Consider the following 71460-nt stretch of genomic DNA (forward strand, 5'->3'; position numbering starts at 1 on the left):
AGATTGAGATAAAACATACATGTCAGAACTGCCTTAAGGCTGAGCAACCCAGAGTGTGCTATTTGGGTTGTGTGATTGGAGAGAGAAGAAATTAGAACATAAGAACATAAGAACAGCCCCACTGGATCAGGCCATAGGCCCATCTAGTCCAGCTTCCTGTATCTCACAGCGGCCCACCAAATGCCCCAATTTAGCAAATCAATATAGAAACTAATTGACAAAGGTAATAGAATTAACTCTATGACCTTTGTAACTAAAATCAAATGTTCATAATGTTCCTATTTGCATCTTGAAACAGATTCTGGGGCTGCGACCAAGGCCCCCTTAGAAGAGATTCTGGGCAGGGCACGAGTCTATTCGCCCCTGGTCCAGAAACAGCAGCCCTACCGTGACAGTGAACAATGGATAGATAACAGCCCAGTCATACCCAGTAAGGTGTGAACTCAGTAAGTAGTGAACAAAGTGCAACTATCTCAGACAAGACCAGACGAGAACAGTTTGCATCACCTGGCATAATAACACGTTGTGTCACCTCCTCCGGTACCAAACCATACTGAATAAATCACAATATCGTGCACGTAACTTAAATACAGTGGCATCGCTAAGGTGGTGTAGCCCTTTAATTTATTTATTAACTTTAATATATAACAGTACAGGTCGCCCAGCAAATCACTAACCAACAAAAAAATTAGCGGCCAACTTGATGACACTCACGGAATCAAATAGGAGTTTTAGTATTAGTTCTGATACATGGAAATGAGAGCGGACTCATTCCGACACCTCAGTGGTTCCCTGCTGTGACATAATAACACCTCATTGGCTCTCAGAACAATCAGTCTCATTGATCAGTTCTGAGTCATGGAAAACCACTTTTTGTTACATAAGACAGTTGTGTTTTCTTTTTCTAGTTAATTGGCCAAAAAGTTTGATAGAATACAGATAATTCAACACAGTCTGTTTCATTACATTCTGTATGAAATTACCATTCCAATTATATATAACATGATGGTATTATTCATAAATACAAAAGGCTACCAAAATTTGGGCCACTAGTAGAGTCACCCACTACGGTCCGCACCCACCCTAGTGACCCCACTGGATGAGACACTCCTTCAGGAAGCACCCCCAGTCTCTGCTCAGCCCAATTCTGATAGTGTCAGTTTGGGGTATGAATTCTAACTCAGCAGCTTCACACTGTGAAAGCAAGAGCATTTGTGACCTGCCCAAACTTGAGGCCAGGTGAAGTAGCCGCTTGGAGCAGCAGGTTTCAGGAAACAACAGGGGTGTCCACTGGGTCAGCTCTCCTTCAGCCTGTTGGTCTGCCAAGGTCCACTCACTGGCTCTCCTGGCCAGGCAACTACAAGAGCCAGCAAGGTTGTGACTCTAGAACTAGCAAGGTTCACAGACTGAGAGCTGGGATCCAGACAAGAGCTGGACTATGTTGTGATCTGTGCCCCAAGCTCTAAGTCCAACCCTGAGTGCGGGGATAGTTGGGGCAGAAGAACTTGGTCCTAGCCTTGTCCCAGGCCTCCATCCCAACTTGTAGTCTGACCTGAGCCCACCAGCCTGCAGACCTCTGAGCCAGAGAAACAGGAGCCTGAAATTCCACAATGAGAGAACCTAAGACCAGCACACCAAGATCCAGGGGACCAGTCTTGCCCAAAGCTTCAGGCTCCTGTGAGCCTGCACCTTGGCCTGGACAACAGAAGGAGTCTAATGAAATGGAGGAGGACTGCGTGACTCTGGCCAGGGGGCTGCCCATTGAGATCTCTCTGCTCAAGGAAGAAAGGCAGAGTTTGAGTGGGTAGCCTGGCCTGCTGGGAAGTACTGAAGACCTCATTCCACCCCCTTCACTTTGGAGCTTTCATGTGCTCTGCAGTCATGCCGAAATCTGCTAGAATACCAGTGAGGGACAGATGAAGCGATGGAGCCTGGCCAAGACCTCTGCTGGGCTACCTTGGGAGGAGAAGGAGGGTGTCTGGTTGGGATGTGCTTGAAGCCCAGGGAGAGAGGGTGGGGGTCCAGTCACTTTGTGCAGTGAGCACAGGGGGTTGACGAGGCCGGCCGGGCCAGGGATTAGGTCAGGCCTTAAAACTAACAGTTAAACCAATGGCTCATCACAGCTGAGTTCTGAAATCCTGACGCTGCCAAACCGCAAGCCCAAGCCAGTGACAAAAACCCTGCAAGCAAATCTTCTTCCCAAGTCAGCCAAGTACAGTTTTTGGTGAGGTGTCTCAGGGTTGCCAGCCTCTTACCAGGCGATGCATCTTGCTAACTGGCAAATACTTGCAGGCACCTCAAAGTCATCTGTTGCTGCCAGCCACCCGCTTTCCACTTGCAGTGATAAGCTCTCGCTTCAGTCCATAATCAGCATTTGCGTTTCTCTGAACTGCCTAATCTTTGCCTCCTTCATGCAAGTGATGCTTATGAAGAGGGAGCACACAGGGCAGATCAGCTGAGACCTTCCTACAGACACAGGGCTGGCTGAACCCTTTCAGAAACAAGCCAGGGATTGCCTCACAGTCAGTAAAAACTGCTAGTGCCAGGAGGCACTCCTGCTGTGCCTGCAAAATGCACATGCAGAAACATGCAGGTGGAATAAGGGCAATTATTTTTACATTTGACTTCTTTTTCTTACTTTCACTTTTGCACTGTATGTTGAGATATGTTGGTTGGGTCACAGGTTTCTTACATATAAAAGAAAATTGTGAAGCAACCAACATCTTGACCTCAATGGCAGGGTCTTCAGGCCCCACTTCTTTAAGCAATGAGAAGTTCCAGGAGCTGCAGCACAGCCCAAGTTCTGGCTTCTTATGGAGGAGAGATCACTGGAGATTTGGAGCATCTCTGTCACATTTGCTTTGTGTACATATGTACAGGTTTGAGCATTTGGATGGAGCAGTGATGTAGCTAGAGGGGGTGCAAAGCACTCAAGTTTTGCAGGGAGCCTCCCAGCAAGCAGCCCCTCCCCCTCCCCTGCAGTGCCATTATGTCAGAATGCCAGATGCAAGGGAAGGCACCAGAATGAGGTCTCTTGTTATCAGGTGTGCTCCCTGGGGCATTTGGTGGGCCGCTGTGAGATACAGGAAGCTGGACTAGATGGGCCTATGGCCTGGTCCAGTGGAGCTGTTCTTATGTTCTTATTCCAGGCACACACCTCTGTTTTGCTCCCACCACCCAGAATGGCTCTGAAAGGGAGGAGGAGGAGGGGTTGCTTGCACTCTGCGGGGAGGCTCCCTGCAAAACTTAGTACATTGCACCCCCTCTAGCTACGCCACTGGGATGGAGTTAGGTCACTTGCTCCTGCACACCACATCAACTACATCAAAGTGTGTCTTTGTTTTACTGAATGTGCTTTTTCAGACACGCATTAGCATGCATGCATATGGAGGAGATCTGTTTTGTATGCTGGGATCCTGTGCAGTGGCCAATGGCACAGCTCCATGGTTAGAGAGGGAAGGAAGAGGGAGGCAAGGGTGAAGGTGCAGCAAACAAATGTTCCTTGTGGGGATAATTTTACAAATGCAGAGAAGGGAAACCAAAATAAAGGCACGAAGCCTCTTGTCAGTTTGGCTGCACACAGGACAAGGACAGATGGAGAGGAGTTTGTGGGTCAACAGAGAGGCTGCACCAAGGACCAAGAAGACCAGGCCACTTCTGTGGCCTTGTAGGAGTTGCAAGGTTAAAATGCCAACACCAAGTTCAGGAGCCAGGTATAAAATGGTGAAGGGGCTTTGATGGGAGCGCAGGGGAGCTGCAGCCATCGCTGACTCCAGAAGGAGAGCCAGAGGGCCAGAGCTGCTTTCCCAGAGAAGGTGAGTGCATTGCAAGGCGGCCTAAAAAAGGGCTGTCTAGCCTGTGCTGGCAGAACAGCTGTAGGTTGTGCTGACGGAAGGAAGATTGGAAGGGAGCAGAGTGCTGGCCTTCCTCCGGTGGAGTGGAATCCTCAAGGCTTGCTGTGGCTGAAGTCTCTTGCCGCAGTCCCGTCTCAGAGTCATGGCACTGGCCTGAGTCGTGCTCGCCTAGCAGGCACCCAGCAACAGGCACACCTCTGTATAACCTTGTCATGCATCTTGCACTCAGATAGGGCAGATGGTTGGCCAAGAGCCTGCAGCTGCCAGCTCCTTCTCTGAGCTTCTGTTCCAGTTTCTCCCAGGGTGTGGCTTACTCTGCCCTTTCCAGAATCTGCCTTTCTTTCCCTCCCAGCCCAGTTCTGTCTAAACAGCCCTGCTGGTGGAAGGATCCAGAGGAAGTGCCCTGCACGGCATTGTCCTTCTCCTTGACATTGCCAGTAAATGGAACTAGACTGCCAGTGCAGTTGCTGACAGCCACACACGCAGGCAAGGCCACCGTCTACCAGTGTCAGAGGAGCATTAGTGCTGGTGTCTGCATGAATGGTGTCCCTGGAAATGGAACTGGAAGCCTCACCCTGGTTTCATGGCAGTGTGCAACAAGCAAGCACTATTTGTTTGTTTTGCAGCACAGAAGCTGCGGACCCAAGATGGCATCAGTAGGCGTTCCGGATTGTGCTGCCCATGACTAGGGTAACTCACTGAGTTTCCCTCCCTGGTTACAGCATAGTTCCATAGTGTCAATGCCCCCCCCCATAGTAACACACGTCTGTGGCCACCAGATCCCAGTGCAGGTACAGGATTCCACTTTAACCCAAGCACGGATCCTACCATTGCGTGACTTTTATCAAGAGGCCAAAGATCTGGGCTCTCAGGTGCAACTTGCTGCTTAGAATGTGGCTGGATGTTTGGCATTTGGTTTGCTGAAGGCAAAGCAATCGACATCTCCCTGTGGGATGGCTGTGCCTTACCCAGTGCATCTCCCTATATGCTGTTGGGGAAGCTGCTGCTTGCATTCTGTGGACAGCCCCTCCCCTTCTCTCTGTTGTCACACATCTCTTGACTCCAGCTGTCCCTAGCCAATATTTTCACTTTATTTGTTACTCCCTTCCCCCAACAAGTTCATAGTAAAGTACAGCACACAGATTTCCTCCCTTCCCCAAATTCAAAGCACGGAAGTAGGTTAGGACCAGTCAGAGCAACAGGCTCAAGGTCACTCAATCAGTGGCATAGCTAGAGGGAGTGCAAAACACACAAGTTCTGCAGGGAGTTTTGCAAGTGGCCCCTCCCCTTTGGGTGTAAGCCTGGTTCCAAAGCAAAGGGGGAGGGCTGCTTGCACACCAAACTCCCTGCAAAACTTAGTGCTTTGCACCCCCTCTAGCTGCACCACTGCACACACTGAGATCATGGCCAAGCAGCGATTTGAAGCCAAAGGCTCTCTAAGCCCAGCATTCACTCAGGCTCAGACCAGTCCTTAATCTTGCTTTGTTATGCTTGATGCCTGGGGATGCACAATTAAAATCTGCTTCATGCCTCCCAAAACTGAACAGTAATTACAAGAGTCAATTCAAGGGTTTGGAGTTGAATCACAGTGTCAGTGTTTGTGAGCTCAAAGCCCTAGTTAACAACGAGGTGGAAACAGAAGGGAGTGATGTGAATGGGAAGGGTAGGTTTATGTGGCAGGTGTATCAGTTTGTGTATATGGGATATATCCTGGTATATGGCAGGCCCTTCTTAATGCATGTAATGTCTTGTCTACTCTCATTTACTGCTTTGATTATGAAAGGATTATTTATTGCACCATGTTTATGCCTAACTTCCTGTTACTTAAAAGCCTAGCTGAGTATTTCAGGGTTGCCCAAACAAATTGATGAAGATGGTGAATTATTTCGACCATGCCATTTGTGTCCTTTGATGCTGTCGAATAAGAATAAGGGAGGTCCCTGACCCAGTTGGCACACTATCAAAGACTGAGGCAAGGGAAACTGTGGTGGGAGGGTTAGGGCTGAAACGCACCCCTTCCCACATTTTAGTCACCTCATTTGCAGATGATAAAAATGGGAGACATTTCAGCACTTTGGGGTTTGGGGTCAAGCATGGGACCAACACTAGCAGCTCTTCCCCTGACAGTTGCCTGAGTAGTAGATGCCACCCCCCCATACCCTTTCTGAGCTACACTGCATCCTTGGGCTGGTTGGCATGATACATCTGAGCCAGCCCTGACCATACAGGCTTAAGGGCATGAAGGGTCCTGCTCCCCTCCATGTGCCATTCCAATCTTCATAATTGGGGGAGGGGTCATTCACAACTTGTTGGCATCCTTCAGTCTCGGAAGACTATGGTATCGCACTCTGAATAGTGTTCTGGAACAGAGTGTCCTCTCCAGTGCGCGAAGCCTGGGAAAAGAAGGTATGGAGGATAGGCTGTTACCCATGCAGCAAATCCCCTCTCTCCACATCGCTAAAATGGTCCAATGGAAAGGCAGAAGCCAATACGGTTGGTTCCAGCGGCGTCGCAGGAGTTGCCAGAACGTGACTGTGTTCAGCCATGAACTGCCTCAGGGACTCCGGCTCCGGATTTTGCCTCGAGGTTGACTCCTGAAGCCTTTTCCATAACTGGATGTAGCCGCAAGGCAGCGGAGGTTTGGGATCAGAGTTTTCCTTCTCTCAGATGAGCTGCCTTCCAAGTCCCATCTACCCGGTGGCTGTTCAGTCGCCTCTTACAACAAGTACAGCCAAACTGAGGGCCTATTCTTATCCCCAGCCCTCAGGGGAAGGTCATTCACACATGATTTAAATACTGCTTAAAAGTATTCAAGCCTTTCTCCAACAGGTTTTCAATGTTTTTCTTCTCAAGGTGTACAGACTCTATGGTCTTCTCTGTGGTCTTTACCTCTTGCGATGTCCCTTCTGGCTTCCAGAAGACTCTTCCTGGATCTGCAGCTCTGTTTTTAGGACAACTGTCTGTAGTAATGAATTGTCTGCTGGCAGAGGAAGAGGAACAGACAATTCAGCACTACAGACAGTTGTCCTAGATACAGAGCTGCAGAACCTGGAAGAGTTCAGTGCTTTGCTCCAAATTCCCGTGGCTCACCTGCGGGACCATTTGTGGCACACCAATGTGCTGCAGCACACCAGATGAAAATTGCTGCTTTAACCACTTGCTCACGTGTAACTGGCAAGCTTGATTTTATATCTGGGTAGGTGGCTTTCACAAGGCAGGCATCCTGTTTCAAAAACATTTCTTAGCAACATGGGCAATGGCAAAAGTTAGGATGAATTCCCCATCCCCTCATGCACACGCTTATGGGATAAGGAATGTGCACAGGAAGGGGCAGCAGGGCATCCATGTTCACATCCTTAAATATGTGTAGGGCAGGATGCATCCCCCGATACAACTCATTACATAGCTCTGTTCCAAGGGATGTTCTGGGGGAAAATGGTGGCTGCCACCTGGAGTCTGCCCAAACAGGCAATGGTAAGAGAAGCCATAAGAGAAGCCAAGGGGGCTGGCTTTAGTTCACCTCTTGCCTCCAACCTCCTCCTAATATCAAGCTGAAAATCTTTTCAGGTCAGGCATTTTGACTCAAGTCTAGTCTACTCTCAGTGTGGTTGAGATAAAGCTCCACCTGTATTATCAGATGAGATGACAATCACAAAGGTTCAACCTGTTGCTGTAATACTGGGGTTACTTTTGGTCAAGTGAGTTTGAAATCCAACCTGTTGCTGTAATACTGGGGTTACTTTTGGTCAAGCGAGTTTGAGGCAGAAGCAGGCAGAGGATCCAGCCACTTGCTCAGTGGTGGGGACTGTGGCATACTTGCAAACCAGAACTCTGACACACACACCCCACTGGCACTTCTGTTTCTTCTGCAGAGCTGCGCCTGACTTGCGGGTTGACTTGCTTTTCGAAAAGACTCAGGCTCAAGTCAAAATGACTCTAAAAAAACCACTCCTGCTTATGACCGAACATCAATGGTACTTTATTTATGGCCATGGGGTGGAAAGACAGAGCAGTTTCTTCTGAAAAGCTTTAACTGAGTTTAAAACGTATTTGCACAGAAACAGAGCCATCTTTAAGCAAACCGATCCCCATGTGTTCTGCTCTTCACAGGGGGCTCCTACTGGTTCCCCATCCAGGCTGCTCAGGCCTACGTCTCCCTGGCTTCAACACTGGGCCTCACCAGGGCTCCCTGTGAGCAAAGGGCTCCACCAATGAACAAAGCGTGGAGAGACTCCTATGAGGATGAATCTATTTCGAAACAGGTTGGTCAATCCATCTTCCTCTGGAGTTGGGAATGACGGGAGGTTAGAAAGAACAGACTGTTTTCTTAGTGCCTGATGTTTTTCTGTACGACATGAATGGCTTGGAGTTAGATCATTTTTCAAAACGGTACAACATTTTAAAGCCATTTTTCTGAAATGCGCCACTGCGCACATTTTGGTGGATTACGTGAACAAGATGTGGCTTCCCTGTCACTTGGGTCCACACCCCCAGTGTGGTCTTGTATTGCTTGTTGTTTGCTTGGAGCCCAGGAAGGAGCAGGGTGGGGTGTGTGACACAACACCCATTCTCACAGCTTCAACATTCCTAAAAACAGAGGTTGGTTCTTTGGCATGTTCAGCCTGGCATCACGAACACTGCCGCAGCATCTGTAATTAGTGATCATGTCCAGCCAATAACTAATTACAGGTGCTATAACTAGAATGCATTTGAGGGCAGCTTTCCAATCTTACTTGTGCAATCTAGGCATTTAAAAAGTGCCCTCAGGAAGAGCTTCCTAGCAAGAAGAGCTCTTAGGAAATGCTAGGCTTCCCTGGGAAACAAATCCTTTTAATAAGTATTGCCACACAATGACAACACTGAAATCATACCGTAGAACAGGGGTCTCCAAACCCTGGCCCGGGGACCAGATGCGGCCCACGGCCAGCGTCTTGTCCCCTAAAAACCTCTGGCCCACTTGGCCGAACATGATTGGAGCTGTGCCCTGGTAGCATCTGGAGGATGTTCTAAGGGCCAGAGAGGTTGAACAAATGAGTCCATTCATTCATTTATTCACTCATCCAAGTCCCATCCCTAATTTATTTATATAAATTTTATATTTAAATTTTTTTCCCGGCCCTCTGCACCGCGCCAGATATTTGATGCAGCCCTCTGGCCAAAAATTTGGAGACCCCTGCCGTAGAACAAAAGAAAATTTACCTTGTGACATTACAATTTGCCCAAACAAAATATGTGTGGATCAGTGCTTTTAAAAAAAAAAAAAAAGGTGCGGGAACTCACAACATGTTAATCTTTTATTTATTTATTTATTTATTTATCTTTAAACCATTTTTTATTGGAGAAATAAAATATTTTTATGTGCTTCCCCCCTAAAGATGAACTTACTTCTGAGCAGACATGCATAGGATTGGGCTGTCAATCTCCACATCTCTTTCCCCCTAGCTACTTTTTCTACACATGGGGAAAAATACTGTACAGGTGCACGTATAGCGTGTAGTATGTAGTGTGGCACTACTTCGAGGAGAGGAAGCAGTGAATGGATTCCGAAAAATGGCTTACATGAGTTCCATGTAGTAAAATTAAGCAACTGTGGGAGTAAGAACAAAAAAGGAATTCTTACACGAGAGGGGTCCTTAGGTGCACATAGAAACAGCTACATTTGCAAACAAGTGATTAAATATGGTTTAATTCAGGTATCAGAATACTCTGTGTCTTTGGGAAGGCACTTGGCATTCAATTGTATGTTTTCTGCTGCCTTGAGCATCTGCTGTGCATTGCTGGAGAGGAGCTGCAAATGCTGGCTGGCGGAGGGCATGCTTTTGGGGGAAGGATGAGGAGGATCTCTGGCAAGGCAGGACAGCATGTTGTACACACGTAGAATCCCTTTTTCACCTGCCCTTAGCATGTGAAAACGGGTGCAGATATATATCTCTGCCAGGATTAAGAGCCCAATCCTAGGTATGTCTACTCTGAAGTAAGTCTCGTTCTTGTCAATGGAGCTTACTACTAGGAAAGTGCCTAGGATTGCAGCCTAAGAGCCCAATCCTATGCATGTCTACTCAGAAGTCCACTTTAGTGAATGGGGCTTACTGTGGATAGGATGGCAGCCTCAGGGTACAATCCTGTGCCTGTCTACTCAGAAGTCAGTCCCATCAGAGTCAATGGGGCTTCCTCCCAGGAAAGTGTGGAGAGGACTGCAGCCTCAGAGTCAAAGCCTATGGCTGTCTCCTCAGAAGTCAGTCCCAGTAGAGGCAGTGGAGCTTCCTCCCAGGAAAGTGTGGAGAGGACTGCAGCCTCAGAGCCCTTCCTCTGCCTGTCTACTCAGGCTGCAAGGCTATGACACTTTCCTGGGAGTAAGTCCCATTGAACACAATGGAACTTACTTCTGAGTAGACATGCATAGGCTTGGGCTCTCAGGCTGCAAGGCTATGCACGCTTTCCCAGGAACAAGCCCCATTGAGCACAATGAGACTTACTTCTGCGTAGACATGCCTAGGCTCGTGCTGCAGATTGGCACGGGGCTGCACCAGCCAGCTTCCTTCCCCTCCTCCTCCACCAAGCCAGTACCTGGGCGTTCCGTGGGTGCCACAGCCCGTCTCCCTGGCTGGCTGGCTGTCCGTCCTCCTCGGTGTCGGTGCGTGTCCCCCACGCCCTCCACCGGCTTGGAAGCTGCGCTGGGAAGCAGAGCGCGGGGGGAGGGGAGGCGGGCTGGGCTCAGGCGAGAGCTTGGAGATGGGGAGGAGGGGGTCGTTGTGTGGTCAGGCAGGGGCCAGGCGCCCGCCCACCCTGCACCCCCCAGCACCCACCCAGCAAATGCCTCTGTTTTGCTCCCCCCCTCCTGGAATGCCTCCGAAGGGGAGGGGCCCCTGCAAAAAGGTGCCGGAACTCTGTCCCCCCGCGTTCCATTAGAAAAAAAGCCCTGGTGTGGATAGAAATTGTATCCTGAGTGTTTCTGTATCACCCGTGTCTGACGATTGGTGATGCAAACCTCCCTGCTCCTCCTACCCACATGACCTGCAGTGGCTTTGGTCTTTTGCTTACTCAAGAGTTGTATGCTTGTGCAATTCATGTTTGAAGAAGGGGCCGCTTGCACACTATGGTGAGGCCCCCTTTCCAAACTTAGTGCTTTGCACCCCTCCAGCTATGCCACACATTGAATGTTTTCTTTTATAACCCCTTCCAAAAAGCCCAGGACTGCTGACTTACGGTTCCCAAGCAAACACTTATCCAAGCCAGACCTGCTTTGCTTTAGCTACATCTTGTTCCTGCCCAGTTAGGGTACAAAATGAAATCATCTGCCATTTGAGGGCAACTGTCCCCAGAACTTGGGATGGGACTGGAAGGCCTCTATCAGAAGTGGAAGCCTTTATAGGAGAAGGAACGGGGGCAGCAGCCAGACTGCAAAGCCTCCACTGCCAGCACCTCCTCCTCCAGGAGAACCCAGAAGTGATGTCTAAACAGCCCTGCAGAGAGGCCCGGACTACAAGCTCCAAAGAACCCGAAGGACCGGGGCCTAAGCAGCTCCGACGGCGACGACACCAGTCAGCCTAGACGGAAGGGGTCATGAAGTAACGATCCCCCGTGAATGTAAAGAGATTGACCCAAATAAACCGTCTATGTAAAGCTGCCATACCTGCTTCCTGCTTGTTTGTTCACCGCCGACCACCACGCCTGGACCGGGTAAGCCCCTCGCGCTCAGAATCGACCCCAGGGCAGGGGCCTCCTCCCGCCATGGACATTACAGGGCCTGACCCCACTGTGGTCCTGATCAGAACTCCCTCCCCAACCCCTTGCAGTTGCTGTTCCCCAGGAAGGAGCTCTGTAACGGGGGCTTCTTTCCAGGGCTTCCTCCGGGCTGGGTGAAAATGGCATATATGGTCCGCCTGCCTATGCCGTCCCAGTTCTTTGCTGCATTGCCCATGACTCTGAACAGGCCCCGGCACTAAGCGAAGGAAGCACCTTTGTTCAAGGGAGAAATTCTGCTTTGTGGCCACAATCCTTTTGTTCCTCACCCAGGATGAGGCATCCACCTGGCCAGCCATTAGCATTGCCCACACTTGCCACACTGCAGCACTCATTACTCCTCAGAGTCTCATTTTCACTCCAGTCAGAAAGAGAATCTCAGGGCCAGCCTGTGCTGTACCTTGGCAAGGATACGGGGTTTGTTTGTTTTTAGATTTTTTAATTATGTAAATTGCTGTTAATTGTTTTTAATGTTGTATTTTTTTAAATGACATAAGCTGCCTTGTATGCCCGTTGGGCAAAAAGGCGGGGTACAAATTAATAAAATAATAAAAATAAAATAATATCTTCTGCTTTCTGTGCTGTGAACAGGTTTAACCAGGAGGCCTTGGCCCCCTCCCAGCATAGATCTTGAAGGCCCTGGCATTTGAATCTTCATGTACCCAGTGCACTTGGTGTCCTCTGTGTGCTACACCCCCACCTTGCCTCCTTCACTGAATGAATGCCCACTTGGCCTGAAATTCAGGCACCCCTTTGGATCTTTTCTTGGCTTGGTTGCCCAGTCTCTTGATTCCAGAGCCTTGAGTTCTCCAGCCCTTCACCTGAGAGCCCCAGCCCGGTGATTGGAACCTATGCTGCAGGTTTCCTCTGTTCCCCCTCTTATCTCATCAAAACTCCTTCCCCCATTCTATCCACCTTTCCCTAAAACTCATGGGCTGTGCCAACATTCATCATCCACTCATTCTGTTTTTGAACAAGGCTGGAGTGGAAATCCTGTGATCCTCCTCTAGGCTCCCTTAGGTTCAGTCTCCTTGGTTGGTCCAGCAAGGACTCTTTATTCTGGATTCAGGACTTAGGGCTGAAATATCCTTCAGCCTAGTACTTTTAGCCACTCACCATTCAGGGGCTTGTAGTACCAGTCAAGAAGATGGGAAAGTCTGAAGGAAACTCCCCTTCCCACAATTCAGACATAGCATCTCTAGCTCTAGGGAGCCAACTCTGCTCCCTTCCTTCTGCTCCCTTCTTTGAAGGCTTTGCAGTCCACTTCTTCCTCCCTTCACCCCACAACTCTCCTGTACCACTGTGCCTCTGTTGAGACTTAAGTGGGAGAAATCAATTAGGCAATGCAAGGCTATCAGGGTTTATTAAAACAGCTCTGTGGGAAGTGCTTAGTGTGACAACCCCCTTCTAGGCACGAGACACCCTTCTTATATACAGCCCAAAGGAAAACAAGTGGATAGGAACAGGAAGCTTGCTGCCAATCACTCATCCTAAAACAAGCTAGTGAGACATGACTCCTAAGCAGTCTGTTTCCCATCACCATAGAAGTCAACACTTCCTCAGAGCTAGGAGCATCAGGAAGAGACATCTTGGCACCAAGGTCCTTTGAATAAGTTCACTATTAGTATTCCAAAATGGGGGTGCAAGCAGTGGCATAGCAAACCAAGTTGTCTGCAAGTTGTTGCCCCCTCAGCCACGTTCTTGCCCTCTCCCACCCTGTAGCCAGGTACACTCGCTACCCCCTGCACCCTCTTAGCTATGCTACTGGGTGTAAGATAATTGTTCTCAAAGCAATTGCTGGGTCAGTGTTAGATGCCAGCCTCTTGTACAGAAATGGATGAATTTGGGCAGACAAGATGGAGGCTGAAACTCATCTTTCCTGGCTGGAAAAAGGGAAAACCCAAAATACAGGGCAAAAACCACTTGAAAGCTCAAATCCAAATGCCTCCTCCTTGAGCTCTGGGTGTTCCCAAGAGATTTGGCACTTTGTATATGTGCAGCCCCGCTGGATCAGGCCAAAGGCCCATCTAGTCCAGCTTCCTGTATCTCACAGTGGCCCACCAAATGCTTCAGGGAGCACACAAGACAACAGGCACAACCTGTGTCCCGGTGCCCTCCCCTGCATGTGGCAATCAGAGGCAACCTGCCTCTAAAACAAGGAGCATCTACATACCTACTATGACTTGCAACCCGTAATGAACTTTTCCTCCAGAAATTTGTTCAATCCCCTCTTAAAGGCATCCAGACCAGATGCCATCACCACATCCTGTGGCAAAGAGTTTCACAGACTAATTACACGCCTCGTAAAGAAATATTTACTTCTAACTTTCCCAACACTCAACTTTCGTGGATGTCCCCTGGTTCAGGTGTTATGTGAGAGGGAAAAGAGCGTCTCTCTGTCCAGCCCCTGCATGATTTTGTATGTTTCAATCATGTCCCCCCTCAGGCGTCTCTTTTCTAGGCTGAAGAGGCCCAAATGCTGTAGACTTTCCTCATAGGGAAGGTGCCCCAGCCCAGTAATCATTTTGGTTGCTCTCTTTTGCACCTTTTCCATCTCCACTATGTCCTTTCTGAGATGCGGTGACCAGAACTGAATGCAGTTCTCCAAGTGTGGCCTAACCATCGATTTGTACAGCGGCATTACAATATTAGCCGTCCTATTCTCAATGCCTTTCCTACTGATCCCTGGCATGTACTGCATCTCCTTGCCAGTGCTGCCTTGAGTTCCCCCACAGATCCAGGACCTCCTCCTCCTGGTATTCAGGGGCACCAACTCCCTTGTCAGATAAAGTTGTTGCCAGGCCAGAGTGCTTGTTTGCCCCCCCCTCCCAATTCTTCCCCAGGCCCTGCTTTTGGTAAATAAATCCCCTCGATCAATGTTTGTTTCCACCAGTTTGGGCAGCAGGTCCCTGGCATTCCCCGCTTGTCTGCAGGGGCCGCCCACCACAGTCAACGGTGAAAGGCCGCAGACATGTCTGCTGTGCAGGCTTACGTGCCTGACCCTCGAGCGTCTGCAGCAACGCTCTGACAGGTGGGCTCAGTGCCCCTGGGGAAGAGACCCCATCCTGGGTTATCCTTCCCTGTTCCTCAGATGGCAGTGGGGCTGATGCAGGTTCCGGCATGAGCTCCACAGTCCTAGTGCAAGGGACCAGTCCTGTTTTCTGGACATATGGTGTATGTGTGTATTAGGGAACATTGTTGTCAGCAGTTAGCCGCGCCTGGCTCCTTACTCTCTGAGTAACACTTTTACTGAGTACCATGTTCCCTAATTCAATAGGCAGACAGTTACGACCTGCATAGGAACAGCACCAAGTTCTAGTGCCTGAAGAAAACGGTGGCCTCAGAGGAAGCTCACCAAGCTGTGGGCGAAACGTCAGGTTTCAGTTTTCAGGTCTGAATTTTTCGCTTCTTATCCCAGTCTCTTGAGTTTTTAGTCTCTCGTTTTATTTAATGCTTAGTTTTAATCCTTAGTTATTTTAGCTTCAAGAGCCTTTGGTTTTTAGTCTGTAGTTTGGTTTTAGTTTTAGCTTTTCACATTGAGTTTTAATTGTTTTTAGTTTTCAGTTTTTAATTTAGTTCTAATGTTGGTGATAGTTACCTCCCCTTTTAGGATTGGTTTAGGCTCGTTAGATACAAAAGCTAGGAATGTTGGTGGGGATTGTGCCCTATATGAAATAAATTATATGTAATGTAGTTTTAAATTTCATAATAAGTAATATAGTGCTTAAATTAACACATGAAATCACCAAATGAATGTTTTTAGCTTTTATTTTGTCATTTCACATTTTTCTTGGATTCTTAAACATTTTTATTTTTTCACAGATTTCATTTTTTCCCCAAGAAAAAAGTGCAGAATGCATGTTTTTATTCCAAGGCCACATTGTTCTAAAATATTATTATAAACTATAATTCCTTTACAAGTGTGCTAGTTAGGTGATGTAGGTGGCATAGTGTCAGCAGATGTAGCCACAGTCATTACACAGTCAATTAGTTGTTAGAAATATTTTTCTTTCAGATTTTGGGGTGTTTTTTGCTTGTTTATTTTTTTTACAAAAATAAGAAGTGTAGAAAGCAGTGTGATGTGTTTTCATTTCATTTCGTTATCACCAAAAAACCACAACTCTATCAAGGAGATATTCCTGAATGAAGATGCAGAGAGAGAGAGAGAGAGAGAGAGAGAGAGAGAGAGAGTTGAGCTGACTGGTATGAGAAACAGGCTGGAATGGAAGCTAAGGGAGTGAGTGAGTCACGAGAGCACCTCAGGTGCCAAAGAGGCCTCCAACACACTTGTGTCCTGATATTGAGAACCACCATCTTATCACTGAATGCTCAGCCTGTATATTTATTTTTAAAAAACACACATTGTACAGATACTGTCAGTTTCCAGTGATCTCTCCTCCAGAGGAAGCCAGAGCTTGGGTGGCGCTGAATTCCTGAAACATCTCATCATTGCCTGGAGAAGTGGACCCCAATAAGTAGAACTGAACAGACTTGCGCACACAGTTGGAAACACCTGAGACGCACTGATGGGATCTTTCAGAACGGACTTCAGTGATCTCGACCCAGCTGGTGATTCCTGCATTCTCCCTATTCAGCACTGACCATTAAAGCACCAACTCCCTTCCCCCACTTGATCTAAATTGGGGCTCCACAGGGCCCCACAATACCACCAGGAAGCCCCAACCATGCAGTCCACAATTGCTTCTGAGATCACCGCCAAGCACTTGCCACTGCTGTACGGCAATGCAGCGATTCTTCTGTTCTCTGACATGCATGTCCCAATGCCAAGGCAAGCAAGGAATACCCAGCAGAACAAACAATTGTATAAGAAACTACCTTTCAGGTTCAAGTAGCAACAAGTCCTCTGTCAGAGAGACCTGGCTGACGTTGCCTGAGGAGCGAGGTTGCACTTCCATTCTAATCACGTCCGATTCATGCTGTTTTCACAGACTGGGCAATTATGGACCACACGAGCTGGTACCGTTCTGTGAACAGGTACCTTGGACAGGACCGAAGTGCATGTTTCTTGCTCAGGGCCCCAGCAAGAATTTCAAGAATGCCTCCTAAAGGCAACATAGAAGAGGCAAAGCATCCTAATGCTGTGAATGACTCAAGGGCAGAAGAATAACAACTGCCTTTCGCAGCTTGGAAATGGAATGAGGCAATCTCAGCCAGATCTACCACGTGACTGTGGGGTTTATAAGTACAGCCCTGGATCCAGGCTGCTTAGGAATCCGTCTTTTTCTCCAGCATGCCAGGGATGGATTTCTGGGAGAGCATCCTTTGTGCTTCGTTACTAGCCCTCACTGCAGCCACACTGGCAGGGCTCTACATGATGGGCACCTTCCGCAGGAGGAGGCCAAATGAACCTCCACTGGACAAAGGCTTCATCCCATGGCTGGGACATGCGATGAATGTCAAGAAGAACCCAGCAAAGTTTGTGGAATGGATGAAGAAGAAACATGGGGACATCTTCACAGTCCTACTTGGTGGCAAATATTTTCATTTTGTGATGGACCCTCTTGTTTACAGAAGTATAATAAAGCAGTCAAGAGAAAAGCTGGATTTTTATACCTTTGGCTCAATGGTCGTAGTTAATGCATTTGGGATTCAGCCAACTGAGTCTCAACATAAAATAGTACAAACAATGAGCAAGAAGCATCTCAGAGGCAAGGGTCTAACTGATCTGAACCAGGTCATGATGGAGAAGTTGCAGGCGGTGCTGCTTCCCAGCCATGATTCAAGCAAGAAGGAAAGGCCTTGGCAGGAGGACGGAGTCTTCCACTTCAGCTACAAAACCGTCTTCCAGGCTGCATTTATGACTTTGTTTGGGACTGAGTCAGATCAAGTAGCAGAAAATGCTACAGAGAGTAAAAGAACGCAATGGGAGATGTTGTTTGAAAATTTTAAGAAGTTTGACCATCTCTTTCCTCCAATGGCTCTTGGCATGCTGGATCCTTTGGGTAAGAAAGAGACACAAAAGTTGAAGAACCTTTTCTGGGACGTGCTGTCCATAGACAAGATAGGTCACAAAGATAACATCAGCAGTTGGGTGACTGAGCAAGATCAGAGCATGGCTGAGATTGGAATGACGGAAAAGATGAGAACTCAATTTCAGCTGCTTCTCCTCTGGGCATCTCAAGCGAATACGGGTCCAGCTACCTCCTGGCTTCTTGTGCATCTCTTAAAATATCCAGAAGCAATGAAGGCAGTGAGGGAAGAACTGGGCAGAGTACTAAAGGAGATGGATCAGGAAGTGAAGCCTGGCAGCCCCTTCATCCAAGTGTCCTTGGATGCCATCAAAACTCCTCTTCTGGACAGTGCAATAGAGGAAACTCTGCGCTTGAGAGCATCACCTTTCCTGATCCGTAGTGTGGTGCAGGATATGAACCTTAGAACAGCTGATGGAAGAGAATACATGCTCCGGAAAGGAGACAATGTGCTTCTTGCCCCTTTCGTAGGACTGCACTTGGATCCAGAAATCCACCCTGACCCTCACACTTTCAAATATGACAGGTTTGTGAAGCCAGATGGCACTAAGAAAGAGTTCTACAAGAATGGGAAAAAACTGATGTATCCCATTATGCCCTGGGGTGGTGGACACTCCATGTGTCCGGGGAGGTTCTTTGCTGTTAGTGAATTGAAATTATTTGTCATCATGATGCTCAGCTACTTTGATATGGAACTGGTGAACAAGGATGAGGACATACCCCCAGTAGATGTGAGCCGCTATGGTTTTGGAGTCATTCACCCTGCTCATGACATCCAGTTCAGGTATCGGCTGAAATTCTAAAGGGAAAGAAATGTCATCCTGACTTTCACAACAATCTAATAGTGCACAGTAATGCCCTCTGCTTAAAGGATTCAGGTGGTGGAATTTGTAAACTGTCAGATCGTCTTCAAAGAGAGATCTTTTAAGTATGGAGGTACCAAAAAGGGTGACCATGTTGTAGTGGGATCTCCCCTCATTGGTTGTTTCCAAGCAGAGGCTAGACTGCTACTGTTCAGGGATGCTGTTGCAGTTTGCTGTATTGAGCAGGGGTTGGACTGGATGACCTCCCTTCCAGCTCTAACATTCCATTTTTCCACGTGATTTGTGGTTGGCATAGAACACAGTGGCACCTCCAGAGTTCCTGCTATCTGCAGACTTAACATTTTCCTCCTTCACATATCCAAAATGAAGTGAGAGGACAGGAGGTTTAGAGCCATTAGGGGTTCTTTTGGGGAGAGTGACAATGGAACTCAGTACCTGGTCCAGGAATATTACAGAATCTAGGAAATCTTATGCTACCACAGAGCCATTTATTTCTATATGCCAAAGCATGTCTGTATTCAATATGAACCAAATCACTGCCGAAGCCATTTTTCCCCAATGTTTTTCCACAATGACCAAATGTGTACACCTGTGGGGTGGGCAAAAATGGGTTAAATCAGTGGTGTCCGGTGGGAATCAGTGGTGGGTATCCTGACACTTTAAAAAAAATAGTTTTTTTTCCTAACACTGAAACTGCAAGTAATAATACTACAACTTAGCATTTATACAGCATTTCAGGTTGCTTGAGATGTGTAAGGTGCAGTCGATTATCATCTCACAGTCCTTACAGCATCCATGTAAGATAGATCTGTGTTTTGATCTCCACATGTGGGACTGGGATAGCAGGACTGCAGTGAAGCAGCAAGTAATGCTTCAAGGCAGAGATGAGGTTTCCTGGTTTGTAGCTCGGTCTTTTGCCACGATGCTGCATTTGCTCTCGAAAAATGCTCCACCTGGACATCAAAGCTGCTTTTACTGCCTAAAGCCTCAAACTTGTTTGATTGCGATCCTGATAGCAGCAATATTTTGCCCAGAGACAATCACGTATGACAAGTCATGAGAATTTGCACTTTCGCTGCTTGTGCCTCTGCCCTGAAACCACACCAAAATGTTATCATTAACTCCAAGTGGGGGAATCCAGGACTACAGCTTTAATCCACTACAGCTTTAATCCACTTTCAACACACCTCTATTACCCAAAACCATTCTGGAGAGTGTAGTTTGTTAAGGGTAGTTCCAACAGCTCCCAGGACCCAATCCTATCCAACTTGCAGGTGCTGAGGCGGTCACAATGCAGCCCCGAGGTAAGGGAATAAGTGTTTGCTTTGTGTGGGAAGGCCTCCGTGACTGCCCCACTGTCATAGGATGCAGCACATGCCCCATTGGCATGGCTGCATCAGTGGTGGAAAGTCGGGTAGGATTGGGCCCTCGGATTCCTTAACCAACTGCAGTCCCTCCAGAATGCATCGGGGCTGCGGTTCTCAAGCTCTCAGGGAGTTTGAGGACTGCAGTAAGTCCCTGAGGGGTAGCGGGGCAGGCAGCGACATGATCCCCGGGATTTAACATTTCATTAACATCAGCAGTATGGATTGCAAGTCTGCAGCACAGAAAAGAAAAGAAAAAGAAAAGGCCAGGCAAGTGGATTTCATCCAGGCTTCGTTTCAGAATCCTAATGGTGATGAGGGAGAAGGTATCATAGTAATGAGGGAGAAAGCGAAAGCCAGTCCTTGGATGTCTGTGCATTCATTATAAGAAAAAACAAATCCTCAGGGAAGGACTTTGCTGAGGCAGAAGAAAAGGAGCTCAGTAGCACTACTCAAAGTAAGGAAATGATCCCATTCTGATCAATGTCTTCATTTCCTTTCAGGGCCCAATCCTGTCCAGGTTCCAGTGCTGATGCACCTGTCTGCAGGGTGTCCACTGCATCCTACAGGGGGAGGGGGCAGTCAATGGAGGCCTCCTCGCGGTCAGGGCATGTTTGTTCCCTTATCTCGGGGCTGCATTGCAGCTGCACTGGCACTGAGAAGTGGCATAGGATTGGGTCCTCAGTCTTGCTCATGCTAAGTTAAAACTGCCCATTTAAAACTTGTTCAAAAAGGTAGAAACATGGGGCATGTAGGAACACTTAGGGAGGGGGGCAATGCCGCATCTTGCCCTGGGCGCAATGCCAGCTCCCAGCAGCCCTGCCAACTGCAGTGCCATCAGCTGGCGCAGCACGGAGACCGGCAAAAGTTCATGCAAAGTCATGTCCTGTCTAATCTCTTCTAATATGAGAATTTCATCCTCCTCTCAAGGAGAGGAAAGCAACGCAGCAGGACCGGACTCTGATGCCTTCCTGTTGTACACGAGCATTTTGGGCTGAATCAGATCTGGATTTGGTAAACATGTTTTGAAGTGGGGTTAAAATGATCTAAGGGCAGTCTCCATTATGCCCACCTGCATTTCTGCCTCTCATTCTGGGTGTTTGGGCATTTAAAAGATGGCTGTGCTTTCTTGCCATGCATCCTTAGGCACTCTCTGTTGATCTTGTATCTAACAAACAGAGCTCCTTTTCCGTGTCGAATCTCTGAAGCTTGTGCCATTTAATAAAGAGCTGAATTCCTCACACTGTGTGTCGCCGTCTCCTCTCATGTGCAGTAAAAGTGCTGCAGCTCCCTTGGAGGTGTGACCTGCTGGATCAGGCCAAAGGTCCACTCAGCCTGTATCTCCCAGATGCCTCTGGGAGCACTCATGACAACAAGACACCTGTATCCTCCGACCATCCCTTGGCACCTGGCATTCAGAGATGGGCTACCTCTAAGACGAGAGGTTGAAAACAGTCACCATGACCTGTAAAGTAAAAAGGATTTTACCTCCATAGATCAGTCCAGGCATCTAGGCCAAGTGCCATCACCGCATCCTGCACAAGGATGTCAATTAACCAGTTGACCATTTAGCTGCAGACAGCAGGTCAAATTCCACAGGAGTAAATCCTACTTTCCAGAAGAACAGCCTCACAACTATCGTCCAAGAAATGCTGTGGCCGATAGCCAGGAGCAGTCAGCGTGGCAAGCGCACCCCCAACTCCCTGCCTGGCATAGCTGGGATGACTGTGCCTGGGCAGTGTGTCCACTGCCTTGCTGGGATGCAGGACTCCCGGTGCCCAGGGACTGACTGGCAGTGATTGCCTGGAGGCAGACAAGCATCTCCAGGGCACCAGGCAGAGCTGCAGAGGGGCGACGGTCAGGCGGACACTCTACAGCTCCTGAGCCAGCTGCCACTGCCCAAGAATTGGCACCTCCTCACACTGGCATAGCTAAGTGGGTGCAGGGGGTAGCAGTTGCACTGGGGATCAAGCTTGGGGGGGGGGGGCAGCAAGCTCAGCTTGACACTAGTGACCAAAATTACTGAAAAATTGGTATGTACGAATAGTACCATCCTGTCATAGATGACTGGAAAGGTAATTTAACGCAGGTTGCAATGAAACAAACCGCATTCACTATCTGCTTTCTATCCAAGGCTATGGCCCATTAAGCGGAAAATGAAAACACAACTGCCTTATGGAACGAAAAACTAATCGGAGGCACACTTTTTATTTATGTACTTAATTAAATTTGATCTTGTCTTGGAGGGGGGCTCCAAATCGTCGACCCCAGGTGGCAGACGGATGCCTTAGCTACGCCACTGGCTGGGGGAGGTGGGTGGCAAGCTGCTGGTGGAAGGAGGCTGGTGGAAGAAGGCCAGGGTGTGACATCACTTCCGGTTGTGACATCACTTCTGGGGGAGGGCACCGGGCTCCGCAATCGTTATCTACGCCACTGCCTCCTCAGCCCCCCTTGGCCAACGCAGCTCCCCTTGCATGACCTTCTGGCTGTCAGCTGGACCTCTGAGCCCCTCCTGCAGAACAGCCCTTCTTTTGGGCCCCTTTGCAAAGGGGGAGGGGTGAAGCGCGTGGGGGAGGGTGGTGATGGGCAAGCAGAATGGGGGCAGGGAGGGGCAAAACAGGGTGGGGGAAGAGTGGCGACAGGTCTTCTGAGCCCTGGTCTACCCGCCCACGTGGCATCGGCAGGTAGATGCAGCAATGCAGAAAACCAAACCCCTCCTAAGCATACATGGCTTGCCAGTCAGTGCAGTTGCGTACTTGTGGAAGTGTCCCCAGCATCCCATGCAAGCAACGAGTCTGCGTAGAGAGGAAAACGTCAGATGCCAGGAGATTTCTGGGCCCCTCCTTTGGCTCCTGGGCCCCCCTTTTGACCCTGGGCCCGGGTACAAATTACCCCCCTCTCCCAGCCCCTGCAGCCCTGCCTTTCTCTGCTCAGCCCAGATTCAGGGGCAGCCTGCTGCCACAGATGCCCTCTCCTTGTGTGTTCACTCAGACCCGACAAGGTGCTGATGTGCCTGGGCAAACGTTGGGTGGGCAGGCACAAGGCCGCTGGGGGAATCTGCTGCGGGAGAAGGCAGCTCCTTAACCGGTGGCTTCTGGGGTGGTGGCAGAGGCAGGATGGGTGCAGTTGGATCTGTGGTGGTGCCAAGAGGTTGAGGCAGACCCCCAACTCCAGCAGCAGCCTTCCAGGGATGGGGGGAGTCTGGCTCTGGGAGCTGGACACGTCCTGCCAACCAGGTCTCTAAAGTCTGCCTCTGGCAAGGCCCTCCCCAAGCCTGGCTGGCAAGAGAACCCGTCAGGCACCTGCAGGGAGGCAGCCACATCAGCAGTTATGACATCTGGTCACCCTGGTCCCAAGTGAAGCTCCAAAGTGAAGAAACAAAATTATAATGATCGGAAGCCAGGCAATGACAGAGATTCTGCAATGACCAAGATACTCTCATTGCAAAACCTGAATCAAGTCAGGTCACCTTTGTGATTTATTGCACACTATCTCTTCATTTGTTGCCAAAAAAGAAGGGTTGCAGCAGAAAAGAGCACTGCCGGTTCATGGGGCCCCCACGACCTATATTTCTGTGCTGGTGATACTATACAATCTATACAGATCTCTCCCTCCAGCTACACCAGATTTCCACATATGGTTCTGAAACCGCAGGATGCAGCCCAGGGGCAATCTGCTGATGCAGAAAAGACATCCCAACTGCAGCTTTGCAGATTTCTCATCTAACCATTTCACAGCAAGACAAGATGCTAAAAAGGCAATACCTTGGAACTCCCAGAGAGTACAGCTGACATCACCTGTCACTCCTACTGAGATACTCATGAGTAAAAGGCTTAAATCTGTTACCCTTTTAAGGGAAGAGTTTTTGTGGCCAAAAGTCACAGATCATGAGAAGATGACACAGAAGCAGGGCCTAGGAAAGGGGGGTAAAGGTGGTAATTTGCGCTTGTGCAAATTCCTCCACTTTTCTCTGATCCCGAGTCTTGCTGGTATCAACGCGGGGTCTTCCTTCCTTTTTCGTATGATACAGTGGTCAGTGTCACAGGCAGCACCCTGATAGCTGCGTGTGATCTTGATGCTGGGAAGGCTGGAGCGTCTGGTGAGAATCAGGTCGAGCTGGTGCCAGTGCTTTGATCTTGGGTGTCTCCAAGAGACTCTATGTTGGGGCTTCGTGTTGAAGAACGTGTTGCTGACACAGAGACCGTGATGACAGCAAAACTCTAGCAGGCGTTGGCCATTTTCGTTCATCTTCCCAGTGCCGAACTGACCTAAGCAAGTGGGCCACGAACTGTTATCAGCACCAACTCTAGCATTGAAGTCGCCGAGGATGAACAATGGCTCTTTTATGGGGATCTTCTTGATAGTGGTGGCCAGGTCATCATAGAATTTGTCTTTGGCTTCTGCTGGAGACGACAGAGTCAGTGCATAAGCACTGATGAGAGTGACAGGTCCTGCTGATGACTGGAGCTGCAGGGACAAAATTCTTTCACTTCCCACAGTAGGTGGGATGATGGATTTCAGCAGGGTATTTCTGACCGCAAAGCCAATGCCATGTTCCCTGGTTTTGTTTGGTGGTTTTCCCTGCCAGAAAAATGAGAAATTTCTCTCCTTGACAGATCCGGAATCTGGCAGCCTCGTCTCTTGAAGGGCGAAGATGTCCATCTGCAGTCTGCTCAGCTCCATGTCGATGACAGCTGTTTTGCGTGCGTCGTCTATTTCTTGCAGGTCATCAGATAAGCCAGGTGTCATTGTCCTAACGTTCCAGGTGCCCAGCTTTAGGGCAGGAGTTTTCTGTTTTCTGTTGCATGGTGCAGAGTTGTCGATCCGCTTGTCAGTTTTCACCCTAAACCCCACACACCCCATGAGGTTAACGGACCGTGCAAAGAAGGAAGGCCCATAGCCAGGGAGACAGACCAGGGACAGACTGCACTTGCTCTCAGTGTGGAAGGGATTGTCACTCCCTTTTCAGCCACACTAGACGCTGTTCTAAAACCACTATTCAGAGCACGATACCATAGTCTTTCGAGACTGAAGGTTGCCAACTAGCTAGCTAGCACTAAAATCAAGCTATGCTCCATTAAAATTTTTCCATTCTAGAGGAGGAAACTTGATAATTCCAGCTTTAAAGGTTTTTTCAGGGAAAGTAATTACCCAAATGTTATATGGTATAGAGATCTGGGGTATAAAGCAGAACAACGTACATATTCCCGAAGTTGCTCAGAATAAATTTTTGAGGCACATCTTGGCAGTTCCCCCGTCTACTCTGGCAGCATTTCTCAGAATGGAGACAGGCATGGTATCTATAAAGGCCAGGGCAGCCTTAGCCATAATTTCATATTATAAGAGAGTGTTGGATATGCCGGAAAATTGTCTTCCTTTACTCTGTTTGGCAGAGCAGTGGAGAAGAGGAGGTTGGGCTTCTTTAGTGCAAATGCTCCTAAAATCGAAAGCTCTTTCTACTGATATATTTGTCTTTTCTGAAATTAAACCAATGCTGAGGGAATGGATTTTTAAATTGGATAATGATCAGGATTTAGATTCAGTAAGATCTTTAAATTTTTCTCAGTTGTATCGTTTCCTGAAATTAAGTCACTCAAGAGCAAAATATTTATATTCACTTACCTTTGCCTCTTTGAGAAAGGCGTTCACCGAACTGCGTTTTCAGACCATGCCAACGGCAGTTCTAGATGGCAGATACTTGTCCATTCCCAGGCGTTTGAGATTTTGTATTTGTGGAGCAGGACAGATTGAGGATATTGCACATTACCTGCTGTTCTGCCAGCTCTATCCAAATCCTAGGGAAAGATTTCTGGAGCCTGTTTTGGCTACCTTACAAGGGGAGAATCTACAAATGAAACTGTGCTGGTTACTTTCTGACTGTGACCCATCGGTCACTTATAGTGTAGTGTTGTTTTCTAAAGCTGCTAGAACTATTTGTGCCAACTACCTGGGGGAAATAGTGGTAGATTGTAAAGGAGATTCCTTAATATGATGGCTGTAGGTGCCTTGTGACTGATTTTGACTTTATTTCATCATTGTCTGTATTTTGATGTACACCTGGACTTATATATATTTTGATGTACACCTGGACTTTTGTTTCATTGTGATGGCTATTAGCTAATACAATAAACGATTTTGACTTTGGAATAATAAGTAATATAGTGTTCAAATTAACCACATGAAATCACCAAACAAGCTTTTTTAGCTTTTATTTTGTCATGCTTTACATTTTTCTTGGATGTCCTACATTTTGGGGTACCTTGTCCTCTTTTGCAGTTATGACATCTGGTCACCCTGGTCCCAAGCGAAGCTCCGAAGTGAAGAAACAAAATTCTAATGATCGCTGGAAGCCAGGCAATGACAGAGATTCTGCAATGGACCAAGATAATCTCATTGCAAAACTTGAATTTGATGAGTGAAGGAGCTTGGCACTTGGTCTGGAATAGCATGAAAGGGGTTGACAACTGTTCATGATCTAAGAGTAGAGGGATTCTTAAACATTTTTACTTTTTCACATATTTCATTTTTTCCCCAAGAAAAAAGTGCAAAGGCAGTGTTGTATGTTTTTATTCCAAGGCCAATATTGTTCTAAAATATTATTATAAACTATAATTCCTTTACAAGTGTGCTAGGTAGGTGATGTAGGTCAGCAGATGTAGCCACAGTCATTACACAGTCAATTAGTTGTTACAAATTTTTTTTTTAAAGATTTTTGGGTGTTTTTTGTTTGTTTATTTTTTTTTTTTACAAAATAAGAAGTATAGAAAGCAGTGTGATGTGTTTTCATTTCACTATCACCAAAAAACCACAACTCTATCAAGGAGATATTCCTGAATGAAAATGCAGAGAGAGAGAGAGAGAGAGAGAGAGAGAGAGAGAGAGAGAGAGAGAGAGAGAGACTCAAGCTGTACCTAGCCAAAGTGGAAGATCTGCAAATAAACATCCGACGCCAACAGGCCAAAAGAAATTAAGGAAAAGAAAGTAAGGGCACAATCCTTAGGCACCCTTTGGCCAGCACAAGTCCCTTGCCCCAGCCCAGAAGGGTTATCTTTTAGCAGTGATTTTCTCTCTCTATACCTGGTTATCAACTATAATATCATGCGAGCTAAACTGTTCTCCCAGCATACAGGCCACATTTCCAAGACTTTGGTCAAGCCACAAGCTCACTGGATAGCCCATCCAGTAAAATGAGAGACTGCACAGATAAAGGAGAGAATAAGCAGCCCATCTAGGGGGACTTCAGATACCAGTGCTTTTATGCGAATGCCCAAAGTCTCCGAGCGAAGATGGGAGGACTGGAATGTTGGGTGAATAGGAAAAACATTGATATAATGGGCATAAAGGAAACTTGGTGGAATGCAGAGAACCAGTGGGATTCTGCAATCCCAGGCCATAAACTCTGTAGGAGGGACAGAGAAGGGCATGTTGGTGGTGGGGTGGCCACTATGTTAAAGAAGGGGTGGAATCCAGCAAAGTAGAGATTGAAGGCAGGTCCGACTCTACCATAGAATCACTGTCCGTTAAATTACCAGGTTTGAAGAGAGATGTAATACCGGGGGCATGCTATTGTCCTCCAGACCGGAAACTAAAAGGGGACCTTGAAATGAGGAAGCAGATTAAGGAGATGTTGAGGAGGGACAGGGTTGTAATCATGGGGGACTTCAATTATCCTCACATCGATTGGGTCAATTAGTGCTCTGGTCATGAAAGAGAGACTGGTTTTCTTGACATGCTAAATGACTGTGCTTTAGAGCAACAAGTCATGGAACCCACCAGAGGACAGGCGACTCTGGATTTAATACTGTGTGGTACACAGGACCTGGTTAGAGAGGTAAATGTTACTGAGCCGTTGGGGAACAGTGACTACGCTGCCATTAGTTTCACCATGCATGTTGGCGGAAGAGTGCCAAACAAATCTAACACAAAAACCCTTGACTTCCAAAGGGCAAACTTCCCTCAAATGAGGAGGCTGGTGAGAAGGAGGTTGAAAGGGAAGGTAAAAAGAGTCCAATCTCTCCAGAGTGCATGGAGGCTGCTTAAAACAACAGTAATAGAGGCCCAGCAGAAGTGTATACTGCAAAGGAAGAAGGGCTTGACTAAGTCCAGGAAGTGCCCGCATGGCTAACGAGCCAAGTTAGAGAGGCCATAAAGGGCAAGGAAGCTTCCTTCCATAAATGGAAGTCTTGCCTTATCGAGGAGAATAAAAGGAACATAAACTGTGGCAAAAGAAATGTAAGAAGGTGATACGGGAGGCCAAGAGAGACTATGAGGAATGCATGGCCAGCAACATTAAGGGGAATAATAAAAGCTTCTTCAAATATGTTAGAAGCAGGAAACCCGCCAGAGAAGCGGTTGGCCCTCTGGATGGTGAGGGAGGGAAAGGGGAGATAAAAGGAGACTTGGAGATGGCAGAGAAATTGAATGAGTTCTTTGCATCTGTCTTCACAGCAGAAGACCTCGGGCAGATACTCCTGACCAGGGAGGTTAAAAAAGGTTAAAAGATAGAGGTTAAAAGAGAAGACGTTACAGACCACAACTGAACTTAGTTCTGAGTAGGTACAGCTAAGCTTGTGCTGCTAGCCTGTGATTAACACATCCCTTATGTTGGTGCCTGATTCTCAAATGAGAATAAACAGGAAGTTGGGAGAGACTCCGTCTTCAGTCCCCCTGTTGCCTGGCTTTTCTGTTTTTTTGTGGTTGTTAGTAGCACAAGAATTGAATACGTAAGAACTGCAGGAAGAACCATCAGCCACATGCATTTCTTTGCCCTTCTTATGACTCAGGGTGTCTGAAAATGGTTTTATTTTTTCACAGATTTTGAAATTTGAAAGGCAGAAAGTGGGGTGATGTGTTTTTATTCCGAGTTCTCAATCCAAGATCTCATTTTTATTAATATCTCTACACTGAATACACTTTAAAAGTGTACTAGGTAGGTGATATAGGTCAGCAGATGCAGCCACAGTATTTATCAAGAAAACTACTTTTTCAATTTCTAGAAAATATCTTAAAAACCAAAATGTGGTGTTTTGTGTTTTTATTTGGATATTTTAAACATAAAATGGTGATGTTTTGTGTTTTTATGTGTTTCCCCCCCCCCCAAAACCCAAAAACACTCCTCAAAATAATAATAATAATAATACAGGTATTTATATACCGCCTTTCTTGGTCGTCAGATTTCTCCTCAGACTTTAATCAAGGCGCTTTACATAGGCAGGCTGTTTAAATCCCCGTAGGGATTTTTACAATTGAAAGAAGGTTCTATCTTTCAAGAACCACAACATATCAGATGCTTCTTTCTGATCTGGTGTCACATTCTGGCCTCCATCCTCCCACGCAAGCTGACAAGTAGCTCCTTCATCTCCCACATGGAGGGCAAACAAGATGCTTCTTCGCTCAGAGCAGATGGAATAACTCAGCTCGGCTTGTCAGCTGCTTCAAGGTCGCACGGTGCCGGTGGCCTCGAACTGGCGACCTGCGGATGTTATCTTCAGGCAAACGGAGGCTCAACCCTCTAGACCAGACCTCAATGGTACTTTATTTATGGTCATGGGGTGGAAAGACAGAGAAGTTTCTTCTGAAAAGCTTTAACTGAGTTTAAAACGTATTTGCACTTGATGTATTATTTGTAGCAGGACTCTCTTTAATCTTCCAGCTAATATTGATGCAAAGATCTTATAATCCGTATTTAAAAGAGAGATCGGTCTATAATTTCTAATTTCTTTCTTTTCTGTGTCTTGTTTGTGTATTAGCATAATTAATGCTTCTTTCCATGAGTCCGGTTTTAATTTTTTCTCCATTTCTTCCGTTTGTATAATTCTAATCTCATGTTGAAGTCTCTGTATTTTAGCATTTAATTCTTCTCTAGATGGATTCTCTTGGAACTCCTGCTTCTTCGTCTTCAATTTTAAGGTTAGTTCTTTGATATGTTATCCCTCTTTTTTTCCTTGCTGAAAATTTCATCATAATTCCTCTAAAATATGCTTTGCTTGTATCCCAGATAATTTGTGGTCTTATTTCTGGGTGATAATTTATTTTAAAAAACCAACTCATTTCCTCTTTAGCTAATTTTACAAAATTCTTTTCTTTCATATCAGTAATGTTCAATCTCCAGAACCCTTTCCTCTGAGATTTATTAAGTTTTAAACTAATTGGATTATGATTGGTGTTTGGTGGATTATGATTGGCAAAGGTGTTTGGTAATATTTCTGCTTCAAATATATCTGTCATTGCTGTAATCCAACACATATCTATTCTGGACCATACTTTATGACGTGTTGAAAAGTGAGTATATTGCTTTTTTCCTGGATTCTGGACTCTCCATGTGTCAATCAGATTAAATTCTTCTGCCAATTGTAAAAAAGATTTAGGTAAGTTTACTCCTTTCTTTTTTCTCTTACTTGATCTATCTAAATTCATGTCAAACGTTGAATTAAAATCACCCAGCAAAATCATATCATATTCATTCAAAGGAGCCAATTTTCTATGTAATTTTTCATAAAATTTTTCACGTGAGTCATTAGGAACATATATATTTACCACTAATAGTTTCTTTTCCAGATACGTAATTTCTACTATCAATATTCTGGCGTCTTCATCTGTATAAATCAATTTTGGATTCAACCAAGGTTTAATATATAAGGCTAAGCTTTTTTTCTTCTTTTTTGTTTCTGCTGTATAAAAAAGTTCACCTAATTTCTTATTTTGTAGAAGTTTCCAATCTTTTTTCAGCATATGTGTTTCTTGAATTGCTATTAAATTCTTATGATCTTTCTCTAACTGATGGAATATCCTCTTTCTCTTTGGTGGTGAGTTTAATCTGTTAAGATTTATAGATAAAATATCAAGTTGGGTATCTGGCGTCATTATTCTATATTTTTCTTTTTTCTTTTCACTACTCTCCTTGGTTCGCATCTTTGTGGTTTAGTCTTAATAATTTCTTTCTTTTCAAATTCATCATCCTGCTCCTCTTCCTCTTCCTCCTCCTCCTCTTCTTCATCTTCTAAACTGTGATCTAGCCTTCCTTCTGATTCTTTCTCTGAATACGTTGTGTCCTCCAGGGTCTCTTTGTTTTTTCTTTGACCATAATTATCTTTGCTTACATCTCCTGGCGGTTCTTGTTCCTCTTGATCTCCTCTAAGAGTCTCCAAGAAGTCTCTCATTTTCATTATTGAAGTGATACTATATCTTTTAAATTGATATGTAAAAACTAAACCTTCTGGCAGCAGCCATCTGTATCTTACATTCTCTCTTCTCAAAAATGTTGTGAGGGTCCTATATTGAAGTCTCTTTTGTCTTATACTCCATGGAGTTTCCCTTAAAATTCTCACAGAATTTTCCCCAACAGTTAATGTTTTCTCCATCAGCGCTTGTTGAACCATATCTCTCACCCTTTTCTGTGTAAACTTCATCATTATTTCTCTTGGGAAATTGTGAGTTCTTGCATATGGAGATCTGAGTCTATACACTGCATGTAATCCTCCTCCAAGAAGTTCTGTCTCAAACTCAGTTTGTTCTCCCAGCCAATGAATAATTGTTGATCTAATATCTTCTTGTTTTCCTTCTGGATCATTCTGAATGCGCAGCATATATCTCACCTGTTTAAGCTCTAGCAGCTTCACATTTCTTTCTAGCGTTTGGTTTCTTTGTTCTGTGGTTTCAACACGTTGGGTGAGTTGCTCAGTCTTTACCTGGTCACTTTTTACTTGCTCTTTCATCTTGTTCACCTCTTTCTGATTTCTATTGACCTTTTTACGTGTCTCCTTCGCCATCTCGTCCATCTCTTTCAATTTAATTGATAATTGATCCAGTTTCCCCCTCAAGTTTTTATCTAAATCAGAAATCTGGGTGTGCATCAGCCTGGTCTCTTCATGGAAATCTCTAAGAAAATCTATAATTCCTGCTTGGTCATCTTTCTTTCTTTCTGTACTTTTCTCAAGAGTTAGCATTGTCTGGATCGTTGAACTCATAGTTGGAGATGCTTTATGTCCTTTTATTGACTGTCTCCTAGGGTGCTCCATTATATGTTAAAGCAAGAAGACATGAACAGAGAATCAAAGACAATGTGCCCAGAGTGGTATCTATCAACCTTGTGCAGATATCTACTATATCAGTTCAATAAATCAAAATCTCAATAATTTTTACAGTATTAATCTCTCAGCTTAATGCTTATTCATCACCCATGCAGATAAAGTCTCTTCAACTCAGCTTCCTCCTTTACTTCTTTTCTTCTTAAGGGAGAGAGGGAAACTCTGTATCAAAATTGTAACTTTCTTCTTTCTAATCTAATCTAATCTAATCTAATCTAATCTAATCTAATCCTTTAATGCTTAACAGAGCAATCCACTCAAGTCCACTTAACTCCTCTTACAGTCCTTTTTGCTGTATATCTTAAACTAAATAGTTCCAGAGTACCAATACATTAATATTTCTTCTATAATTTCTCCACTAGATGTCTCCCTACTCTATGGTATCCTTATAAGGTGTTTCAAATATCCCTTAATTGTCTGTTAATTGTTCTTTGTTGGTTGTTGATTGGTGCATAACAGAGCAGGTGGAAATTCTCAGTGGTTCACTCTACTTTTTTTTCTAAAACTCTTGTTCTCTTGATTAGTCTTATCTATAATTGAGACTAAAGGCAAATCACACAGTCTCTGAAGTGGGTTTCTAAGGGGATGTAGAATCCCAAAGCCTCTTCTATTCCTCCTCTCCTCATTAATAAAATCCCCTCAGAATCTTTAAGCAACTATTTGCCGTCTATCCAGCTGCCTCTTCAAAGACACCGAATTCGAAAGCTGTACTCGCTCCTCTTGATGGTAGATTAGAAAAACAGCCCGGAGCGTTTTCTCCTTCCTTAGAGCTGCAGTCCAAGCGATGGGGTAGGGGAGGCATCCAGGCTGCCTCTGCCAGTTGATGGCTGACAGAGTTCCTTCACTTCGTTGCTGCAGAGACAGGTTCTGCCTGACCCCGGGGGTTGCTTTTCCCAAGGGTTTGCTCACCTCAAGTCTCAAGCACTTTCCTGGCTTCTCCTAGCCAGAAATAGCCCCTCCAAAGCCTTGGAGGGGGATCCGAAGCTGAAGGTCAGATGGAGCTCATAAAAGCTGCGTCTTGTTGCCCAGACTGTAGCTCCTCCCCCTCTGAGCCCTCTGTAGCTCAAGATCAAACGGGCTTCTTACCAAAACGACACCTAAAAAATATATTGTATTGGCAACCTTCAGTCTCGAAAGACTCTGGTATCGCGCTCTGAAAGGTGGTTCTGGAACAGCGTCTAGTGTGGCTGAAAAGGCCAATCCGGGAGTGACAATCCCTTCCACACTGGGAGCAAGTGCAGTCTGTCCCTGGTCTGTCTCCCTGGCTATGGGCCTTCCTTCTTTGCCTCTTAGCCTCAGACTGTTGGCCAAGTGTCTCTTCAAACTGGGAAAGGCCATGCTGCACAGCCTGCCTCCAAGCGGGCCGCTCAGAGGCCAGGGTTTCCCACTTGTTGAGGTCCATCCCTAAGGCCTTCAGATCCCTCTTGCAGATGTCCTTGTATCGCAGCTGTGGTCTACCTGTAGGGCGCTTTCCTTGCACGAGTTCTCCATAGAGGAGATCCTTTGGGATCCGGCCATCATCCATTCTCACGACATGACCGAGCCAACGCAGGCGTCTCTGTTTCAGCAGTGAATACATGCTAGGGATTCCAGCACGTTCCAGAACTGTGTTGTTTGGAATTAAAAAATAATGTGAGAGTTATTATTAATAGAATAGAATATTTTGAGGCACACCCAGAGAAGAAATTAGAATTAATCTTTGTAGATGCGCATAAAGCATTTGACAGAGTAAATTGGAATTTTATGATATAACAAATGTACCAGATGAATTTTGGACCAAAGTTTATAAAGATAATAAAGAAGATATACACAAAACAGACAGCGAGAATAAAGATAAATGGTGATATGACAAGAAAGATAGAAATCCAACAGGGAACATGACAAGGATGTCCTTTATCTCCATTATTATTTATTTTAACTTTGGAAGTATTGAACAGCATAGTAAGAAGAGATGAAAGAATTGTTGGAGTGAAGGTCCAAAAAGAAGAATTTAAGATCCAGGCATATGCAGATGATCTTACTTTCATTCTTGAGGATCCAAAGCAGTCCTTAAAATATTTGATAGATAACTTGACAGAATATGGAGAAATGGCAGGACTGAAGATAAATTATGATAAAACGAAACTATTAGTGAAAAATATTAGAAAACAAGAGAAACAGCAAATACAAGAATTTGGTACTAATATTACAAATAAAGTTAAATATCTGGGTATTATCTTAACAGATAAACCCAGTGCATTGATGGAAAAAAACTATTTAAAGTTAATGATGGAGATTAAGAATGCTTTAAAAAGATGGAATAGATTGAATTTATCGCTGTTGGGGAGAATAGCAACAATAAAAACAAACATGTTACCGAAACTTCTATTTTTATTCCAGACAATTCCAGTGATATTAAAGAAATCATTTTTCCAAGAATTGAATAAAGTTATGGCCAACTTTATTTGGCAAGGAAAAAAAGCAAGAGTGAAGATGAAACTATTGCAAGATGCTAAAGAGCGAGCTGGCCTTGGAATGCCTAATTGGAAATTTATTATGATGCAGCAGCAATGAACTGGATAAAAGACTGGGCAGAATTGAAAAATCTACAGTGAAGGATAACCCAGGATGGGGTCTCTTCCCCAGGGGCACTGAGCCCCCATGTCAGAGCGTTACTGCAGACGCTCCAGGGACAGGCACGTAAGCCTGCACAGCAGACATGTCTGCGGCCTTTCACCGTTGACTGTGGTGGGCGGCCCCTGCAGACGGACCCTGTAGACAAGAGGGGAATGCCAGGTACCTGCTGCCCAAACTGGTGGAAACAAACATTGATCGAGGGGATTTATTTACCAAAAGCAGGGCCTGGGGAAGAATTGGGGGGGGGGGGGCAAACAAGCAGTCTGGCCTGGCTACAACTTTATCTGACAAGGGAGTTGATGCCCCTGAATACCAGGAGGAGGAGGTCCTGGATCTGTGGGGGAACTCAAGGCAGCACTGGCAAGGAGATGCAGTACATGCCAGGGATCAGTAGGAAAGGCATTGAGAATAGGACGGCTAATATTGTAATGCCGCTGTACAAATCGATGGTTAGGCCACACCTGGAGTATTGCATCCACTTTTGGTCGCCACATCTCAGAAAGGACATAGTGGAGATGGAAAAGGTGCAAAAGAGAGCGACTAAGATGATTACTGGGCTGGAGCACCTTCCCTAAGAGGAAAGCCTACAGCATTTGGGCCTCTTCAGCCTAGAAAAGAGGTGCCTGAGGGGGGACATAATTGAAACATACAAAATCATGCAGGGGCTGGACAGACAGATGCTCTTTTTCCTCTCACATAACACCTGAACCAGGGGACATCCACGAAAGTTGAGTGTTGGGAAAGTTAGAAGTAAATATTTCTTTACCAGGCGTGATAATTGGGCTCTCTCATATCTTGAAATTATGTTTATGAACAAGATTTGCACATTTTCTCTTCCGTCATTAGCAGCTAACAAGATTCTAGGTGAAAACTAAGTGCTTATTTCTGGCCATCATCTGCTTAATGTTCTCTCTATTTAATGTTGTCACTTTCAGCCCTCAGCAGGCACCGAATGTTAGCTTCCTCCCTCTGTACAAAACAAGTCTGTCCTCTAGTGGCTTGTGCTCAGTACTGCAAGGGGAGTCAAGAAGCCCTCCGTGGAGAACCCGGGGACCCTGCTCTCCACCTCCTTCTGCACTGCCCGAGAACTGCTGCAAGAGAGACAGATGCTTTCAGACTAAGATCTGGTCTCAGAGATATCAGTGCCACCCAATCATTTGTTGCAGGGGGAGCTGAGGTGGGTTCCTGAGGTGGAACAGAGAGCAAATATCTCACATGCTACTGCAGTTAAGCAACTCCAAATATTGTGGGACTTCTCAGCTCACCATGAAGTGAGTCTGTCCTTTGGACCTGATCTGACTCTGGGACTAATCACACAACACCACCACAGTACAGGCGTGTGTCACTTCAGGATGGGGATACAAACCCCGTTCTTATGCGATTGGGTCATTGAGCGAACATTCAGCCCAATCTAGTGCCTTTGTTGTGTAAACAGATCCTCCCTGCCGGACACCATCTGGCTGCACAGGTTACTGGAGGCAGATTGCCTCTTCCTTGCATTAAGAGACTCTTTGATGTCTAAACAGATAATCTGCTAACCAGCTATGGGAGATCTGACTGTCTCGTTCAGAGCCTCTTTGTTTTGCTTTGACCACCGTTGTCTATGCGGTCCATTGTTAAGCAGACAGTTGTTAAGCGGTGCACACCTGTATACAAACCCTTGACAGGAAGCCTAGAGCACACCTCTTTCTCTGGCCTTGTGTTACTCAGATGTGGAGCATGTAAGGGGAAGCTTTGGCCCTGGAGCAGAAAATCACAGGCGTGGCCAAAGCAGAGCTTTGGTTGCAGAGACTCAGCCTTGCAGGAGGCTTGAAGCTGCCTTCATTTCCAAAACAGCCCTGCTGCCGACCTCTCTGGTGCTCAGCCACTCACCTGGCCTCGTCTTGCTGTGTCTCATCAAAACCAGCAAGCAGCCAGCTTCACTGCCGGCCACAGCAGAAAGCAAACCACCAAGTCCAAGGGGGGAGAGCAGCTGCACTGGCCCACTGGCCCCAGCCAGCCAGCCAGCCAGCCAGCCAACACACCCACAAAGTGCAGCCAAATTATCGCCTGCCAGTGGAGAGAGCCTGGATGGAAATAGAGGAGGGGAGCTGACTGGCACAAGAATGAAAAGGGAGGAGGCAGGCTGGGGAAGGTAGGGGAGCAAACTGGCCCAATGGAAGAGAACAGTGTTGTGCTGCTTCTCCCTGCACCATTCCAGGGCCGGCCTGAGGCCCTGACCACACCCCTCACCCTATGCTGTGGTCTCAATCCAGATCTCCTGCCCAGCCGCAGGAGACAACCTTTAAAACAACAACATTCGCCAGCTCCAAATTGAGATTGACCTCACCTCCATGGCCTTAACTGTGGCTAGAAGACATTGTTGTGCAGTAGTACAAACACAGCCTGAAGATGGTGCTCACACCTTGTTCTTAAACAAGTCCCAGGATGACACGGCTTACTGGGCTGGGGCACCTTCCCTATGACGAACGGCTACGGCGTTTGGGCCTCTTCAGCCTAGAAAAGAGGCGCCTGAGGGGGGACGTGATTGAGACATACAAAATTATGCAGGGAATGGACAGAGAGACGCTCTTTTCCCTCTCACATAACACCAGAACCAGGGGACTTCCACAAAAGCGGAGTGTTGGGAGAGTTAGGACAGACAGAAGAAAACATTTCTTTACCCAGCGTGTAATTAGTCTGTGGAGCTCTTTGCCGCAGGAAGTAGTGATGGCACCTTGCCTGGATGCTGGGGATTGGACAAAATTCTGGAGGAGAAGTTCATTACGGGTTACAAGTCATAGTAGGTATGTGCAAGCTCTTGTAGGCAGGCTGCCTCTGATTGCCAGATGCAGGGGAGGGCACCGGGACGCAGGTTGTGCCTGTTGTCTGGTGTACTCCCCGGGGCATTTGGTGGGTCACTGTGAGATACAGGAAGCTGGACTCGATGGGCCTTTGGCCTGATCCGATCCAGCAGGGCTCTTCTTATGTTCTTCCTCTCTGAGCTGATAATATGAATGCCTGTGGTGGTGCCATGCAGCTATGGCCTGAGCCTAGAACTATAGCGCTTCCTTGGAAGGAACACCCGTTGACTGCAGTGGGATTTGATTCTCAGCAAGCATGCTAGAGATTGTAGCCTCATTCACTGCGCCAGAATGTCAAAATTTAACTGAATTTGGCTGCAATCCAAAACCCCTTCCTGAGAGTAAGCCCCATTCAACATCATGAGGCTTATTTTGGAGTAGACATGCATAGGTTTGTGATGTGTAACAGGCCAATCCTGAGCTCTCAGTGCCCAGGGCTGCAGTGGTGCCGAAAATGGCTGCCGCTGCATCCTGCCTGCCTCAGGCACGGCTGGGGTCTCCTTGGGGGAAGAGGACTTTCGTCCCCTTCCCCCAGGTAAGCCGAGTAGCCCCACAAGGGGGCCTTTGAATTCTGAGCCTCTGGGTTGGGCCTGCTGCTCAAACCAGAGGCTCAGGCTCTGGCGGAACGAAGCTCTGATGGAGGCTTGTGTGGCCTTGGGTTAGACTCCCCCCGAGTACCCCGAACATCCGAAGGGTGACATGCACACCAAGGGAAGCCTCAGCATTAGCAGCCTGCGGTCCTCAGGACAGATGGGAAGGGCGCTCGGATCGCCCTAGTTCTCTCTGCATTCCCATGCCAGGGACTCTGCCCCCCGAGGCCTCTCCAGGCACAAGTGCCCAGCTGGAACTCCCACACTGCCTCCCCAGCAGGGCGTGCAGAGACAGCGCACCCCACACAGGTGAGCATGGGGGGGACGGGACTCCCTGCCTCAGAGAGGAATGCTGAAGATATTTCCCCTGCCGACTCCCTTCACCCCCCAACAGCCTAAAGGCAGTCAGCAATTCCAGGGGGCACCAGGTTCCCCTGCCATAGCTGTTGTGGGCCACACGCTCATCCTGAGCCTTCTTGTTCAGGACTGTGGCCTGGCCACAGAGGCAGGAGTGACACCGTGTGCAGGAACCCACAGCGATTCCCCACAAGGCAGGGGGAAAACACTATGTTCCCTTCCAATCAGTTCCTCCCCAGGTTGGGCTGCGATGATCCCCAGGTGCTTCCCAGGTGATGGAGTGCAGGCCAGGACCCTCAGGGACAGCCGTGCTTTGCCCCCGCCCCCAGGAGAAGCCTTTCCAGAACTCCTTTGCTCTTCCAGTCTGTGTTTTGCCTGCTCTTCTGTGCCCGGATCCTGTGCCACCCTCCTGTGAGACAAGCGCTAGGAGCCATTCCGCAGCACACGCTTTGCTCCAGCCCTGCCAGGCACTGGCAAACCCCTGGGGGGGCACCTAGGGGGTGGCCTTGGAGCAGTCCCGGCTGGCAGAGATTCTGGGGATCAGGCTGTGCCAGGGTAATAGCGGCCAGGAGGGGGCGACATTCCAGGTCTCAGCCTCCCACTGTGGAGCCCAGAGAGTGAGTGCCCCGAGATTCCTGTTCCCAGAGAGTGGGGAGAGGAGCCAGGGACCCGCTCCCTCCATGTCCACGGCCACTGCAGCTTCTCCCTCCAGCTCCTGCTGCTGCTCCGTCCTGCCCAGAGGAGGAGAAGCGGTTCTTCTGCGGGTCTGGCTTCTCCACCTGCTGTGACAAGAGGTTGGGGCCAGTGGGCAGCACGTGCCAAGCCTTGGCTGCTGTTCTCGGGCTGCTGTTCTGCTACCCACACGCAAGTGATGGGTGTTCTGTGAAGCGTGGGATCCAGGGTGGGGAAATGTGGGGCGGGCGGGCACGAGGCTGCCCAAGATAGGGCAAGGAGTTGCATTGATTGCATTGCCTTTACATGCTGGGTAAGGAAATAGTTCCTTTTCTCTCTCTATGCCTTGGTCCAGTCACCAAAGCAGTGTCAGCTGTGGGACACCCCCCCCCCCCCACACACACACCAGAATCACTGCCAGCAGGGGCTTGTTCACACACTCTGGGCCAACAGTGGCCAGCTCCAGGGGGAACTGGCAGGCCCAGCAGCCAGCCTGGAACATCCAGGAGAGGGCAGACACCCTGGCACTGGCTGATCCCCACGGCTCACTGAGTGCTGCTGAACCAGGGTGTCACAATCATGCCACACCCCCTGCTGTTTCGGCTGCCTCCCTGCAGGTGCCTGACGGGTTCTCTTGCCAGCCAGGCTTGGGGAGGGCCTTGCCAGAGGCAGACTTTAGAGACCTGGTTGGCAGGACGTGTCCAGCTCCCAGAGCCAGACTCCCCCCATCCCTGGAAGGCTGCTGCTGGAGTTGGGGGTCTGCCTCAACCTCTTGGCACCACCACAGATCCAACTGCACCCATCCTGCCTCTGCCACCACACCAGAAGCCACCGGTTAAGGAGCTGCCTTCTCCCGCAGCAGATTCCCCCAGCGGCCTTGTGCCTGCCCACCCAACGTTTGCCCAGGCACATCAGCACCTTGTCGGGTCTGAGTGAACACACAAGGAGAGGGCATCTGTGGCAGCAGGCTGCCCCTGAATCTGGGCTGAGCAGAGAAAGGCAGGGCTGCAGGGGCTGGGAGAGGGGGGTAATTTGTACCCGGGCCCAGGGTCAAAAGGGGGGCCCAGGAGCCAAAGGAGGGGCCCAGAAATCTCCTGGCATCTGACGTTTTCCTCTCTACGCAGACTCGTTGCTTGCATGGGATGCTGGGGACACTTCCACAAGTACGCAACTGCACTGACTGGCAAGCCATGTATGCTTAGGAGGGGTTTGGTTTTCTGCATTGCTGCATCTACCTGCCGATGCCACGTGGGCGGGTAGACCAGGGCTCAGAAGACCTGTCGCCACTCTTCCCCCACCCTGTTTTGCCCCTCCCTGCCCCCATTCTGCTTGCCCATCACCACCCTCCCCACGCGCTTCACCCCTCCCCCTTTGCAAAGGGGCCCAAAAGAAGGGCTGTTCTGCAGGAGGGGCTCAGAGGTCCAGCTGACAGCCAGAAGGTCATGCAAGGGGAGCTGCGTTGGCCAAGGGGGCTGAGGAGGCAGTGGCGTAGATAACGATTGCGGAGCCCGGTGCCCTGCCCCAGAAGTGATGTCACAACCGGAAGTGATGTCACACCCTGGCCTCCTTCCACCAGCCTCCTTCCACCAGCAGCTTGCCACCCACCTCCCCCAGCCAGTGGCGTAGCTAAGGCATCTGTCTGCCACCTGGGGTCAAGGACGATTTGGAGCCCCCCTCCAAGACAAGATCAAATTTAATTAAGTACATAAATAAAAAGTGTGCCTCCGATTAGTTTTTCGTTCCATAAGGCAGTTGTGTTTTCATTTTCCGCTTAATGGGCCATAACCTTGGAGAGAATGCAGATAGTGCAATGCGGTTTGTTTCATTGCAACCTGCGTTAAATTACCTTTCCAATCATCTATGACAGGATGGTACTATTCGTACATACCAATTTTTCAGTAATTTTGGTCACTAGTGTCAAGCTGAGCTTGCTGCCCCCCCCCAAGCTTGATCCCCAGTGCAACTGCTACCCCCTGCACCCACTTAGCTATGCCAGTGTGAGGAGGTGCCAATTCTTGGGCAGTGGCAGCTGGCACAGGAGCTGTAGAGTGTCCGCCTGACCGTCGCCCCTCTGCAGCTCTGCCTGGTGCCCTGGAGATGCTTGTCTGCCTCCAGGCAATCACTGCCAGTCAGTCCCGGGGCACCGGGAGTCCTGCATCCCAGCAAGGCAGTGGACACGCTGCCCAGGCACAGTCATCCCAGCTATGCCAGGCAGGGAGTTGGGGGTGCGCTTGCCACGCTGACTGCTCCTGGCTATCGACCACAGCATTTCTTGGACGATAGTTGTGAGGCTGTTCTTCTGGAAAGTAGGATTTACTCCTGTGGAATTTGACATGCTGTCTGCAGCTAAATGGTCAACTGGTTAATTGACATCCTTGTGCAGGATGCAGTGATGGCACTTGGCCTAGATGCCTGGACCGATCTATGGAGGTAAAATCCTTTTTACTTTACAGGTCATGGTGACTGTTTTCAACCTCTCGTCTTAGAGGTAGCCCATCTCTGAATGCCAGGTGCCAAGGGATGGTCGGAGGATACAGGTGTCTTGTTGTCATGAGTGCTCCCAGAGGCATCTGGGAGATACAGGCTTAGTGGACCTTTGGCCTGATCCAGCAGGTCACACCTCCAAGGGAGCTGCAGCACTTTTACTGCACATGAGAGGAGACGGCGACACACAGTGTGAGGAATTCAGCTCTTTATTAAATGGCACAAGCTTCAGAGATTCGACACGGAAAAGGAGCTCTGTTTGTTAGATACAAGATCAACAGAGAGTGCCTAAGGATGCATGGCAAGAAAGCACAGCCATCTTTTAAATGCCCAAACACCCAGAATGAGAGGCAGAAATGCAGGTGGGCATAATGGAGACTGCCCTTAGATCATTTTAACCCCACTTCAAAACATGTTTACCAAATCCAGATCTGATTCAGCCCAAAATGCTCGTGTACAACAGGAAGGCATCAGAGTCCGGTCCTGCTGCGTTGCTTTCCTCTCCTTGAGAGGAGGATGAAATTCTCATATTAGAAGAGATTAGACAGGACATGACTTTGCATGAACTTTTGCCGGTCTCCGTGCTGCGCCAGCTGATGGCACTGCAGTTGGCAGGGCTGCTGGGAGCTGGCATTGCGCCCAGGGCAAGATGCGGCATTGCCCCCCTCCCTAAGTGTTCCTACATGCCCCATGTTTCTACCTTTTTGAACAAGTTTTAAATGGGCAGTTTTAACTTAGCATGAGCAAGACTGAGGACCCAATCCTATGCCTCTTCTCAGTGCCAGTGCAGCTGCAATGCAGCCCCGAGATAAGGGAACAAACATGCCCTGACCGCGAGGAGGCCTCCATTGACTGCCCCCTCCCCCTGTAGGATGCAGTGGACACCCTGCAGACAGGTGCATCAGCACTGGAACCTGGACAGGATTGGGCCCTGAAAGGAAATGAAGACATTGATCAGAATGGGATCATTTCCTTACTTTGAGTAGTGCTACTGAGTTCCTTTTCTTCTGCCTCAGCAAAGTCCTCCCCATTTGTTTTTTCTTATAATGAATGCACAGACATCCAAGGACTGGCTTTCGCTTTCTCCCTCATTACTATGATACCTTCTCCCTCATCACCATTAGGATTCTGAAACGAAGCCCGGATGAAATCCACTTGCCTGGCCTTTTCTTTTTCTTTTCTTTTCTGTGCTGCAGACTTGCAATCCATACTGCTGATGTTACTGAAATGTTAATTTCACCTCCAGCTAATGCCAAGACACACGTAGACTTGATCCAACGCCATGTGTTCTCGACACTCTGAACTCCAAGGAGACGTGGAGCTGACTAATAGGGCCTGGGAATTCTGTGAACTGAACTGGGTGACCTACTGCTGGGTTGCCGTTGTTCTAGGCTGAAGGTGGAAGTTCCGCTTCCCCTATTTGATTTGTGCTGATAAACGGGGGTGCTTATGGAGAAGGCCTGGGCTGCTTTTTCACTCAGCTGTACTCCACTTTCAAGACACTTCTAGTCCCCCGATGCAGGGCTTCTCAAACTAGGGCGTCACGACACCCCAGCTTGAGGGCCCTTAAGGGGCAGAGGCGGGGGAGGCAGCATTGCTAAGGGGGCGCAGGGACTGGCATGCACTTACCTGTCCCTGCTGCAGCCTCCACGGTGGTGACTCTCCGCAGGGCTCCCCGGCCTTCAAACAGAGAAGGTGGAGCGATCGCACTCCACTTGGTTTGGCGGAGGCAGGGCACGATCCCTCCGCTTTCACTTGCTCAGCTGCGAGGAGCCCTGTGGACGGTCGCACAGTGGTCCCTGCAACCCTGGGAGGCTGCTGCAGGGACTGGTAAGTGCATGCCAGTCCCTTAGCCACACGATCCCGGGGATCATGTCGCTGCCTGCCCCGCTACCCCTCAGGGACTTACTGCAGTCCTCAAACTCCCTGAGAGCTTGAGAACCGCAGCCCTGATGCATTCTGGAGGGACTGCAGTTGGTTAAGGAATCCGAGGGCCCAATCCTACCCAACTTTCCACCACTGATGCAGCCATGCCAATGGGGCATGTGCTGCATCCTATGACAGTGGGGCAGTCACGGAGGCCTTCCCACACAAAGCGAACGTTTATTCCCTTACCTCGGGGCTGCATTGTGACCGCCTCAGCACCTGCAAGTTGGATAGGATTGGGTCCTGGGAGCTGTTGGAACTACCCTTAACAAACTACACTCTCCAGAATGGTTTTGGGTAATAGAGGTGTGTTGAAAGTGGATTAAAGCTGTAGTGGATTAAAGCTGTGGTCCTGGATTCCCCCACTTGGAATTAATGATAACATTTTGGTGTGGTTTCAGGGCAGAGGCACAAGCAGCGAAAGTGCAAATTCTCATGACTTGTCATACGTGATTGTCTCTGGGCAAAATATTGCTGCTATCAGGATCGCAATCAGGCATGTGCGAGGCTTTAGGCAGTAAAAGCAGCTTTGATGTCCAGGTGGAGCATTTTTCCAGAGCAAGTGCAGCATCGTGGCAAGAGACTGAGCTACAAACCAGGAAACCTCATCTCTGCCTTGAAGCATTACTTGCTGCTTCACCGCAGTCCTGCTATCCCAGTCCCCCAACTGGAGATCAAAACGCAGATCTATCTTACAGGGATGCTGTAAGGACTGTGAGATGATAATCGACTGCACCTTACACATCTCAAACAACCCGAATTGCTGTATAAATGCTAAGTTGTAGTATTATTACTTGCAGTTTCAGTGTTAGGAATAAAAACTATTTTTTTTAAAGTGTCAGGATACCTACCACTGATTTAACCCATTTTTGTCCACCCCACAGGTGTACACATTTGGTCGTTGTGGAAAAACATTGGGGAAAAATGGCTTAGGTAGTGATTTGGTTCATATTGAATACAGACATGCTTTGGCATATAGAAATAAATGGCTCTGTGGTAGCATAAGATTTCCTAGATTCTGTAACAATATTCCTGGACCAGGTAGTGAGTTACTTTGTCACTATCCCCAAAAGAACCCCTAATGGCTCCTAACCTCCTGTCCTCTCACTTCATTTTGGATATGTGAAGGCGGAGAATGTCAAGTCTGCAGATAGCAGGAACTCTGGAGGTGCCACTGTGTTCTATGCCAACCACAAATCACATGGAAAAATGGAATGTTAGGGCTGGAAGGGAACGTAGAGGTCATCCAGTCCAACCCCTGCTCAATACAGCAAACTGCAACAGCATCCCTGAACAGTAGCAGTCTAGCCTCTGCTTGGAAACAACCAATGAGGGGAGATCCCACTACAACATGGTCACCCTTTTTGGTACCTCCATACTTACAAGATCTCTCTTTGAAGATGATCTGACAGTTTACAAATTCCACCACCTGAATCCTTTAAGCATTACTATTTGATTGTTGTGAAAGTCAGGATGACATTTCTTTCCCTTTAGAATTTCAGCCGATACCTGAACTGGATGTCATGAGCAGGGTGAGCGACTCCAAACCCATAGCGGCTCGCATCTACTGGGGGTATGTCCTCACCCCTGTTCACCAGTTCCATATCAAAGTAGCTGAGCATCATGATGACAAATAATTTCAATTCACTAACAGCAAAGAACCTCCCCGGACACATGGAGTGTCCACCACCCCAGGGCATAATGGGATACGTCAGTTTTTTCCCATTCTTATAGAACTCTTTCTTAGTGCCATCTGGCTTCACAAACCTGTCATATTTGAAAGTGTGAGGGTCAGGGTGGATTTCTGGATCCAGGTGCAGTCCTACGAAAGGGGCAAGAAGCACATTGTCTCTTTTCCGGAGCATGTATTCTCTTCCATCAGCTGTTCTAAGGTTCATATCCTGCACCACACTACGGGCCAGGTAAGGAAATGCTCTCAAGCGCAGAGTTTCCTCTATTGCGCTGTCCAGAAGAGGAGTTTTGATGGCATCCAAGGACACTTGGATGAAGGGGCTGCCAGGCTTCACTTCCTGACCCATCTCTTTTAGTACTCTGCCCAGTTCTTCCCTCACTGCCTTCATTGCTTCTGGATATTTTAAGAGATGCACAAGAAGCCAGAAGGTAGCTGGACCCGTATTCGCTTGAGATGCCCAGAGGAGAAACAGCTGAAATTGAGTCCGCATCTTTTCCGTCATTCCAGTCTCAGCCATGCTCTGATCTTGCTCAGTCACCCAACTGCTGATGTTATCTTTGTGACCTATCTTGTCTATGGACAGCACGTCCCAGAAAAGGTTCTTCAACTTTTGTGTCTCTTTCTTACCCAAAGGATCCAGCATGCCAAGAGCCATTGGAGGAAAGAGATGGTCAAACTTCTTAAAATTTTCAAACAACATCTCCCATTGCGTTCTTTTACTCTCTGTAGCATTTTCTGCTACTTGATCTGACTCAGTCCCAAACAAAGTCATAAATGCAGCCTGGAAGATGGTTTTGTAGCTGAAGTGGAAGACTCCGTCCTCCTGCCAAGGCCTTTCCTTCCTGCTCGAGTCCTGGCTGGGAAGCAGCACCGCCTGCAACTTCTCCATCATGACCTGGTTCAGATCAGTTAGACGCTTGCCTCTGAGATGCTTCTTGCTCATTGTTTGTACTATTTTATGATGAGACTCAGTTGGCTGAAACCCAAATGCATTAAGTACGACCTTTGAGCCAAAGGTAAAAAAATCCAGATTTTCTCTTGACTCCTTTATTAAACTTCTGTAAACGAGAGGCTCCATCACAAAATGAAAATATTTGCCACCAAGTAGGACTGTGAAGATGTCCCCGTGTTTCTTCTTCATCCATTCCACAAACTTTGCTGGGTTCTTCTTGACATTCATCGCATGTCCCAGCCATGGGATGAAGCCTTTGTCCAGTGGAGGTTCATTTGGCCTCCTCCTGCGGAAGGTGCCCATCATGTAGAGCCCTGCCAGTGTGGCTGCAGTGAGGGCTAGTAAAGAAGCACAAAGGATGCTCTCCCAGAAATCCATCCCTGGCATGCTGGAGAAAAAGACAGATTCCTAAGCAGCCTGGATCCAGGGCTGTATTTATAAACCCCACAGTCACGTGGTAGATCTGGCTGAGATTGCCTCATTCCATTACCGAGCTGGGAAATGCAGTTGTTATTCTTCTGCCCTTGAGTCATTCACAGCATTAGGATGCTTTGCCTCTTCTATGTTGCCTTTAGGAGGAGGTATTCTTGAAATTCTTGCTGGGGGCCTGAGCAAGAAACATGCACATTGGTCCTGTCCAAGGTACATGTTCACAGAATGGTACCGGCTCGTGTGGTCCATAATTGCCCAGTCTGTGAAAACAGCATGAATTGGAAGTAATGAATTAGACGTGATTACAAGGGTCGCGCAGAAAGTAATGCACCACATTTTTTTTTCTCAGCCTACAGTAATGGTACGAATGCGAAACTTTAGATATACATTATTTGAATTTTCAGGAGTGCGCACACAAATTTTTGGTTTCTTCAGACAGATAGCGTAGCTGCAGCAGTGTTTCGAAATGGCGTCTGTAAGTGATGTACATTACAAGCAGCGTGTCGTCATTGAATTTCTCACTGCAGAGAAAGAAACTGTTGGGAACATTCACAAACGTTTGTGTACAGTTTATGGAGGATCTGCAGTCGACAGAAGTACGGTTAGTCGCTGGGCACAGAGGGTGAGGCCATTAGAAGGCGGTTCGGCAGAGCTCCAAGATTTGCAGCCTTCGGGGCGGCCATCCACGGCTGTCACACCTGACAAGACGCAGCTTGCTGATGTGCTCATTCGCGAGGACCGATGCATAACAACTAGGCAGTTGGCGCTGAAGCTGTCAATCAGCAAAGGAAGTGTGGATGCAATCATCCGTGCTCTTGATTACTCAAAAGTGTGTGCATGATGGGTTCCGCGCTGTCTTACGGTGGACCACAAATCTCTCAGAAAAAACATTTCTTCTGAGTTGCTGAAACGTTTTGAAGATGAGGGGGAAGCGTTCTTGTCCAGGATTGTGACAGGTGATGAAACCTGGGTTCACCATTTTGAGCCCGAAACAAAACGACAGTCGATGGAATGGCGTCATCCTCAATCTCCACAGAAGAAAAAATTCAAAGCAACTGCTTCCGCCGGTAAGGTCATGATCACTGTGCTTTGGGACTGTGAGGGCGTCATACTCATTGATGTGATGCCAAGAGGCAGCACCATTAATTCTGAAGCTTATGTGAAGACGTTAACCAAACTCAAGAAGCGCTTCCAGCGACTTCGGCGCCATAACAACCCAGGTGAATGTTTGATTCAACATGATAACGCTCGGCCTCACACAAGTTTGAGGACTTCGGAACACATCACAAAACAGGGTTGGACTGTGTTACCCCATCCACCCTACAGCCCTGACCTAGCTCCCTCAGACTTCCACTTGTTTGGGCCATTAAAGGATGCCATTCGCGGAAGACATTTTGAGGATGATGAAGAGGTGATTCGCACAGTGCAGAAATGGCTTCGTAACCAGAACAAGGAGTGGTACCGACAGGGCATACATGCCCTTGTGTCTCGCTGGAGGAAGGCCATAGAACTGGATGGAGATTACGTGGAAAAATAGGGAGTGTAGAAGAAACATCATTCTTTCTTGTGTGTAAGTTTCATTGTGTTCAATAAATAATTGTGGAAGAAAAAAATGTGATGCATTACTTTCTGGGCGACCCTCGTAGAATGGCAGTGCAACCTCGCTGCTCAGGCAACGTCAGCCAGGTCTCTCTGACAGAGGGCTTGTTGCTACTTGAACCTGAAAGGTAGTTTCTTATACAATTGTTTGTTCTGCTGGGTATTCCTTGCTTGCCTTGGCATTGGGACATGCACGTCAGAGAACAGAAGAATCGCTGCATTGCCGTACAGCAGTGGCAAGTGCCTGGCGGTGATCTCAGAAGCAATTGTGGACTGCATGGTTGGGGCTTCCTGGTGGTATTGTGGGGCCCTGTGGAGCCCCAATTTAGATCAAGTGGGGGGAGGGAGTTGGTGCTTTAATGGTCAGTGCTGAATAGGGAGAATGCAGGAATCACCGGCTGGGTCGAGATCACTGAAGTCCATTCTGAAAGATCCCATCAGTGCGTCTCAGGTGTTTCCAACTGTGTGTGCAAGTCTGTTCAGTTCTACGTATTGGGGTCCACTTCTCCAGGCAATGATGAGATGTTTCAGGAATTCAGCGCCACCCAAGCTCTGGCTTCCTCTGGAGGAGAGATCACTGGAAACTGACAGTATCTGTACAATGTGTGTTTTTTAAAAATAAATATACAGGCTGAGCATTCAGTGATAAGATGCTGGTTCTCAATATCAGGACACAAGTGTGTTGGAGGCCTCTTTGGCACCTGAGGTGCTCTCGTGACTCACTCACTCCCTTAGCTTCCATTCCAGCCTGTTTCTCATACCAGTCAGCTCAACTCTCTCTCTCTCTCTCTCTCTCTCTCTCTCTCTCTCTCTCTCTCTCTCTCTGCATCTTCATTCAGGAATATCTCCTTGATAGAGTTGTGGTTTTTTGGTGATAACGAAATGAAATGAAAACACATCACACTGCTTTCTACACTTCTTATTTTTGTAAAAAAAATAAACAAGCAAAAAACACCCCAAAATCTGAAAGAAAAATATTTCTAACAACTAATTGACTGTGTAATGACTGTGGCTACATCTGCTGACACTATGCCACCTACATCACCTAACTAGCACACTTGTAAAGGAATTATAGTTTATAATAATATTTTAGAACAATGTGGCCTTGGAATAAAAACATGCATTCTGCACTTTTTTCTTGGGGAAAAAATGAAATCTGTGAAAAAGTTAAAATGTTTAAGGATCCCTCTACTCCTAGATCACGAACAGTTGTCAACCCCTTTCATGCTATTCCAGACCAAGTGCCAAGCTCCTTCACTCATCAAATTCAAGTTTTGCAATGAGATTATCTTGGTCATTGCAGAATCTCTGTCATTGCCTGGCTTCCAGCGATCATTAGAATTTGGTTTCTTCACTTCGGAGCTTCGCTTGGGACCAGGGTGACCAGATGTCATAACTGCAAAAGAGGACAAGGTACGCCAAAATGTAGGACATCCAAGAAAAATGTAAAGCATGACAAAATAAAAGCTAAAAATGCTCGTTTGGTGATTTCATGTGTTAATTTAAGCACTATATTACTTATTATTAAATTTAAAACTACATTACATATAATTTATTTCATATAGGGCACAATCCCAACCAACTTTCCTAGCTTTTGTATCTAATGAGCCTAAACCAGGGGTCGGCAACCTGCGGCTCTAGAGCCGCATGTGGCTCTTTCAGCCGTCTGCTGTGGCTCCTCCAGGTGAAAGTGGCAAAGGGGGTAACAGGAGGCACCTGTGCTGGGAGTGCAGGCTGCTTCCCTCCGCCCCCTGAGCTCACTGCCCTCCTCTCCCTTCACCCCCACCTGCCCCACATTGGTTTCCCTTTTCAACTTTGCCCGCTCTGCAGGCTTCAGGTCCCTGTTTTTCCCTTCCCCAACTCTCCAGCAGGCTCAGCCAATCAGCATCCAGCAGGCTCCTGGCTTTTTCGGTTGGAATGGCTCAGGGCCCTTCACTGGCTGACCACCAGCCAATCCTGAGCCGCCTTCCTCCTCAGCCATTGCAAGCCCTTGCAGCCCGCCTTTCCCTGAGCAGGTCCCCACTCAGTGCAAGGAGAGGCTTTTCCTCCACAGCAGAGGAGACATCCTGTGTGTCTACTCAGTAGTAAGCCCCATTACAGTGGATGAAGCTTGCTCCCAGGAAAGGGTGCCTGGGATTGCAGCCTTGGCACCTGCTCCTACGTGTGTCTACTCAGTTGTAAGCCCCATTACAGAGGATGAAGCTTACTCCCAGGAAAGGGTGCCTGGGATGGCAGCCCTGAAGCCTGCTCAAGGCCAAGCGCAAGGACGGGTGAGTGGGAGCCTGCGCAGGTCTGTTCTAGAGTAAGCCCTGATGTAGTCCCTGGGCTACTCCCAGGAAGGTGTGGAGGGCTGTATCTTCAGCCTCCTCCTGTGCAGGTCTACTCACAAGTAAGCCCCACTGTAGTCAGTGGGGCTTCCTCCCAGGAAGGTGTGGAGGGCTACAGCCTCAGCCCCCTCCTATGCAGGTCTACTCACAAGTAGTCAGTGAGGCTTCCTCCCAGGAAAGTGTGGAGAGGACTGCAGCCTGAGAGCTCCAACCAACTTGTCTGCTCAGAAGTCCCATTGTAGCCAATAGGGCTTACTCCCAGGATAGTGTGGAGAAGGTTGCAGCCTGAGTGAGGGCAGGCAGGCAGGCAGGGCAGAAGCTGGCCTGTGGTTGCCCCCCCACCCCCCCCCCCAGCTCTGGCTTCTTCTCTGGAGTCTGTGTCCTTTTTTCCTTCCAGCAGGGTGCCTCTGGAAGGTGGGGGGAGTTCTTTAGTACCCATGTAAGATAAGCAGATGTCATAACCGACATATGTATTGGAATCCTGGAAGATCTGGTGAGGAGGTAGGCTGTGGTGTCAGCAGTGGCCCCTTTAAGGGTAAGGCCTGGGCATCCAGCAGACGGTGCTGCACAGCTGCAGCCACTGGAAGGCAATAGGGCCCTCAGGAATATAAGGAGCACCTGAGGAAGGGGGTGTGGGTTGTAGAAGGAGTGCAGGTTGGAGGTAGGCGAGGAGACTGGACTGGACTGGACTGGACTGGACTGGACTGGACTGGACTGGCTTGGCTTGGCTTGGCTTGGCTTGGCTTGGCTTGGCTTATTGACTTTGACTTGGATACTCTGACTGATTTGACTTACTTACTTTGGAATCTGATCTTGGACTGTGACTTGGCTTATTGACTTTGGACTCTGCCCTGGATGCTCTGACTGACTTTGTGACACTGCTGGAGACACTGGAGTTTGATGTGTGGCTGCTGTGTCCAAGACCTGCTGAGGACCCAGGGTCTGCTGTAGTAGTGGGAGGCTGCTGGCAGGAGAGAGGACCTCTGCAGGTTGAACAGGCGAGCTACCCTGGAGGTGGGGTCCAGCAGGACTGCAGGGCAGAACCAGGGTCATTTGTTGGGGGAAAGAAGGGGAGTTAATTTGCTTAAAGTGGGCCTAATTCTCCAGGCAGAGAATGGCCTTAGAATCAGGCAAAACGCCATAGAGGACCAGGCGTCTGAAAACACAGGACAAGAATGTATGACAAAACTAACTAAAAGCTGCAAGAGGGGGCTACATTATAAAAATGGGACCTATAAGAGCATAAAGGTGAAAAAAAAACTATATATGCAGTATTATCTTCATTTTAGATGTCAAAAGGGTTTTGTGGCTCCTGAGGTTTTTTTTCCTCCGGAAAATGGGTCCAAATGGCTCTTTGAGTGTTCAAGGTTGCCGACCCCTGGCCTAAACCAATCCTGAAAGGGGGGGGGGTAACTATCACCAACACTAAAACTAAATTAAAAACTGAAAACTAAAAACAACTAAAACTCAACGTGGAAAGCTAAAACTAAAATCAAGCTACAGACTAAAAACCAAAGGCTCTTGAAGCTAAAATAACTAAGGATTAAAACTAAGCATTAAATAAAACGAGAGACTAAAAACTCAAGAGACTGGAATAAGAAGCGAAAAACTCAGACCTGAAAACTGAAACCTGACGTTTCGCCCACGGCTTGGTGAGCTTCCTCTGAGGCCACCGTTTTCCTCAGGCACTAGAACTTGGTGCTGTTCCTATGCAGGTCATAACTGTCTGCCTATTGAATTAGGGAACATGGTACTCAGTAAAAGTGTTACTCAGACAGTAAGGAGCCAGGCGCGGCTAACAGCTGTCAACAATGTTCCCTGCTACACACATACAGCCTATTGCAGAAACTCCCTGGGTCCAAGCAGGTTTTCTTGGTCTAACAATGACTGCCTCTTCCAAGGCCCCTGTGACCCAATTATCCATTTGCCCCACAGAAGGATGTTGTGAGCCAAGAAGAGAGAGGAGGATGGTAGCGCCACCCTCAGCACTCTGCCAACACCCTCAGGCTGCAACAGCTGAACAGTCGTCCCCCCCCCCCCAGGTTTTGCAGAAGAACCTCCGTTGCTTCACAAACCAATGGGATACTCTCAGAGTCGTACGAAGGCCCTACTCTGTTTGCTCACCCCCCATCCAGAAAAGTCCGGCTTTGGGGCTGTGATCAGCAGCCAGCTCAACCACATTTCTGTTCTGTCCAAGTGAGCCCAATGTGAGCTGCTCAGACTGCAGACTATGCCAGGGCCCGGTGTGTGGACATCCAGAGAGACACACACTGTCCCAGGTGCTGTTCCCACTTCTATGGGGATCACAGCCCTGCATGGTTCCCAGAGGCTGCTTGGCAGAACCTGCTGCGATTTGCAGGGAGCCCCTCCAGAAAACAGGACTGGTCCCTTGCACTAGGATTGTGGAGCTCAGGCCGGAACCTGCATCAGGCCCCACTGCCATCTGAGGAACAGGGAAGGATAACCCAGGATGGGGTCTCTTCCCCAGGGGCACTGAGCCCACCTGTCAGAGCGTTACTGCAAACGCTCCAGGGTCAGGCACGTAAGCCTGCACAGCAGACATGTCTGCGGCCTTTCACCGTTGACTGTGGTGGGCGGCCCCTGCAGACAAGCGGGGAATGCCAGGGACCTTCTGCCCAAACTGGTGGAAACAAACATTGATCGAGGGGATTTATTTACCAAAAGCAGGGCCTGGGGAAGAATTGGGGGGGGGGCAAACAAGCAGTCTGGCCTGGCTACAACTTTATCTGACAAGGGAGTTGGTGCCCCTGAATACCAGGAGGAGGAGGTCCTGGATCTGTGGGGGAACTCAAGGCAGCACTGGCAAGGAGATGCAGTACATGCCAGGGATCAGTAGGAAAGGCATTGAGAATAGGACGGCTAATATTGTAATGCCGCTGTACAAATCGATGGTTAGGCCACACTTGGAGAACTGCATTCAGTTCTGGTCACCGCATCTCAGAAAGGACATAGTGGAGATGGAAAAGGTGCAAAAGAGAGCAACCAAAATGATTACTGGGCTGGGGCACCTTCCCTATGAGGAAAGTCTACAGCATTTGGGCCTCTTCAGCCTAGAAAAGAGACGCCTGAGGGGGGACATGATTGAAACATACAAAATCATGCAGGGGCTGGACAGACAGATGCTCTTTTCCCTCTCACATAACACCTGAACCAGGGGACATCCACGAAAGTTGAGTGTTGGGAAAGTTAGAAGTAAATATTTCTTTACGAGGCATGTAATTAGTCTGTGAAACTCTTTGTCACAGGATGTGGTGATGGCATCTGGCCTGGATGCCTTTAAGAGGGGATTGAACAAATTTCTGGAGGAAAATTTCATTACGGGTTGCAAGTCATAGTAGGTATGTAGATGCTCCTTGTTTTAGAGGCAGGTTGCCTCTGATTGCCACATGCAGGGGAGGGCACCGGGACACAGGTTGTGCCTGTTGTCTTGTGCGCTCCCTGAAGCATTTGGTGGGCCACTGTGAGATACAGGAAGCTGGACTAGATGGGCCTTTGGCCTGATCCAGCGGGGCTGCACATATACAAAGTGCCAAATCTCTTGGGAACACCCAGAGTTCAAGGAGGAGGCATTTGGATTTGAGCTTTCAAGTGGTTTTTGCCCTGTATTTTGGGTTTTCCCTTTTTCCAGCCAGGAAAGATGAGTTTCAGCCTCCATCTTGTCTGCCCAAATTCATCCATTTCTGTACAAGAGGCTGGCATCTAACACTGACCCAGCAATTGCTTTGAGAACAATTATCTTACACCCAGTAGCATAGCTAAGAGGGTGCAGGGGGTAGCGAGTGTACCGGGCTACAGGGTGGGAGAGGGCAAGAACGTGGCTGAGGGGGCAACAACTTGCAGGAAACCGTGCCTGTGTGTGACAATTGGACAATTACTGAGTAACATGTTCCCTAATTCAATAGGCAATTGGTTAAGACCAGCATAGGAACAGCACCAAGTTCTAGTGCCTGAAGAAAACTGTGCCTCTGAGGAAGCTCAGGTGCCTCTGAAAACTGTGCCTCTGAGGAAACGGCAGGTTTCAGTTTTCAGGTCTGAGTTTTTCGCTTCTTATTCCAGTCTCTTGAGTTTTTAGTCTCTTGTTTTATTTAATGCTTAGTTTTAATCCTTAGTTATTCTAGCTTCAAGAGCCTTTGGTTTTTAGTCCATGGCTTCGTTTTAGTTTTAGCTTTTCACTTGAGTGAAAATACTCACAACTTCAACTGAGTATTTATACAGCATTTCGGGTTGTTTGAGATGTGTAAGTTGCAGTCGATTATCATCTCACAGTCCATACAGCATCCCTGTAAGATAGATCTGCGTTTTGATCTCCAGTTGGGGGACTGGGATAGCAGGACTGCGGTGAAGCAGCAAGTAATGCTTCAAGGCAGAGATGAGGTTTCCTGGTTTGTAGCTCGGTCTTTTGCCACGATGCTGCACTTGCTCTGGAAAAATGCTCCACCTGGACATCAAAGCTGCTTTTACTGCCTAAAGCCTCAAACATGTCTGATTGCGATCCTGATAGCAGCAATATTTTGCCCAGAGTCAATCACGTATGACAAGTCATGAGAATTTGCACTTTCGCTGCTTGTGCCTCTGCCCTGAAACCACACCAAAATGTTATCATTAACTCCAAGTGGGGGAATCCAGGACCACAGCTTTAATCCACTACAGCTTTAATCCACTTTCAACACACCTCTATTGGCCAAAACAATTCTGGAGACTGTAGTTTGTTAAGGGTAGTTCCAAAAGCTCCCAGGACCCAATCCTATCCAACTTGCAGGTGCTGAGGCGGTCACAATGCAGCCCCGAGGTAAGGGAATAAATGTTCCCTTTGTGTGGGAAGGCCTCCGTGACTGCCCCACTGTCATAGGATGCAGCACATGCCCCATTGGCATGGCTGCATCAGTGGTGGAAAGTCGGGTAGGATTGGGCCCTCGGATTCCTTAACCAACTGCAGTCCCTCCAGAATGCATCGGGGCTGCGGTTCTCAAGCTCTCAGGGAGTTTGAGGACTGCAGTAAGTCCCTGAGGGGTAGCGGGGAAGGCAGCGACATGATCCCCGGGATCGTGTGGCTAAGGGACTGGCATGCACTTACCAGTCCCTGCAGCAGCCTCCCAGGGTTGCAGGGACCACTGTGCGACCGTCCATAGGGCTCCTCGCAGCTGAGCAAGTGAAAGCGGAGCGATCGTGCCCTGCCTCCGCCAAACCAAGTGGAGTGCGATCGCTCCACCTTCTCTGTTTGAAGGCCGGGGAGCCCTGCGGAGAGTCACCACCGGGAGGCTGCAGCAGGGACTGGTAAGTGCATAAGGGACTGGTAAGACTGGTAAGGGACTTAGCAATGCTGCCTCCCCCACCTCTGCCCCTTAAGGGCCCTCAAGCTGGGGTGTCGTGACGCCCTAGTTTGAGAAGCCCTGCATCGGGGGACTAGAAGTGTCTTGAAAGTGGAGTACAGCTGAGTGAAAAAGCAGCCCAGGCCTTCTCCATAAGCACCACCGTTTATCAGCACAAATCAAATAGGGGAAGCGGAACTTCCACCTTCAGCCTAGAACAACGGCAACCCAGCAGTAGGTCACCCAGTTCAGTTCACAGAATTCCCAGGCCCTATTAGTCAGCTCCACGTCTCCTTGGAGTTCAGAGTGTCGAGAACACATGGCGTTGGATCAAGTCTACGTGTGTCTTGGCATTAGCTGGAGGTGAAATTAACATTTCAGTAACATCAGCAGTATGGATTGCAAGTCTGCAGCACAGAAAAGAAAAGAAAAAGAAAAGGCCAGGCAAGTGGATTTCATCCGGGCTTCGTTTCAGAATCCTAATGGTGATGAGGGAGAAGGTATCATAGTAATGAGGGAGAAAGCGAAAGCCAGTCCTTGGATGTCTGTGCATTCATTATAAGAAAAAACAAATGGGGAGGACTTTGCTGAGGCAGAAGAAAAGGAACTCAGTAGCACTACTCAAAGTAAGGAAATGATCCCATTCTGATCAATGTCTTCATTTCCTTTCAGGGCCCAATCCTGTCCAGGTTCCAGTGCTGATGCACCTGTCTGCAGGGTGTCCACTGCATCCTACAGGGGGAGGGGGGCAGTCAATGGAGGCCTCCTCGCGGTCAGGGCATGTTTGTTCCCTTATCTCGGGGCTGCATTGCAGCTGCACTGGCACTGAGAAGTGGCATAGGATTGGGTCCTCAGTCTTGCTCATGCTAAGTTAAAACTGCCCATTTAAAACTTGTTCAAAAAGGTAGAAACATGGGGCATGTAGGAACACTTAGGGAGGGGGGCAATGCCGCATCTTGCCCTGGGCGCAATGCCAGCTCCCAGCAGCCCTGCCAACTGCAGTGCCATCAGCTGGCGCAGCACGGAGACCGGCAAAAGTTCATGCAAAGTCATGTCCTGTCTATATGTATTGGCAACCTTCAGTCTTGAAAGACTATGGTATCGCGCTCTGAAAGGTGGTTCTGGCACAGCGTCTAGTGTGGCTGAAAAGGCCAATCCGGGAGTGACAATCCCTTCCACACCGGGAGCAAGTGCAGTCTGTCCCTGGTCTGTCTCCCTGGCTATGGGCCTTCCTTCTTTGCCTCTTAGCCTCAGACTGTTGGCCAAGTGTCTCTTCAAACTGGGGAAGGCCGTGCTGCACAGCCTGCCTCCAAGCAGGCCGCTCAGAGGCCAGGGTTTCCCACCTGTTGAGGTCCACTCCTAAGGCCTTCAGATCCCTCTTGCAGATGTCCTTGTATCGCAGCTGTGGTCTACCTGTAGGGCGCTTTCCTTGCACGAGTTCTCCATAGAGGAGATCCTTTGGGATCCGGCCATCATCCATTCTCACGACATGACCAAGCCAACGCAGACGTCTCTGTTTCAGCAGTGAATACATGCTAGGGATTCCAGCACGTTCCAGGACTGTGTTGTTTGGAACTTTGTCCTGCCAGGTGATGCCGAGGATGCGTCGGAGGCAGCGCATGTGGAAAGCGCTCAGTTTCCTCTCCTGTTGTGAGCGAAGAGTCCATGACTCGCTGCAGTACAGAAGTGTACTCAGGACGCAAGCTCTGTAGACCTGGATCTTGGTATGTTCCGTCAGCTTCTTGTTGGACCAGACTCTCTTTGTGAGTCTGGAAAACGTGGTAGCTGCTTTACCGATGCGCTTGTTTAGCTCGGTGTCGAGAGAATGAGTGTCGGAGATCGTTGAGCCAAGGTACACAAAGTCATGGACAACCTCCAGTTCATGCTCAGAGATTGTAATGCAGGGAGGTGAGTCCACATCCTGAACCATGACCTGTGTTTTCTTCAGGCTGATTGTCAGTCCAAAATCTTGGCAGGCCTTGCTAAAACGATCCATGAGCTGCTGGAGATCTTTGGCAGAGTGGGTAGTGACAGCTGCATCGTCGGCAAAGAGGAAGTCACGCAGACATTTCAGCTGGACTTTGGATTTTGCTCTCAGTCTGGAGAGGTTGAAGAGCTTTCCGTCTGATCTGGTCCAGAGATAGATGCCTTCTGTTGCAGTTCCAAAGGCCTGCTTCAGCAGGACAGCGAAGAAAATCCCAACCTTGTTTGTCCTGTCTTGTTTGTTTGACCAACCTTGTTTGTCCTGTCTAATCTCTTCTAATATGTCCTGTCTAATATGTCCTGTCTAATATGTCCTTCTAATATGTCCTGTCTAATATGTCTAATATGTCTAATATGTCCTGTCTAATCTCTTCTAATATGAGAATTTCATCCTCCTCTCAAGGAGAGGAAAGCAACGCAGCAGGGACCGGACTCTGATGCCTTCCTGTTGTACACGAGCATTTTGGGCTGAATCAGATCTGGATTTGGTAAACATGTTTTGAAGTGGGGTTAAAATGATCTAAGGGCAGTCTCCATTATGCCCACCTGCATTTCTGCCTCTCATTCTGGGTGTTTGGGCATTTAAAAGATGGCTGTGCTTTCTTGCCATGCATCCTTAGGCACTCTCTGTTGATCTTGTATCTAACAAACAGAGCTCCTTTTCCGTGTCGAATCTCTGAAGCTTGTGCCATTTAATAAAGAGCTGAATTCCTCACACTGTGTGTCGCCGTCTCCTCTCATGTGCAGTAAAAGTGCTGCAGCTCCCTTGGAGGTGTGACCTGCTGGATCAGGCCAAAGGTCCACTCAGCCTGTATCTCCCAGATGCCTCTGGGAGCACTCATGACAACAAGACACCTGTATCCTCCGACCATCCCTTGGCACCTGGCATTCAGAGATGGGCTACCTCTAAGACGAGAGGTTGAAAACAGTCACCATGACCTGTAAAGTATAAAGGATTTTACCTCCATAGATCGGTCCAGGCATCTAGGCCAAGTGCCATCACCGCATCCTGCACAAGGATGTCAATTAACCAGTTGACCATTTAGCTGCAGACAGCATGTCAAATTCCACAGGAGTAAATCCTACTTTCCAGAAGAACAGCCTCACAACTATCGTCCAAGAAATGCTGTGGCCGATAGCCAGGAGCAGTCAGCGTGGCAAGCGCACCCCCAACTCCCTGCCTGGCATAGCTGGGATGACTGTGCCTGGGCAGCGTGTCCACTGCCTTGCTGGGATGCAGGACTCCCGGTGCCCCGGGACTGACTGGCAGTGATTGCCTGGAGGCAGACAAGCATCTCCAGGGCACCAGGCAGAGCTGCAGAGGGGCGACGGTCAGGCGGACACGCTACAGCTCCTGTGCCAGCTGCCACTGCCCAAGAATTGGTACCTCCTCACACTGGCATAGCTAAGTGGGTGCAGGGGGTAGCAGTTGCACTGGGGATCAAGCTTGGGGGGGGCAGCAAGCTCAGCTTGACACTAGTGACCAAAATTACTGAAAAATTGGTATGTACGAATAGTACCATCCTGTCGTAGATGATTGGAAAGGTAATTTAACGCAGGTTGCAATGAAACAAACCGCATTGCACTATCTGCATTCTCTCCAAGGTTATGGCCCATTAAGCGGAAAATGAAAACACAACTGCCTTATGGAACGAAAAACTAATCGGAGGCACACTTCTTATTTATGTACTTAATTAAATTTGATCTTGTCTTGGAGGGGGGCTCCAAATCGACCTTGACCCCAGGTGGCAGACAGATGCCTTAGCTACGCCACTGGCTGGGGGAGGTGGGTGGCAAGCTGCTGGTGGAAGGAGGCTGGTGGAAGGAGGCCAGGGTGTGACATCACTTCCGGTTGTGACATCACTTCTGGGGCAGGGCACCGGGCTCCGCAATCGTTATCTACGCCACTGCCTCCTCAGCCCCCCTTGGCCAACGCAGCTCCCCTTGCATGACCTTCTGGCTGTCAGCTGGACCTCTGAGCCCCTCCTGCAGAACAGCCCTTCTTTTGGGCCCCTTTGCAAAGGGGGAGGGGTGAAGCGCGTGGGGAGGGTGGTGATGGGCAAGCAGAATGGGGGCAGGGAGGGGCAAAACAGGGTGGGGGAAGAGTGGCGACAGGTCTTCTGAGCCCTGGTCTACCCGCCCACGTGGCATCGGCAGGTAGATGCAGCAATGCAGAAAACCAAACCCCTCCTAAGCATACATGGCTTGCCAGTCAGTGCAGTTGCGTACTTGTGGAAGTGTCCCCAGCATCCCATGCAAGCAACGAGTCTGCGTAGAGAGGAAAACGTCAGATGCCAGGAGATTTCTGGGCCCCTCCTTTGGCTCCTGGGCCCCCCTTTTGACCCTGGGCCCGGGTACAAATTACCCCCCTCTCCCAGCCCCTGCAGCCCTGCCTTTCTCTGCTCAGCCCAGATTCAGGGGCAGCCTGCTGCCACAGATGCCCTCTCCTTGTGTGTTCACTCAGACCCGACAAGGTGCTGATGTGCCTGGGCAAACGTTGGGTGGGCAGGCACAAGGCCGCTGGGGGAATCTGCTGCGGGAGAAGGCAGCTCCTTAACCGGTGGCTTCTGGGGTGGTGGCAGAGGCAGGATGGGTGCAGTTGGATCTGTGGTGGTGCCAAGAGGTTGAGGCAGACCCCCAACTCCAGCAGCAGCCTTCCAGGGATGGGGGGAGTCTGGCTCTGGGAGCTGGACACGTCCTGCCAACCAGGTCTCTAAAGTCTGCCTCTGGCAAGGCCCTCCCCAAGCCTGGCTGGCAAGAGAACCCGTCAGGCACCTGCAGGGAGGCAGCCGAAACAGCAGGGGGTGTGGCATGATTGTGACACCCTGGTTCAGCAGCACTCAGTGAGCCGTGGGGATCAGCCAGTGCCAGGGTGTCTGCCCTCTCCTGGATGTTCCAGGCTGGCTGCTGGGCCTGCCAGTTCCCCCTGGAGCTGGCCACTCTTGGCCCAGAGTGTGTGAACAAGTCCCTGCTGGCAGTGATTCTGGTGTGTGTGGGTGGGGGGGGGGTGTCCCACAGCTGACACTGCTTTGGTGACTGGACCAAGGCATAGAGAGAGAAAAGGAACTATTTCCTTACCCAGCATGTAAAGGCAATGCAATCAATGCAACTCCTTGCCCTATCTTGGGCAGCCTCGTGCCCGCCCGCCCCACATTTCCCCACCCTGGATCCCACGCTTCACAGAACACCCATCACTTGCGTGTGGGTAGCAGAACAGCAGCCCGAGAACAGCAGCCAAGGCTTGGCACATGCTGCCCACTGGCCCCAACCTCTTGTCACAGCAGGTGGAGAAGCCAGACCCGCAGAAGAACCGCTTCTCCTCCTCTGGGCAGGACGGAGCAGCAGCAGGAGCTGGAGGGAGAAGCTGCAGTGGCCGTGGACATGGAGGGAGCGGGTCCCTGGCTCCTCTCCCCACTCTCTGGGAACAGGAATCTCGGGGCACTCACTCTCTGGGCTCCACAGTGGGAGGCTGAGACCTGGAATGTCGCCCCCTCCTGGCCGCTATTACCCTGGCACAGCCTGATCCCCAGAATCTCTGCCAGCCGGGACTGCTCCAAGGCCACCCCCTAGGTGCCCCCCCAGGGGTTTGCCAGTGCCTGGCAGGGCTGGAGCAAAGCGTGTGCTGCGGAATGGCTCCTAGCGCTTGTCTCACAGGAGGGTGGCACAGGATCCGGGCACAGAAGAGCAGGCAAAACACAGACTGGAAGAGCAAAGGAGTTCTGGAAAGGCTTCTCCTGGGGGCGGGGGCAAAGCACGGCTGTCCCTGAGGGTCCTGGCCTGCACTCCATCACCTGGGAAGCACCTGGGGATCATCGCAGCCCAACCTGGGGAGGAACTGATTGGAAGGGAACATAGTGTTTTCCCCCTGCCTTGTGGGGAATCGCTGTGGGTTCCTGCACACGGTGTCACTCCTGCCTCTGTGGCCAGGCCACAGTCCTGAACAAGAAGGCTCAGGATGAGCGTGTGGCCCACAACAGCTATGGCAGGGGAACCTGGTGCCCCCTGGAATTGCTGACTGCCTTTAGGCTGTTGGGGGGTGAAGGGAGTCGGCAGGGGAAATATCTTCAGCATTCCTCTCTGAGGCAGGGAGTCCCGTCCCCCCCATGCTCACCTGTGTGGGGTGCGCTGTCTCTGCACGCCCTGCTGGGGAGGCAGTGTGGGAGTTCCAGCTGGGCACTTGTGCCTGGAGAGGCCTCGGGGGGGGCAGAGTCCCTGGCATGGGAATGCAGAGAGAACTAGGGCGATCCGAGCGCCCTTCCCATCTGTCCTGAGGACCGCAGGCTGCTAATGCTGAGGCTTCCCTTGGTGTGCATGTCACCCTTCGGATGTTCGGGGTACTCGGGGGGAGTCTAACCCAAGGCCACACAAGCCTCCATCAGAGCTTCGTTCCGCCAGAGCCTGAGCCTCTGGTTTGAGCAGCAGGCCCAACCCAGAGGCTCAGAATTCAAAGGCCCCCTTGTGGGGCTACTCGGCTTACCTGGGGGAAGGGGACGAAAGTCCTCTTCCCCCAAGGAGACCCCAGCCGTGCCTGAGGCAGGCAGGATGCAGCGGCAGCCATTTTCGGCACCACTGCAGCCCTGGGCACTGAGAGCTCAGGATTGGCCTGTTACACATCACAAACCTATGCATGTCTACTCCAAAATAAGCCTCATGATGTTGAATGGGGCTTACTCTCAGGAAGGGGTTTTGGATTGCAGCCAAATTCAGTTAAATTTTGACATTCTGGCGCAGTGAATGAGGCTACAATCTCTAGCATGCTTGCTGAGAATCAAATCCCACTGCAGTCAACGGGTGTTCCTTCCAAGGAAGCGCTACAGTTCTAGGCTCAGGCCATAGCTGCATGGCACCACCACAGGCATTCATATTATCAGCTCAGAGAGGAAGAACATAAGAAGAGCCCTGCTGGATCGGATCAGGCCAAAGGCCCATCGAGTCCAGCTTCCTGTATCTCACAGTGGCCCACCAAATGCCCCGGGGAGCACACCAGACAACAGGCACAACCTGCGTCCCGGTGCCCTCCCCTGCATCTGGCAATCAGAGGCAGCCTGCCTACAAGAGCTTGCACATACCTACTATGACTTGTAACCCGTAATGAACTTCTCCTCCAGAATTTTGTCCAATCCCCAGCATCCAGGCAAGGTGCCATCACTAATTCCTGCGGCAAAGAGTGCCACAGACTAATTACACGCTGGATAAAGAAATGTTTTCTTCTGTCTGTCCTAACTCTCCCAGCACTCAGCTTTTGTGGAAGTCCCCTGGTTCTGGTGTTATGTGAGAGGGAAAAGAGCGTCTCTCTGTCCATCCCCTGCATGATTTTGTATGTCTCAATCACGTCCCCCCTCAGGCGCCTCTTTTCTAGGCTGAAGAGGCCCAAACGCCGTAGCTGTTCCTCATAGGGAAGGTGCCCCAGCCCAGTAAGCCGTGTCATCCGGGGACTTGTTTAAGAACAAGGTGTGAGCACCATCTTCAGGCTGTGTTTGTACTACTGCACAACAATGTCTTCTAGCCACAGTTAAGGCCATGGAGGTGAGGTCAATCTCAATTTGGAGCTGGCGAATGTTGTTGTTTTAAAGGTGAGCGGCTGGGCAGGAGATCTGGATTGAGACCACAGCATAGGGTGAGGGGTGTGGTCAGGGCCTCAGGCCGGCCCTGGAATGGTGCAGGGAGAAGCAGCACAACACTGTTCTCTTCCATTGGGCCAGTTTGCTCCCCCACCTTCCCCAGCCTGCCTCCTCCCTTTTCATTCTTGTCCCAGTCAGCTCCCCTCCTCTCTTTCCGTCCAGGCTCTCTCCACTGGCAGGCGATAATTTGGCTGCACTTTGTCGGTGTGTTGGCTGGCTGGCTGGCTGGGGCCAGTGGGCCAGTGCAGCTGCTCTCCCTCCTTGGACTTGGTGGTTTGCTTTCTGCTGTGGCCGGCAGTGAAGCTGGCTGCTTGCTGGTTTTGATGAGACACAGCAAGACGAGGCCAGGTGAGTGGCTGAGCACCAGAGAGGTCGGCAGCAGGGCTGTTTTGGAAATGAGGGCAGCTTCAAGCCTCCTGCAAGGCTGAGTCTCTGCAACCAAAGCTCTGCTTTGGCCACGCCTGTGATTTTCTGCTCCAGGGCCAAAGCTTCCCCTTACATGCTCCATATCTGAGTAACACAAGGCCAGAGAAAGAGGTGTGCTCTAGGCTTCCTGTCAAGGGTTTGTATACAGGTGTGCACCGCTTAACAACTGTCTGCTTAACAATGGACCGCATAGACAACGGTGGTCAAAGCAAAACAAAGAGGCTCTGAACGAGACAGTCAGATCTCCCATAGCTGGTTAGCAGATTATCTGTTTAGACATCAAAGAGTCTCTTAATGCAAGGAAGAGGCAATCTGCCTCCAGTAACCTGTGCAGCCAGATGGTGTCCGGCAGGGAGGATCTGTTTACACAACAAAGGCACTAGATTGGGCTGAATGTTCGCTCAATGACCCAATCGCATAAGAACGGGGTTTGTATCCCCATCCTGAAGTGACACACGCCTGTACTGTGGTGGTGTTGTGTGATTAGTCCCAGAGTCAGATCAGGTCCAAAGGACAGACTCACTTCATGGTGAGCTGAGAAGTCCCACAATATTTGGAGTTGCTTAACTGCAGTAGCATGTGAGATATTTGCTCTCTGTTCCACCTCAGGAACCCACCTCAGCTCCCCCTGCAACAAATGATTGGGTGGCACTGATATCTCTGAGACCAGATCTTAGTCTGAAAGCATCTGTCTCTCTTGCAGCAGTTCTCGGGCAGTGCAGAAGGAGGTGGAGAGCAGGGTCCCCGGGTTCTCCACGGAGGACTTCTTGACTCCCCTTGCAGTACTGAGCACAAGCCACTAGAGGACAGACTTGTTTTGTACAGAGGGAGGAAGCTAACATTTGGTGCCTGCTGAGGGCTGAAAGTGACAACATTAAATAGAAAGAACATTAAGCAGATGATGGCCAGAAATAAGCACTTAGTTTTCACCTAGAATCTTGTTAGCTGCTAATGACGGAAGAGAAAATGTGCAAATCTTGTTCATAAATATAATTTCAAGATATGAGAGAGCCCAATTATCACGCCTGGTAAAGAAATATTTACTTCTAACTTTCCCACCACGCAACTTTCGTGGATGTCCCCTGGTTCAGGTGTTATGTGAGAGGGAAAAGAGCGTCTCTCTGTCCAGCCCCTGCATGATTTTGTATGTTTCAATCATGTCCCCCCTCAGGCGCCTCTTTTCTAGGCTGAAGAGGCCCAAACGCCGTAGCCTTTCCTCTTAGGGAAGGTGCCCCAGCCCAGTAATCATCTTAGTCGCTCTCTTTTGCACCTTTTCCATCTCCACTATGTCCTTTCTGAGATTTGGCGACCAAAAGTGGATGCAATACTCCAGGTGTGGCCTAACCATCGATTTGTACAGCGGCATTACAATATTAGCCGTCCTATTCTCAATGCCTTTCCTACTGATCCCTGGCATGTACTGCATCTCCTTGCCAGTGCTGCCTTGAGTTCCCCCACAGATCCAGGACCTCCTCCTCCTGGTATTCAGGGGCACCAACTCCCTTGTCAGATAAAGTTGTAGCCAGGCCAGACTGCTTGTTTGCCCCCCCCCCCAATTCTTCCCCAGGCCCTGCTTTTGGTAAATAAATCCCCTCGATCAATGTTTGTTTCCACCAGTTTGGGCAGCAGGTCCCTGGCATTCCCCTCTTGTCTACAGGGTCCGTCTGCAGGGGCCGCCCACCACAGTCAACGGTGAAAGGCCGCAGACATGTCTGCTGTGCAGGCTTACGTGCCTGTCCCTGGAGCGTCTGCAGTAACGCTCTGACATGGGGGCTCAGTGCCCCTGGGGAAGAGACCCCATCCTGGGTTATCCTTCACTGTAGATTTTTCAATTCTGCCCAGTCTTTTATCCAGTTCATTGCTGCTGCATCATAATAAATTTCCAATTAGGCATTCCAAGGCCAGCTCGCTCTTTAGCATCTTGCAATAGTTTCATCTTCACTCTTGCTTTTTTTCCTTGCCAAATAAAGTTGGCCATAACTTTATTCAATTCTTGGAAAAATGATTTCTTTAATATCACTGGAATTGTCTGGAATAAAAATAGTAGTTTCGGTAACATGTTTGTTTTTATTGTTGCTATTCTCCCCAACAGCAATAAATTCAATCTATTCCATCTTTTTAAAGCATTCTTAATCTCCATCATTAACTTTAAATAGTTATTTTCCATCAATGCACTGGGTTTATCTGTTAAGATAATACCCAGATATTTATTTGTAATATTAGTACCAAATTCTTCTATTTGCTGTTTCTCTTGTTTTCTAATATTTTCCACTAATAGTTTCGTTTTATCATAATTTATCTTCAGTCCTGCCATTTCTCCATATTCTGTCAAGTTATCTATCAAATATTTTAAGGACTGCTTTGGATCCTCAAGAATGAAAGTAAGATCATCTGCATATGCCTGGATCTTAAATTCTTCTTTTTGGACCTTCACTCCAACAATTCTTTCATCTCTTCTTACTATGCTGTTCAATACTTCCAAAGTTAAAATAAATAATAATGGAGATAAAGGACATCCTTGTCATGTTCCCTGTTGGATTTCTATCTTTCTTGTCATTTCACCATTTATCTTTATTCTCGCTGTCTGTTTTGTGTATATCTTCTCTATTATCTTTATAAACTTTGGTCCAAAATTCATCTGGTACATTTGTTATATCATAAAATTCCAATTTACTCTGTCAAATGCTTTATGCGCATCTACAAAGATTAATTCTAATTTCTTCTCTGGGTGTGCCTCAAAATATTCTATTCTATTAATAATAACTCTCACATTATTTTTTAGGTGTCATTTTGGTGAGAAGCCCGTTTGATCTTGAGCTACAGAGGGCTCAGAGGGGGAGGAGCTACAGTCTGGGCAACAAGACGCAGCTTTTATGAGCTCCATCTGACCTTCAGCTTCGGATCCCCCTCCAATGCTTTGGAGGGGCTATTTCTGGCTAGGAGAAGCCAGGAAAGTGCTTGAGACTTGAGGTGAGCAAACCCTTGGGGAAAGCAACCCCCGGGGTCAGGCAGAACCTGTCTCTGCAGCAACGAAGTGAAGGAACTCTGTCAGCCATCAACTGGATGCCTCCCCTACCCCATCGCTTGGACTGCAGCTCTAAGGAAGGAGAAAACGCTCCGGGCTGTTTTTCTAATCTACCATCAAGAGGAGCAAGTACAGCTTTCGAATTCGGTGTCTTTGAAGAGGCAGCTGGATAGACGGCAAATAGTTGCTTAAAGATTCTGTGGGGATTTTATTAATGAGGAGAGGAGGAATAGAAGAGGCTTTGGGATTCTACATCCCCTTAGAAACCCACTTCAGAGACTGTGTGATTTGCCTTTAGTCTCAATTATAGATAAGACTAATCAAGAGAACAAGAGTTTTAGGAAAAAAAAGTAGAGTGAACCACTGAGAATTTCCACCTGCTCTGTTATGCACCAATCAGCAACCAACAAAGAACAATTAACAGACAATTAAGGGATATTTGAAACACCTTATAAGGATACCATAGAGTAGGGAGACATCTAGTGGAGAAATTATAGAAGAAATATTAATGTATTGGTACTCTGAAACTATTTAGTTTAAGATATACAGCAAAAAGGACTGTAAGAGGAGTTAAGTGGACTTGAGTGGATTGCTCTGTTAAGCATTAAAGGATTAGATTAGATTAGATTAGATTAGATTAGATTAGAAAGAAGAAAGTTACAATTTTGATACAGAGTTTCCCTCTCTCCCTTAAGAAGAAAAGAAGTAAAGGAGGAAGCTGAGTTGAAGAGACTTTATCTGCATGGGTGATGAATAAGCATTAAGCTGAGAGATTAATACTGTAAAAATTATTGAGATTTTGATTTATTGAACTGATATAGTAGATATCTGCACAAGGTTGATAGATACCACTCTGGGCACATTGTCTTTGATTCTCTGTTCATGTCTTCTTGCTTTAACATATAATGGAGCACCCTAGGAGACAGTCAATAAAAGGACATAAAGCATCTCCAACTATGAGTTCAACGATCCAGACAATGCTAACTCTTGAGAAAAGTACAGAAAGAAAGAAAGATGACCAAGCAGGAATTATAGATTTTCTTAGAGATTTCCATGAAGAGACCAGGCAGATGCACACCCAGATTTCTGATTTAGATAAAAACTTGAGGGGGAAACTGGATCAATTATCAATTAAATTGAAAGAGATGGACGAGATGGCGAAGGAGACACGTAAAAAGGTCAATAGAAATCAGAAAGAGGTGAACAAGATGAAAGAGCAAGTAAAAAGTGACCAGGTAAAGACTGAGCAACTCACCCAACGTGTTGAAACCGCAGAACAAAGAAACCAAACGCTAGAAAGAAATGTGAAGCTGCTAGAGCTTAAACAGGTGAGATATATGCTGCGCATTCAGAATGATCCAGAAGGAAAACAAGAAGATATTAGATCAACAATTATTCATTGGCTGGGAGAGCAAACTGAGTTTGAGACAGAACTTCTTGGAGGAGGATTACATGCAGTGTATAGACTCAGATCTCCATATGCAAGAACTCACAATTTCCCAAGAGAAATAATGATGAAGTTTACACAGAAAAGGGTGAGAGATATGGTTCAACAAGCGCTGATGGAGAAAACATTAACTGTTGGGGAAAATTCTGTGAGAATTTTAAGGGAAACTCCATGGAGTATAAGACAAAAGAGACTCCCTCACAACATTTTTGAGAAGAAAGAATGTAAGATACAGATGGCTGCTGCCAGAAGGTTTAGTTTTTACATATCAATTTAAAAGATATAGTATCACTTCAATAATGAAAATGAGAGACTTCTTGGAGACTCTTAGAGGAGATCAAGAGGAACAAGAACCGCCAGGAGATGTAAGCAAAGATAATTATGGTCAAAGAAAAAACAAAGAGACCCTGGAGGACACAACGTATTCAGAGAAAGAATCAGAAGGAAGGCTAGATCACAGTTTAGAAGATGAAGAGGAGGAGGAGGAGGAAGAGGAAGAGGAGCAGGATGATGAATTTGAAAAGAAAGAAATTATTAAGACTAAACCACAAAGATGCGAACCAAGGAGAGTGGTGAAAATAAAAAAGAAAAATATAGAATAATGACGCCAGATACCCAACTTGATATTTTATCTATAAATCTTAACAGATTAAACTCACCACCAAAGAGAAAGAGGATATTCCATCAGTTAGAGAAAGATCATAAGGATTTAATAGCAATTCAAGAAACGCATATGCTGAAAAAAGATTGGAAACTTCTACAAAATAAGAAATTAGGTGAATTTTTTTATACGGCAGAAACAAAAAAGAAGAAAAAAAGCTTAGCCTTATATATTAAACCTTGGTTGAATCCAAAATTGATTTATACAGATGAAGACGCCAGAATATTGGTAGTAGAAATTACGTATCTGGAAAAGAAACTATTAGTGGTAAATATATATGTTCCTAATGACTCATGTGAAAAATTTTATGAAAAATTACATAGAAAATTGGCTCCTTTGAATGAATATGATATGATTTTGCTGGGTGATTTTAATTCAACGTTTGACATGAATTTAGATAGATCAAGTAAGAGAACATAGAAAGGAGTAAACTTACCTAAATCTTTTTTACAATTGGCAGAAGAATTTAATCTGATTGACGCATGGAGAGTCCAGAATCCAGGAAAAAAGCAATATACTCACTTTTCAACACGTCATAAAGTATGGTCCAGAATAGATATGTGTTGGATTACAGCAATGACAGATATATTTGAAGCAGAAATATTACCAAACACCTTTGCCAATCATAATCCACCAAACACCAATCATAATCCAATTAGTTTAAAACTTAATAAATCTCAGAGGAAAGGGTTCTGGAGATTGAACATTACTGATATGAAAGAAAAGAATTTTGTAAAATTAGCTAAAGAGAAAATGAGTTGGTTTTTTAAAATAAATTATCACCCAGAAATAAGACCACAAATTATCTGGGATACAAGCAAAGCATATTTTAGAGGAATTATGATGAAATTTTCAGCAAGGAAAAAAAGAGGGATAACATATCAAAGAACTAACCTTAAAATTGAAGACGAAGAAGCAGGAGTTCCAAGAGAATCCATCTAGAGAAGAATTAAATGCTAAAATACAGAGACTTCAACATGAGATTAGAATTATACAAACGGAAGAAATGGAGAAAAAATTAAAACCGGACTCATGGAAAGAAGCATTAATTATGCTAATACACAAACAAGACACAGAAAAGAAAGAAATTAGAAATTATAGACCGATCTCTCTTTTAAATACAGATTATAAGATCTTTGCATCAATATTAGCTGGAAGATTAAAGAGAGTCCTGCTACAAATAATACATCAAGTGCAAATACGTTTTAAACTCAGTTAAAGCTTTCCAGAAGAAACTTCTCTGTCTTTCCACCCCATGACCATAAATAAAGTACCATTGAGGTCTGGTCTAGAGGGTTGAGCCTCCGTTTGCCTGAAGATAACATCCGCAGGTCGCCAGTTCGAGGCCACCGGCACCGTGCGACCTTGAAGCAGCTGACAAGCCGAGCTGAGTTATTCCATCTGCTCTGAGCGAAGAAGCATCTTGTTTGCCCTCCATGTGGGAGATGAAGGAGCTACTTGTCAGCTTGCTTGGGAGGATGGAGGCCAGAATGTGACACCAGATCAGAAAGAAGCATCTGATATGTTGTGGTTCTTGTAAGATAGAACCTTCTTTCAATTGTAAAAATCCCTACGGGGATTTAAACAGCCTACCTATGTAAAGCGCCTTGATTAAGAACATAAGAACATAAGAACATAAGAACAGCCCCACTGGATCAGGCCATAGGCCCATCTAGTCCAGCTTCCTGTATCTCACAGCGGCCCACCAAATGCCCCAGGGAGCACACCAGATAACAAGAGACCTCATCCTGGTGCTCTCCCCTACATCTGGCATTCTGACTTAACCCATTCCTAAAATCAGGAGGTTGCGCATACACATCATGGCTTGTACCCCATAATGGATTTTTCCTCCAGAAACTCGTCCAATCCCCTTTTAAAGGCGTCTAGGCTAGACGCCAGCACCACATCCTGTGGCAAGGAGTTCCACAGACCGACCACGCGCTGAGTAAAGAAATATTTTCTTTTGTCTGTCCTAACCCGCCCAACACTCAATTTTAGTGGATGTCCCCTGGTTCTGGTATTATGTGAGAGTGTAAAGAGCATCTCCCTATCCACTCTGTCCATCCCCTGCATAATTTTGTATGTCTCAATCATGTCCCCTCTCAAGCGTCTCTTTTCTAGGCTGAAGAGGCCCAAACGCCGTAGCCTTTCCTAATAAGGAAGGTGCCCCAGCCCCGTAATCATCTTAGTCGCTCTCTTTTGCACCTTTTCCATTTCCACTATGTCTTTTTTGAGATGCGGCGACCAGAACTGGACACAATACTCCAGGTGTGGCCTTACCATAGATTTGTACAACGGCATTATAATACTAACCGTTTTGTTCTCAATACCCTTCCTAATGATCCCAAGCATAGAATTGGCCTTCTTCACTGCTGCCGCACATTGGGTCGACACTTTCATCGACCTGTCCACCACCACCCCAAGATCTCTCTCCTGATCTGTCACAGACAGCTCAGAACCCATCAGCCTATATGTGAAGTTTTGATTTTTTGCCCCAATGTGCATGACTTTACACTTACTGACATTGAAGCGCATCTGCCATTTTGCTGCCCATTCTGCCAGTCTGGAGAGATCCTTCTGGAGCTCCTCACAATCACTTCTGGTCTTTACCACTC

General features: G+C 48.0%; 2 protein-coding genes across 2 annotated transcripts; one reads left to right on the top strand and one right to left on the bottom strand.

Annotated features, from left to right (window-relative positions):
- Window positions 1-16857: 16857 nt before the first annotated feature.
- LOC136652083 (7-alpha-hydroxycholest-4-en-3-one 12-alpha-hydroxylase-like) lies at window positions 16858-18390 on the top strand. Its single transcript, XM_066628940.1, has one exon. The coding sequence runs from the start codon at window positions 16858-16860 to the stop codon at window positions 18388-18390; it is 1533 nt and encodes a 510-aa protein (XP_066485037.1).
- Window positions 18391-44839: 26449 nt separating this feature from the next.
- LOC136652013 (7-alpha-hydroxycholest-4-en-3-one 12-alpha-hydroxylase-like) lies at window positions 44840-46381 on the bottom strand. Its single transcript, XM_066628825.1, has one exon. The coding sequence runs from the start codon at window positions 46379-46381 to the stop codon at window positions 44840-44842; it is 1542 nt and encodes a 513-aa protein (XP_066484922.1).
- Between the last annotated feature and the right edge of the window lie 25079 nt (window positions 46382-71460).

The sequence above is a fragment of the Tiliqua scincoides genome, chromosome 5 (genome assembly GCF_035046505.1).
Source record: "Tiliqua scincoides isolate rTilSci1 chromosome 5, rTilSci1.hap2, whole genome shotgun sequence".
Lineage (NCBI taxonomy): Eukaryota > Metazoa > Chordata > Lepidosauria > Squamata > Scincidae > Tiliqua > Tiliqua scincoides.

Coding starts and splice junctions, on each gene's coding strand:
- LOC136652083 (XM_066628940.1), top strand. CDS start 16,858: ATGGATTTCTGGGAGAGCATCCTTTGTGCTTCGTTACTAGCCCTCACT.
- LOC136652013 (XM_066628825.1), bottom strand. CDS start 46,381: ATGCCAGGGATGGATTTCTGGGAGAGCATCCTTTGTGCTTCTTTACTA.